The sequence below is a fragment of the Phoenix dactylifera genome, chromosome 1 (genome assembly GCF_051530095.1).
Source record: "Phoenix dactylifera cultivar Ajwa chromosome 1, Ajwa_hap1_PhDact_Kaust_v1.1, whole genome shotgun sequence".
Taxonomy (NCBI): domain Eukaryota; kingdom Viridiplantae; phylum Streptophyta; class Magnoliopsida; order Arecales; family Arecaceae; genus Phoenix; species Phoenix dactylifera.
This window is the reverse complement of record NC_143190.1, coordinates 48283583-48344530: the sequence shown is the minus strand read 5'-3', so window position 1 is coordinate 48344530 and position 60948 is coordinate 48283583. Positions and strand designations below refer to the sequence as shown.

At 39.8% G+C, this 60948-nt stretch overlaps 4 protein-coding genes and 1 long non-coding RNA gene across 5 annotated transcripts in view; all 5 read right to left on the bottom strand.

Annotated features, from left to right (window-relative positions):
- Positions 1-250: 250 nt before the first annotated feature.
- LOC103696795 (BURP domain-containing protein 12-like) lies at positions 251-2439 on the bottom strand. Its single transcript, XM_008778513.6, has one exon. The coding sequence runs from the start codon at positions 2331-2333 to the stop codon at positions 408-410; it is 1926 nt and encodes a 641-aa protein (XP_008776735.4). The 5' UTR covers positions 2334-2439; the 3' UTR covers positions 251-407.
- Positions 2440-20102: 17663 nt separating this feature from the next.
- On the bottom strand, positions 20103-26466 carry LOC103696796 (proline-rich receptor-like protein kinase PERK8). Its single transcript, XM_008778514.6, has 8 exons — positions 24639-26466; positions 24013-24414; positions 23782-23868; positions 23593-23663; positions 23418-23494; positions 23159-23306; positions 20520-20681; positions 20103-20433 (listed from the first exon to the last, which is right to left on the bottom strand). The coding sequence occupies exons 1-8, from the start codon at positions 25699-25701 to the stop codon at positions 20245-20247; spliced, it is 2199 nt and encodes a 732-aa protein (XP_008776736.4). The 5' UTR covers positions 25702-26466; the 3' UTR covers positions 20103-20244.
- Positions 26467-35736: 9270 nt separating this feature from the next.
- On the bottom strand, positions 35737-38184 carry LOC120110635 (uncharacterized). The gene is made up of 6 exons (XM_089925937.1): positions 37734-38184; positions 37523-37536; positions 36515-36637; positions 36346-36396; positions 36061-36132; positions 35737-35952 (listed from the first exon to the last, which is right to left on the bottom strand). Exons 1-6 carry the CDS (start codon positions 38182-38184, stop codon positions 35752-35754), a joined length of 912 nt encoding a protein of 303 aa, XP_089782063.1. The 3' UTR covers positions 35737-35751.
- A 15397-nt stretch (positions 38185-53581) lies between these two features.
- On the bottom strand, positions 53582-54856 carry LOC148715356 (uncharacterized). The gene is made up of 4 exons (XR_016396165.1): positions 54593-54856; positions 54113-54514; positions 53925-54026; positions 53582-53837 (listed from the first exon to the last, which is right to left on the bottom strand). It is a non-coding gene; the product is annotated as an uncharacterized LOC148715356 (long non-coding RNA).
- Positions 54857-55364: 508 nt separating this feature from the next.
- LOC148715355 (uncharacterized) overlaps positions 55365-60948 on the bottom strand; it is a 6052-nt gene continuing 468 nt past the window's right edge. Inside the window, exons 2-6 of the mRNA XM_089925928.1 lie at positions 59133-60812; positions 58645-58922; positions 58147-58446; positions 55836-55910; positions 55365-55437 (exon numbers count right to left, since the gene is read on the bottom strand). Of these exons, the coding sequence (XP_089782054.1) occupies positions 55365-55437; positions 55836-55910; positions 58147-58446; positions 58645-58922; positions 59133-60812 (2406 nt within the window). The remainder of the gene's footprint in view (positions 55438-55835; positions 55911-58146; positions 58447-58644; positions 58923-59132; positions 60813-60948) is intronic.

Sequence of the window (60948 nt, the reverse complement as noted above, 5' to 3'; positions counted from 1 at the left end):
ATATTTGGAGTATGATTAGTAGATTTGATGGCTTTCGGACGGCCCATATCTGCTGTGAGACGAACAACGCAGTTGATTAAATGGTTTTGTATGAAAAATATTGGATGGGAGACATGCGGAGCTTTCCTGATATGGTTTTGAAATATTTTATTTTTTAATTTTATTGGATGTATTTGTATTAGATTTTGTATGATCCAACCAAAAAAAAATATAAAACAAAAGCAATGCTGAGACATTTTCGTAACCAACATTCAAAAGCCCTATTTTGGGCGGAATTTGCATTCAAAATCAACGGCCACAAACAATGCTACCCGAAACTTGACTCGGAAATCGGAGGATCAAAAGTCCCCATTATTCCCATATCTTTTCTTCTTTCCTTTCCTCATTGGGACCCACCCAGTCCATCATCAATCAGCGACCGTCCAGGTCATATCACCCTGGAAGATCCAATGGCACACCTCGATCTTCCCTGGCCCAGATCCGAGTGCCACGAACGCCCCATGTCCAGCACTCCAATCCGACGTGTCCAGGTGACAGATGGCAACACCGTGATTGATCTTCTTCTTGGTTTGGACGGACAGGATCTCCGCGTCGTATACTCTCACCTTGGGCACCGAGTGGCAATAGTACACCAGATATGGGAACAGGCTCTGATGGCACGACACGGACTTGGTAATCTTACCACCATTCACCCCCCGCGTATCTCCCACGAGAATGTTACCTTTGGATCCATCGGTGCTCTCGGTGCTCCGCACGACGACGTTGTTTCCGAGTACGCTCACCGCGAAGTCGATCACGTCCTCCGCCGACGTCGCGCACCGCTTCGTTTCGCCGCGGCTCGGTGGCCGCTCGCACTCCGCCACCGTGTCCTCCACCGCCTTCCCCAGGGCCGTGTCCGCCGGGATGTTGAACACCTGCTGGACCTCGGCGGCGGAGAACGGGATCCTCCCGGCGATCGAACGCGGGAGGAACGACCTCGCCGGCATCTTGTCCCTGATGTCGGGCATCGGCATCACCGTCCCCTTTTTGAGCTCGCTTTCACGGAAGAACTTCCCCGGCTCCACCACCCATCGGCTCGTCGGCCTCCTACGCGCCGCCAACGTTGCGTCGGCGGCGGCTGTGGCAGCGGAGGAGGACGGGAGCGAGGAGGAGTTCCGGTACCTCTTAAAGCTGATGCCGGTCTTGGCGTAGCCCTTGAAGGTGGCGTTATCACCGGAGTAGGATGCGAACCTGATCTTGTGGTTGGTGGACCCCTCCCCGTAGCCCTTGAAGGAGTCGCTGCCTTGGTTGAAGGAGTTCCCGTAGTTCTTGAAATCGGCGGAGCCGGCGTTCCCCCCTTTGGTGTAGGAGGTGAAGCTGTCGTCGCCGACATTGGCTTGGTCGCGGTAGTTAGAGAATTTCTCCGATCCGGCGTTGCCGCTGGAACCGTACGACCGGAAAGTGGTCTCCGGCACGTTACCATTTTCGCCGTAATTGGTGAAGGTATCGTTGGCGCCATTGCCGTCCTCGCCATAGTTGTTGAAATCGGAGTTTATGACGTTGGAGTTGTTGCCGTAGCTGATGAAGGTGAGGGGGATGCCGTTGCCGTGCTTGCCGTAGCCGGCGAAGGACTGATCGCCGGCGTTGGTGTCGTCGGAGTAGCTGGAGAACCTCTGAACACGGCCGTTGGCGTCGGCGTCGTAATTGGTGAACTTGAGGTTAGGGACATTGACTTCGCTGGCGTAGGAGGAGAAATCGCCGGCCCCGCCAGTGGCGGCGGAGGCGTAGCTGGTGAAATTGGCGGTGACGACGTTGCCGTCGGGCTGGTAGACGGCGAAGGAGTCGTCGTGGCCGGCGGAGTCGCGGCTGTAGCGGCGGAAGGTGTCGATTGGGAGGTTCTCAGAGGCGGAATAGTTCTTGAAAGAGTCTGCGCCGCCAGCGCGGTCGGTGCCGTAGTTGGTGAAGTTGGAGTCGGAGTAGGCGGCGAAGCCGGAGTCGGACGGGTGGGAGGCGGTGGAGGAGGAGAGGGAGGGGGAGCAGAGGAGGCGGGCGGCGGCGCAGAGGGCGGGTAGTCGGGGGGAGAGGGCGCTGCTGCCGCCGCTGGAGGCGGCCAGGGAGGAGAAGGAGGCGGTGTCGAGGGCGGAGAGGGGGGAGAGCTTGGAGACGAGGAAGTCCGGGTGGGGGCGGCCGTTGGGGACCTTGCGGTTCCAGTACCGGATGAGGGCGGCCTTGGCGGTGAACGGATTCGGGGCGGCGGTTTTGAGGGACGTGGAGTTGTCCGCCTCCGCCGCGTGGGAGAATAGATGGAGCAAGAGGAGGAGGAAGAGAACGTGGAAGTGGGGAGGAGTGGCCATCGGAGAGTGGAGGAGGGAGGGAGGGTTTGTGTTTGGCGAGTGGTATCGGTGGTGTTGGGAAAGCAGTGGAGAGTGGGGAAAAATAAATAGATGGGGGGAATGGAGATCCCTTTTTTTTCTGGCCAGTTTTATTTTAGTTAATATTGGATTAAATAAATTATTAATATTTGTTACTTCCGATTGTGATGTTTGGTTATCATTAGGAGTTAATTTGTCTCGAATACGATTATGCTAATTTAGTATTAGCGAGTCAATGTCACAAAGGATGTGTAATTATTAACGGAAAAGTTTCCGATCTCAATTTGGATAATTATGATCACATTATCTTGAAATACAGTTCAGCAAGTGGATGCAAAAATTTATCGAGCATAATTTTTTTTTTATATATTGGACGGTCACTGTAAAAGAAAAGAATATCCGCGGATATAAACTTGTTGCTCTTCTTTCTTTATTTAGAGAGGCACATGGAGTCACAGATTGGGTGACTTCTTATGTGGCCAGTCACTCTGAAGACATCAATCTTTTATTTTCTGACCTTATTAAATGTATCCGTACTAGATATGTATTAATCATCCGTCTTAGTAAAAAAATAGATAATTACAAAAAGCTAAAAGAATGCAAATGATGAAAAAAAGAGGAAGAGCGGTAAAATAGAGGGAGAAAGAGTAGCCCAAAGAATAGAGATTCTGTATTAGCTCTAAACACCTCTAAAACAAGATATATTACCCTCTGGCTTCACCCTCTTCATATTATAGCGTAGCTCTACCAAAACCTCTTGTCAAGAATTTTGGAGTGAAATATGAGTAACTGATCATCTTGACTCATGGCTGAGAGGGTAGTAGTAGGAGGCTATTTATTGACGCTCCAAAGGTGGATAAGGATAGCTTATTCAAGTTCAAGAACTAAAAATCTTGTATATAAATGCGGCAAAAGGGCGTTCTGATGGTAGAAACTTGTTGTAAGAATGATTTGATGACAAAATCTTATCATGATGATTTAGGTAGTAGAAATTTATCATCGGAATATCAGCAAATAATTAGTCTGTTCTACAATATTTTAGACAGTTTTGAGGTTGCTAAAACTCAAAATTTGAATATGATAACAAAACTATTGTTGGAGCATCCGACGATCGAAGGGCTAGAGGTGTTGGAGCATCCTATGATAACAAGACTCTATTGTGGTGGCTTGAAGATGGAGACAACAAGAGATGCCGGTAGCTAGGGGTGTTTGAAGGAGAGGAGAGAGAAAGAAAGGTAAGGTCTCCGTACAAAGTCGTCTTATGGAAGAATTAATGGAAGCTCCATCAAGGTCTAGTCCATACTATAGAAGTCCTACTTTGAGATAAGGAAACCCATGAATATGGCAAATTCTAGCCATACGATTTATCATAGTAGACCCGCTATAACATTTTTATCAATATTTGAGATTAGAGAGCTTGGAACTTTAAAGTGGGGTTAGGTTTGGATTTCAGGGGAACGAATGATTGATCTTCTTTTGGATTGCATAAATTTCAAATCACTCTAATCTTTTTCTTCAATCCATTTGCATAGATTTTAAAGCAGCAATCGCATGATCTTATAGTTGACATTATGAAAAAAAAAAGAACATCATTCTTACACACCAAAGATACAATCCAAACCTTTGTGGTGGGAGCAGAGGTATTGCTTGCTCCATGCTGTTTTTTCCTGATAATGGAAGAAGCTAAGAAAACACCGGAACACGCTTTTTCAATGCCAATCTAGCTATTAGACGTGTAGTGCTCTCTCTCTCTCTCTCTCTCTGCGCCTAACTCGTTGATGCACTTATTTTATTGCTTGTAATATCTCGTTTCCTTTTCATGCCTTCCATGTAAATGATAATCCTAGCATTGAGACCCACGTAAGTGCCCGAATGAGTCCATTATTCACCGACTTGGCATGAACGGCAATTATCTTCATTAGTGCGATTTGTACCTCTCTAAAAAAATGACGATATACTTAAAATTCTAAAGTTCCTGTCATCAATCTCCAGGATGTTGACCGTTATAAATATAGGGGTTCGCCGCCCAAGGCAAGTAAAAGCCTTCAATCCTCATTATTGATTGCTTTAATTGACGTGGTTTCACCGTATGTATTCATCCAAGCGACGCATGAAGTCCATCAATCACCAAAAACTAGATCGATTGACAAGACTGATTTAACTTCCCGGTCTGTAGAAGCTCAATTAAATGAAGCCGGTCACTTTAATTCACATTCCTTCTGAAGAACAATAATAGCCTTTACATTGGTTCTATTTTTGTGGAATGATATGTATGGGCTATGGACTAATATATTCCGAGCACCAGAAACTTTTTTTCTACTATTTTTAAAGACAATGTACTAAATAATAATCGATCTCATTTTTCATTATACTCATAATGTTTTAATAACTGAATTATATCGTAAACTTTACTTCCACTTTTTATCTTAGTAGCAGCAAATATATTATTCTAGTATACAAATTTAGTATAAATATATTAAAAAAATTAAATAATAATAAATTTTGAAATATTTTAGATTTTTTTTTCAATCTATAATTTACTTTTGAAATAACTGGCTGCGTACAAGATCATCCAAACTATCCCATTTTGATATTTTGATAACTCAGGAGTTACTGTGGAGAGTTGACCTAATTACTTTACTACGAAAGCCAAAAAAAAAAATTCACTCTGAGACAAAACAAGCACATTTATTCGTCTCAGAAAAGCAATTAAGAGCCATGCTATCCACCTACCGAAGGGCCAGCATTTAGAAACAGATCGTAATCATATATCAGCCGCATTTATTTCCTCCGAGGAAGTGGAGGGACAGCAGCAGAAAACAGAGGAAAATGTTCACCATGTAGCTTCCCAAAGGATAAGCAATGGGTTAATGCGAAAATCAGACTTGAACACGGAGTTTGAAAAAACTTCTAATTCGTATAGCTTCATAGACGCCAGGTATTACCGGAGCTCAGAGAGATACTTGAGTCGGACTTATAAATGAAGAGGATATGAGTAAAACCAACCGAGATGCCCAACATACGATCATTTCTGTCCGCATCGAACTTTCTCCTAACGAAGTAAGGGCCCAATGAAAACTACCACGCGGAGATGGGCTCGTCCCTTCATCCTCTTTCCCTTTTCTTTAAACAGCAAAAAAAAAAAAAAATTGGGCTGCTAGAGGGGTACTCCCGGCATGGCGTTTGCCGAGTACTTTTTGTTTAATTTCGACCACCGCTTTCCTTGCTTTCCCTTGGGGGAGACTTGCTCGGAGTTCGTTCCGGAATCTCTTCCAGGAGCGACCTGCGGCTTTCCCTGGAGATCTGACAAAATTTAGAAGCCTCCTCGTATTAAAGTCCTGGTCTTGTAATCCAAATGTCAGCCACCGTCTCCAAGGCTTCGAAGTGGGAACTCTGGTTGAGGTGTTTGGACTTTGGACTTGCACAGGGAGAATCCTCGCTGAAATCACTAAGTTTGTCGCTCCGAGGCTCGAGCTACGTGGACCTGATGGATCAGATCAGCTAGCGTGCATTATATTCTTTATTTTTTTCTGATAAACAGATGACTCATACACGAATACATTAAAAAATAATAATAAATTTTAGAGCGCTCTAAAGAGCTCTTTCACATCGATTCAAAAAAAAATAATAATAATTTAGTACATATGAAACCATTCAATCCGCAGCTTTATTGGCTTTTCTATAGACATGGCCTGAAATGCAACATCTTCATCCACTATAGCCTAAATATTCTGGAGCAGTGGATGACAGCCCGTATGCTATCGGTGCACTCCTGGATCCAGTCAATCACTGTAGTCGAGTTATTTTTGAGCAAAATTATGTTGGCCTGTAGTATGCATCGAGCTTAATATAGATCAACTCAAGCTGCTCTTTGCTCAAAGTTTGTTTTGAATTTTCTTCCAGAGGTGATGTGTTGTTTTAGAGGGAGATCCGACAAAATCTAGAAGTCTCGTAGTATTAAAGGCCTGGTCTTGTAATCCAAATGTTAGTCATCGTCTCCAAGGCTTCGAAGTGGGGAATATAGTTGAGGTGTTTAGACTTTGGACTTGCACAAGGAGAATCCTCGCTGAAATCATGAAGTTTGTCGCTCCGAGACTCGAGCCACGCGGACCGAATGGATCGGATCATTTACCGTGCACTTTTGCTTTAGATTTTCTAATGCATTATATACTATGATTAAATAGTCAGCTATGGTGTTCTTTTTGGGTGCATTAAAAAAAAAACTTCATGATTAAATAGTCTCGCCATGGTGTTTAAGACTTCTATAGAACGTTTATGTAGCGATAATAGTGGACTGCTGCGGCAGTTGGATTCTAATTTTGTACATGTTTTATTTTCTGATTCCCACATTTATATTTATATTAAATTGGCATAATATATCTGGTCTTAAATACCAACTTACAAAAAGAAAAGAAAAGAAAAGTTGGATTGGTCCTGGTCCTAATCTTGCAAGTTCCAACGATGGAGGCAAGAGTTGGTTTAAAATTCGATCATAATACTTAATTTCCATCAAGTTGTTCTAATTTAGAGAAAAGTCCATGGTTGTTTCCCATCCGAGACCATATCCTAATAGTACCAGACACGGTGGCATGATGTAATTATGCAAGATAACTGGTCATGGATCTGGCTCTAGTCCATAGTATCGATAGTTAATTTGCAGTGCCTGAGAATCAAAAATCTGAATTCATTTTTTACTGCATTGATTGTTTCTAAATGAATAGTATCATAGTCTATAGTAATCTAATAATGAAACTGTCCAAGAATGTGGAGGCTGGAAAGGTTGAAGATTTGGACTAGCGAAGCCAAAACCTAAGAGATGGCTGAGCAGAAGGAATTTATATTTATCTGTTTCGCTGAATCATGCATTCAAGATGAAAAATTTTAGATTCACAGCAAAAGCATGCCATTGAAGTACAAAGCCAGATTTATAGTCTATCATAGATCATATCATGAATCATTGAAAACCTTTGGTTTTCTAGCAATCAAGTCACTATACATAGCATCTCAACAATTTAATGCCATACAAGCTATAATATTCGGCCCAATCCTAACTGGGCCAATACTTTTGGCCCCAATATATGAGTATTTGGGCCAGGTCACTAAATGGGCCAACTTGGGCCCATAGTTGACAGCCCATTTGAGGGCTACCACCTCATGCCACAGGATGAAGTGACGGGCCCAACTAGCCAGTAGAGAGAAGGCCAGCTATTAGGCTCCCGTTCAAGGAAGAAGGGGAGAGTGACACCTCAACCCTCTTCTCCTGCTTTAAGTCTGGGTATTTAAGTACCCAGTAAACCTACTGTTCTTAAACCCTTCTTACTGAACCCTCTTCTTTCTCAGAAACTCCTGGAGCCTTGAGCTAAAGAAGCTGAACCTTTGGAGCCCTGAGGAGTTGGGAGGAGGGATTGCTGATCACTGTTTCTTCCTCTCTCCTAGTAATTTCACTTAATGTATTGCACGGGGGATGGCTATAGTGATCAACAATCCCTTCTCCCAACTCCTTAGGGCTCCAAAGGTTCAGCTCCTTTAGCTCAAGGCTCCAGGGGTTTCTGAGGAAGAAGAGGGTTCAATAATAAGGGTTTAAGAACAGTAGGTTTACTGAGTACTTAAATACCCGGACTTAAGCATGAGAAGAGGGTTGAGGTGTCACCCTCCCCCTCTTCTTTGAACGGGAGCTCAATAGCTAGCCTTCTTCCTACTGACCAGCTGGGGCCCGTCACTTCATCTTGTAGCATGGGCTGCCAACTATGGACCCAAGTTGGTTCATTTAGTGACATGGCCCAAATACTCATATATTATGCCTAAAAGTATTATGCCTAGTTAGCATTGGGCCCGGATATTACACAAACTATTCAGATAAGCTAGTATGAAACATATAACACACAAAGTTTTACAATGGTCAAATTGAAAGACCCCATGGCCACAAAGATAGTGACCCTCCTCTCATCTGTTTTGTGGGTCCGCGTGTTTTGGCGACACCACTTCCTTTAGCGTTGTTGCCTGCTGTTATCCAGGGAAGGAAGAATCCCAAAAGGTCGAAAACGCGTTGAAAAGGAGCTATATATATATACACACACACACATTGCAGAGCCTCACCCACCGCACTCTTGTCACCACATTTTCCAGCTTGCAGCCAATAATATGAATCGGCCTACTAGAAGCCATAGGGCATCAAAGCCCCATGTGCCCTTGGTTTGTAGTTTCCTGTTGAGCAAGATGGGGGGGTGAATGAAGACCACATACATTACCGATTTATGTTCGAGATATATCGATGGCAGGTGCGACTGGATGTATTTATTCAAGCGCTCGGTAAAGCAGTTGGTTTAACAAAAAAAAAGAAGAAAAGGAATCATACATTTTGTATTGGTGATTCATGCAAAAAGGCACTTGTAGTTTGATTCGTTCATGCATCATGATTTAGGCAATCACAATGATAGTAGTTCCATGAATTTAATTAGTTACACTATTAAATAATGATGCTGCATATACATTATGATCATTACATGAAAATATATAATAGTAATAAAAGCTTATATGGCATTGTCATTGTCACAAAAGTTAATTAATATCATTTTTTTTTGTTGATTTTTCAGACATGTTTTTTTTATGCTAAGATAAAATTATTTTAATTAGATAAGTTAAATATATGATATCGATACTTTAATTATTTTGCTGCTATTGCTGTCATATGCTGTTTTTTTTTTTTTTTTGAAGAAAAATGGAGGAAGTGAAGTGCTTCATCCAATTAGATTAATATAAACAGAAGATATGGACTACCTCACATGCTGTTATAAAGCCAATATGGCTGTTACGGCGCAGTCTTGGATATTTTAGCCACATAATGATCTATTAATAATAGTAGCCCATAATGGTTGATCATGGCCATCATATAGTCATAGTAATGTTAGTATAACAATGATGTGCATGGGAATAAAGAAAGAAGAGAATAAGAGGATAAGAGTACTAAACGTATAGCTAGGAATTGGTATAATTGGGGCTAGGAATTTTGCATCAGAAAGAACAGATCTCTATTATATACAAGAAGGATTCGTACGATACATGCATTTATATGAACCCGAGCCAATGATTTCTCTACGGAAGAGGTATAAGTTGGTGAAGAGGCCATTAGCTTTCTTTATTAGCCATTTATGGATGCATCATTTAAGCCGCGTATCTGTGTCTATAATGGAGCATGGTAACAAAAACACGAGTGAACTCATGCTATCTTTGTGTCTCCTAGGCCCTAGCGCGTTAACTAGGTTCTAGATTTATTTTCCATAAAATCATGTGGGCAACCAAGAAAAATGCTATCCATTATCTTTTCTTTTTTGAACTGAGTATTGCTCGTTATACCTGGAATGAGAACCAAACTAGGTTTTAGTACGCAATATGCAGGATAGATGGCTCATGAAGGGTTTTGTTGCGCATTTTATCCCTAGCGGTTCGCAAAAAATCAGGTCGAAGTAGGCAAAAGGGTATGCAAAGCATTTTCCTTTTTGAATGGAAGTAAATTTCTCATCAAATATAAAACATTTGAAGAAGTATGATCCAACAATTTGTTTTTGTGCGGCATGAATATAATTTCTGAAATGCCTTGCTAAATCCATGGTATTTTGTGTAGTTTGCTGTAAGATTTGATGAAAATATTTCGTGGGTGTTGGATTTTACATGTCATGAACACAATAAAGAAAAAAGATAATGTAAAAAAAATTAATGATATAGAAGGTGAGGATAGATCAAGAAAAGGATTAAGTGATATATCTCATATATGCATCTTAAAATATTAAAGCCTTGGCCACGATCATAATTCAAAATTTAATAGCTAGACGAATATTTTAGTCCATCTCCTAGTTCATAAAACATCAAATTTTGAAGAAAAGATTCCAACACTATCACCTTGCAGGTCTCGGAAAGGTCTCTCGAGTATAAAGCTAAACTTTTATATCGGGCATCTATAAAAAGAGACATCTAATGAGCAACGTTTTTACTAATCAACTTTGTTTCCTATTTAATTAGTTGATGTTTTTACTTGCGTGCATTGTTTCATTAGATTGTCAAGCAGGTTTTTAGGCATATAAACACCATGTTGGTCATGATTTAATTAAAAGAAAATGATTTCGCCACCCAAATGAACAGTGGTGTCTTCTTTTCTTCGTTTGCGTTTTACCAATTAACTCATTAGGTACCTTAATCATTAAACAACTAGTTTTGTGCATTTTATGAAGCTCCCCAAGCATACTCTAGAAAGAAGTCCTTACAGTCCTTGGGCACTAGTCCAAACTCGAATGGAACTTTTCAGTCCTTACGCTAAGAGCACTTGACGACGAATGCCTTCAACTGTACTTCACCTGCAATAATTTACAAATGACTATATACTACGGTCCCTGCATGGCAAGAGGCGGGCCTGATGCAATATAGGTGCACCAAAGTACTTTCAAATCTCACTCTCAAACATTTATGTTTCTTTTCATAGCTACTATATATGTTAAGGGATCTATGAGAATTTTTTCATTTAGAGGATGCTCTTTTAGGCTTTTTGTTGTTGTTGTTGTTGTTGGGGGCTCTTTTAGGCTTCAATCAGTACATTTTCTTGATACCATTTGAGTGCATTTCTGGACTTCTGACCATGAAATTTTTTGGTGAACATTGCAAGGATTACGAGAACATTTCTGGACTTAATTGTGCATCATGTTCTACCTATCACTTAAATGCCTTGTCTTTGGGGTTATATGTGGCATGTAGAGACCAACAGTAGAGACCAGAGAGAGCAAAAGGAAACGCACAGGAGGTAGTTTGAGGGATGATGAATTTATAGTAATTTCTAGTACTTAATAAATATATCTTTTCGAAGTTTCGTAGTCCCTGCCGTATATGCCTTATTTTGATGATAAAAACAAGGTATAGGATTCTTTGAGATCACAGCCTAAATTTCTTCTAGCAGAATATATGTTATTGGACAAACTTCATACTTGTTAATCTTTATTAACGATCATCATCGTACAACTTAGTTTTTTCTGGCGTAGATTCAGTTGTTTGAGCTTACATTCTTGATTTGAGAATTTGTCAGCAAATTAGTTTGCAGATCTCACATGGATGTCAGTATTTTGACTATTAATTAGCAAGGATACATGTGACTTAACAGAGCTCATTTGACCAATGCTGCTGTGGAACTTGTCCTCCATTGATTTGTTTATTGATAGATAGGATATTCAAATCCAAATGACTAATAAGAGTAGGTGTGAGATCTAGACAAGAAGTTTAATTTTTTTGGTGGCCCTATTTATCATTGCTACAGAACTATGCTGATTCTTGAGTCAAACAATTTCTTGGTCGTTTCCATTGCTATATGTCTCTTGTGTATGCGTGAGAGAGAGAGAGAGAGAGAGAGACTTGGGTATATATGTGGTTCAATATTACACGTACATTCCACATGATGCATGCAAAGCCAAATAGAAGGGACCCCGGAATTGAGTGGAGAACAACTCAAGATAGGGATGTGGATTAGTTTAAGTGCAAATTGGAAGAAAAGGAGATTAGTATTAGTTTAGTATCCTCAAAATGACCAACTTAATAGTATTGAACATGTGTACTGCCAAAGTTTAACGTCCCTCTAAGCGGAAAAAAGACAGATTAATCTCCGTCTTATGTAATCTCACTAAATACAAATTTAACGGGCCTGGCTAGATAGACCTGGGCAAGCAGTGCATTACTCTGTCTTCATCATTCTAATACCATTTTCATGCTAACTTTAAGACTCTTTTGAAGACCTACTACTGAAAGCAACCGTAGGAATGTTTGGTTGTTGGATAAAGGAAATCAAAATTGATGAACATGATCCTTTAATCCATTGTCTGGAGTACAGTCTTGGCTATAACACTAGACATAACTGCCATGTCATATAAAGTTGATATCCTCTAAATATTTAGAGGGAACCTAGAGTTGCATTTAAGCAAGTACAGGCGATGATAAGGTCGATAGCCTGTTAACTAGACCGATCGAACTTAATTCTAAATCTTCGAAAATGAGTTTGATAATTTATTTGGTTGGATTGTGGGTTTGAATTTAAATCCAAAAGAGGCTTGAGCTTAGGCTTATCCAAGACCCAACAACTTGATTATATGTGTGTGTGTGAGAGAGAGAGGTGACCTTAAAAAAAAAAGAGAAGCAAAACAATCAGAAACATATATCCTTAATTAGCTATAGGGTTCTTATGTCTAATTTTAACAATGCTTATTCTTGAGCTAATAGTTTAGATGCAATCAGTAACTTTAAACAATAGTCCAAAGATATGAAACGGCATAGTACTGGATTATAAACCAACATTTGAATTTTTTGGGCCAGTGAACTGGCCACTATGGGGAATGGGTAATAGGGCTATAAATTTGGGTTAGGTTTAACATATGGACTTCATGAATTTAAGTAAAGATGGACATTATAATATCAAGGACATTAGGGGTTGCTTGTCAAACTTTAGCGTCAAGGAGACATTTATCTAAGTTTCAGTCGGAATTCCCAAACATTAGTGCAAAATTAATAAAAAAATAGAGTTTGCATTAGTAGAAAAATACCGCAAGTTATTATTATGAATAGTTGGAGCAACAGCAACAGCAGCAGTAGTGATAGGTATGCCCTTATATTATAGTAGAATTGAGTTTCCAACATGATGTTCTCCTAGAGAGAGTTCAAGGTGCCCCAATTACCTAGATCTAATAGCCTAATAGGTTCGTTGTGCCGATGTGGATATATTGAGTTATGGGGTCGCCCATTGACCTATTGGGCCCATTCATATCATTTGCATGATTTAAGGCTAAGGTGGCGATAGATGGGACTCATCTTCGCATCTTATGTTAACTTGAAGATGCAAAAAAAAAAAAAAAAAAAATGCTTCGGCGTAATGCAAATATCCTTAAACCAAGCAAAATTACTTCCCAATTCAATGGTCTTACTGTCCCTGTTTGGGTACAATAAAAATTTCCCCAACTACTAGTTGAGTTTGTTAATTAAAGTTGTGAGTATCTCTCTTCCTTGCTATCTCAAACAGTCTCAATCGCTATATCTAGTGGAGATACCAACTATTAGGGGAACACAAATGGCCAACTTGTTCAATGGCCGACGCACCTAAACAAGTCCGAGAGCAAGATGCCAAAAATGGGGGAAAAAAAAAGGGAAGAATAAAGAAACTACGCTGCAACCATTAACCAAGATCATCAGTATGCGAAAATATCAGTGGAATGTTCCGGGAACGGGCGCCGAAACAGCTCTGCTTCTCTTGGCATTGCATTCAGCTGAAGACAGAAGCAGGAAGGAGTCACAGGTCACACAGCTCACGAAGGACTGGAGGATGTTCTAAAGCCTCCATTTGGAGACACCTGGAAAGGAGCGGTGTTTGGTTCCACGAGAATGTCGGGGGGGAGCCTCTAAATTGCCTCAGATTGGTGCGTGTGAACGTACGTTGTTGTTTTTTTCTGCTGTGATCTGTGAAACTTATTGTCCTTGGATAAGAGATGATTTGACCTCTCATGTTTTGTGTCTTTTTTTTTTAACGTAATAAGGGACGATAGCGATCCATTTCTGTTTCATTCGAGAAATTTTTGCTTTTTTTTTTTTTTTTGTTGATTTTGTTGCTGGAAATTGGATCCAGAGGCGGATTTCGGCTGAGGAGGAGGAGCTCCGGTGCTGGAACGGTAGGTGGCGGTGGTCCGTCGGCGGGCGGCGTCCTCCGAAAGACCTGCAAGAAGCCGGTGGCCGGGGTTTCCGGCGCCGGCCCTCCGATGCTTAAGTCAGAGGGGGCTAATGTGTAGAGGGAGGGAGGAGATCTTTTTTCTTTCTTCTCTTGGGTTTTTCCAGTGTCCCACCTTTTATAGAGGAGTATTGTATTACCTGTGAAGTGACGGGACAAGTGGTTCTTTCTTGTCATAATTGAACACGATCGTGTGCATTGATTCAGTATTGTGGGAGATTAGACTGGAGTCAGTGAGTTGTCGTGGCTGATCAGACGTGGCGAAATAGTTCAACTGCTTGCCGTGGAGGGATGCGCATTAATTGTCGACGACGGTAGGAGGGCATGGCCGCAGCATGTGGTCAACGAGGTCGGCCTTTTGAGGTCAACTTGGCCTTCCGTGTTCGGCCTTCTGAGCTCGGCTCGGCCAGCATGTTGAGCTCGGCTCGGTCTTCTGAGCTCGGCTCGGCTTGCATGATAAGCTCGGCTCGGTCTTCTGAGCTTGGGTCGGCCCGCATGATGAGCTCGGCTCCGTCTTCTGAGCTTGGCTCGGCTTTCTGAGCTCGGCCTGCATGATGAGCTCTGCTCGGCCTTCTGAGCTCGGCTTGCATGATGAGCTCTGCTCGGCCTTCTGAGCTCGGCTCGCATGATGAGCTCGGCTCGGCCTGCATGATGAGCTCGGCTCGCATGATGAGCTCGGCTCGGCCTTCTGAGCTCGGCTTGGCCTGCATGATGAGCTCAGGCTTGCTGTCAGATTTGGATGCTTTAATTATACTTGTGGGGTGGTCTATGTTTCCCCCCAACAGATTTAATATTTTTTTTTTAAAACAAGTCCATAAGCAAAGGATTATACCACAAGGGTTTTCGAGGCATGCTGAGATCTTAGCCCAAATCATCATTTGTGTTATACAAAAGTATTAGCCTTTATCTTTAAATATTTTTTAATTTTTAAAAAAATATTTTTTAGAATATTTATAAATTTTGATTTATTATAGCAATCTGATATCTATGGTCATTCACTATAAAGAATAGGTCATGTATGCTCAAGCAAATAGCTCAAGGTATGGTGAATAAAAGACCTACCTAGATGATGGGGATAGAGCTTATTGGTTGCATTATGCTTATTTGAAGCATCTAATGAGTGTTATAGGTATCTTCCTTTTTTTTCTATGCTAATTTTTTAAGAATAATAATTAGGTCGAGGTCCAATTCGATTTATTGAAATTGTAAAGATGAACATTAAACCAAAGTTAATCATTAAAAAGAGCATTAGAAAGCCCACGGAAGAGAAGAAAATATGGACGAATTCAATATAGTTTGTTCTTAGAACAAAATCTAAACCAGTTTCTGAGCAAGAAAAATGTTGTCGGAAAAAAAAAAAACAAGAGCCACAATACGACCTATCTTCATTGTCATATCTAAGGGCAAAACTGTCATCTTATTGTTTTTAATTTTATGCAATTGATGTTGCATGCATTTATTTTTATTTTAATTGCTCAGGGTAACACAATGCTATGTTTGTTTACTTCTTTCCGTATTATTTTTTCATGTCTCATACTGGCTTATCTAATTTTTTCATTGCGAACCATCTATTGCCCAAAAAATTACACTCTTGTGATCTTTAGTTTGTAAATGATGCCTCCATAGCAGGACAGATGAACCGGTAAAAAAGCACGGACCGCTGTGGTTCAGGCATATTCAGTTACCTTCTCGTTCCAAAAATATTTTTGTCAAATATTAGAGAACTACGATGGCATTTCGATGGCCAATTTCGAGATGGGTGTTGGCCAAAAATTTTCACTGGAGAGCAAAGTTGAATTCACTTGATCACTTGATCACTTAATCATATTTGATGGTGCCTTAGTCAAGTTGCTTTGTTGGTTATTGAGTTTTGAATCTTTATGAGGATTTGTGGTATTATTATGTATGCTCGTAGTGCTTACGTTTAGTGTTTTTGAGGTTGAGGTTTCTCCATACATTTTGTCTATACCATTCAGTTGGTCCCAGTGCTTGTCCACATTAAAGCTGCAGAATAGCTAGCACAACCATAGGAAAAACCAAAAAGTTGGTAAACTGCTCTTTTTTTTTTTTGTATTTAAAAGTTATAGTAACATGGCAGAGTTTGTAAATATTATGTTGATAGAGATATTATTAAATTAAGTGTTCCTAATGTAGAAAAAATGCGTTTAACGAATATACTTCATAGCTTTTGAAACTTAACCTATTTCAATGTATTTTCAAAAATATTTGGAGATTATCAAATAAAAGAATAGATTTATTAGATGGCATGTTTCAAGACAGATCAGCAGCTCTTCATCAACTTGGTATCCATAATTTGCAGCCTAAGGTCTCATAGAAAAGAATATACCAGTCAGATATTGGCCCTTCAATGTTAGATCTCCTGCTTGGTCCTCCAGAATTTGCGGCCTAAAGACCGAGGGTGTTTGTTATTCAGCAAATGAGTTACCGACTCTTTATTTTTTTTTTTTTTTTGGTTGCTGAAAGCGGAAGTATCATACATAATGTGTACAAATACAATACAGAAAATCAAAAAACAGTACATCACGAAGTGCGCTGGGCAACTCCACCTCACCAACCCAGAGGTGGTTCCTCCGAGTGGTCGGCAACAAAAGAGGCCACCCAATCTGCAGCACCATTGGTCTCTCTAAACACGTGCTTCGCCTGGAGCACTATTCCACCACAAATCATAGCCCGAATATCTCTCAGCAGCGAGTAGTAATTCAAACAATAACAAAGCCTTCGCGGGACAAAGAAAGGCATGAGAGAGAGGTGTGCCTGAGCAAAGCCTCTTGTCTTGCCGAGTTGCAAGGCTGGAGTAAAAGAGGACGCTAATTCTGGATATAGATTTAAGCTTAGCTCTCATTCAAAACATATATTGGTATTAGTTCCATATATAAGGAAAGAAGTTATGACAGCCTAGTACCATGCATGTGATAATTCAAACAATAGCAACTCTTCATCCATTTGATACGTTAAGTTGGCTACTACAATAGAATGGATATCTTTGGTGCTGAGAAAAAGGTGCAATTTTTTCCACAAAATGATGAGGCTTCTGGAATGAATGATTATGGGTATGCACAGTTTGTAGAGACATAAGAACAGAGAAATGGAGGAGGAGGAGAAACAAGGCCATAAATGATAATTTGGGACCAACTTTTTCAGGCCCATGTTGAAATCTGAGCATGTACTAGGGCTAGAAATAAGCCGAGCCATATCTGCCACGCCCCAAAACTGATCACCTGGGTCAGCCATATGACACAGCTGCATGAGCCCAAGAGTAATACCCTAAAGATCATGCAAGGCCTAAGATGAATAAAAAAAAAATCTAATAACTTAATAATTAATTAATTAATTCAAATAAATAAATTTATTATATCCAAATAATCAAACTAGTTCAATTCAAAATTTTTAAATATTCATCGGTATTGAAAAATAAACTGACTGGCTAATAACTCTGAAGCTCGAACTCCATAACCAACCCATCTAGAATTATGCATCCTGCGACCTTGAAAAAAAGGAAAGAGATAGTGTGAGCTTTACAGCCCAGTAAGAATCCCCATACATCCTTGCCAATACAAAAATATAAGTTTAAAAACAGAAAGAAATTATTATATATATCATGAAATCACAAAACGACTATCAATAATACTCGAATAAATAGTATACATATGTACATCAAATATCAATAGAAATCTAGCCACTCGAGTGATATATCATAAGATATCTCATAATTTTTTAATAGTGTTTCCAATGCTTCTTCATTTCATTCCTTTTTAACTTGATCCGGATACAAAATCAATTATCTTTTCGACTTTGGGCCAAATTCCAGTTATATTTTTTGCTCGTGACGAAGCTATCAATAGGTGTCACGTTTCCAACCCATGACAAGGCAACTGATAGTATCATATTCCTAGCCTATGATGGGCCTTCAATGGTATCACATTTCCAGCCTATGACGGGGCCTTCGATAGTGTCACATTTTTCGGCTTGTGATGAAGCAACCAATGATAACGAGATCAGCCAAAGTTGTTGTTTATTCAATCAAGTTCACATTCACGCATGATTTTTTTTTATTTCCGGCTTTAGATTAACCACGGTCACATTTCTCACCCAAGACGGAGCAATCAATATAACATAGTTAGTTTAGAGCACTACGTCCATTAGCTCGGTTACTTATATATGCATTCATTATACTATCAATCATAAGCACATATGATCAAAGCATGATTTAATGCAGAAATCATCATAAAACTATTCTTACTTTTTACTTATCTTGATTATTAGCATATCATATACGTATATATACAAAACATTTATACTCATGCAGGTTGGTGTACAAGTATTCTTATCTCTTTGCTGACTATCCAGAAGACTAAGATGGAGAGAAAAAGGAAGGGGAAGGAAGAGAGAAAACAGAAAGCAAAGGCTAGAGAGAGGAGAGAGAAACTAGAAGAACCGTGAGGCTTTCTCTCCCTTCTCGAATGAAGGAGGATGCTCGGTGGCAGCAGCCGCTCGTGGCTGGCGATCCCAGCAGTCGATGGCCATACAGTTCCGGCGGCATGCCATGCCCGATGACGGCCGGCCGAAATGGGAGGAAGGAAATCGAAACGAGGGAGTCCCTGTTTATCACCAATACGGCGACTTGCCGGCCGGATTTAGGGGGAATCGGTAGCCCCGAAAACTGGAGAACGGCGGGAGGAAGCTTACCTTGCCTCCAGCGAGCTACTCTGGTCGGATTGACGGAGAGACTAAGTACCTCCCTCGGATTACTTAGTCTTATGCCTCAATGGAAGAACTCTTAAAGTTGATGTCAAAGGAGAGGGAGAGACGTCCTTTTATAGATAAAAATAGACTCAAAGAAGGTTGGATTTGGTCCCCTTCGACTCCTCGTTCAGGCAGAATCGGAGGGAGGAATCGAAACCGGAGAAGAGAAAGGCTCCCGGAAGTCTTCCTCCCTGCGACATGTGCCAAGCACGTGTTGTGGCCCATTAACCGGCCCAGGCCCAACAATATGAGTCCTTACAGGAGAAGTGGGAAAAAGAAGTCTTGAGGCCATTTCTCCCTCGGTCCTTAGATCTTCTGGAAATAAAGATCCACTTCTCGCCGCTATGAATTCGACCCTGATCGATCCTATAATTTGATCAGGTTGTATCAGGCTCGGTCCCTCTTTTAATTCAGGTTTTGTTTCTGCATATGTTAAAGAAGTTAAATTTTGAAATTAATTTTTGTCATGTCCGACTAAGTAAAGCCTGATTCTTTTTTATCAATGCCTGACATAGAGTATGGTTCAAATCTGAATCTTCCAGACCAACTTGCACCCCAGAGACTGAAAAGTTCTTGGATGTGAGCCCTACTCTTCCCAAAAAATCCATGAGGAATTGGATCTGTATCAACCCTGGAATCAGTGGTTGTATCTGATAACAAGACCTTTCATTTCCCTTCTTCGACTCTCCTCCTTTTGCCTTCTCTAATTGCCCATGCTTGAACAAAGGGAATCAGAGAGAGTGGCTCCTTTTCTTTTTCTTCAGTTTGCAGCACATTGTGGACAACAGTGATGTGGCACAGGAGGTTGGAAAAGGGTGGCGAGGTAGCATTGGAGTCTCTTCTTTCTCTCTCTCTCTCTCTTCTTTACATTAAAAAAACATTGGAGTCTCTTCTTATCCTTAGAGTGGAATGAAGGTGTTTCTCTTTCATGATTCTTCAACACCAAATTCACACCTTCACTGTTCAAGAGAGCCCTTTTTATACATAACTTACAAAACATAACTTGCCTTCTGAAGAATTTTGACTTTCAGATCTGATTTAAATTTCAACAGTTCTATCAATGGTGGCGCTTGGCCAATGGGCAATGCATCTGCTCAAAATAAGCAATTTCCAAGCTACCACAAAACAGCCAATTTTTTTCTGTTTTAATTTAGTATGTATATATATATTAGAAATATGGTCTTCTTTGCCACCTTCAAGACCTTAACCATAAAATCTTAATATATGCAGAGAAGGCTTTCATAGACTTGCAAAAGGAGAAAAATGATTTATTCAATTTAAGAAAGAATTATGGAAACTTATCAACATTCCAAATATGTTGGAAAGAATAATTACATAAACAATTAGTTAAGGAAAAAAACATGATGTTAAGGGCAAAAGGAACTTTGTTCACAATTCACTCATACTCTTCCAGCTAGCTCGACTGTGTTCACTGCTGTAATCCTGGCTTGCACGTCCCCTCCTCTGAAATATTCTAATTTCTTCAGACTGTTGTGCTGAATTGATAATTTCACTTTGACCCGGTCTGACACCATTGCTTATATCAAAGTCAGCTGAATTATCTAGAGCTCTTACCACCTGAGTTAGAAGCGTAGATTAAGCCATATTTTGAAGTATATTGCGTCCCCAAATAAGATGGTCCAGGAGAACTTTTTAAACATTACCTGTGTCATTCGAGGCCTCATAGCTGATGAATGACGAATACATGCAGCTGCTGCTTCAATCATACGCAACATCTCGCCTTCATTAAAATTGTTTTCAAGCCTGGGATCAGGTAAATCTCCAAAATCTCCATCTTCGAGTGCTTGAACTAGCAATGGCCAAGCCTGAAGGATCGAATAGACAGTCCAAGTCCACCATCAGTATCTTTGAGATATTTGCTACATTTTGAGCAGTGATATGATAATAATGTGTTGCACACAGAAATCAGATGCTCATGAAAGTGAGGAACAAGGAAGCAGCTCAATCAAGGCAGGACTTGTGATGCTGCAAAACAATAGTGTAATAACCATAAACCTCACCCAAAATGGGAAGCCAGAAAGTATTATTTGGGTTCCTTGATCCTGTATAAATATCCAAGATCTACCCAGCGAATAACTGATGTGAGACTAAACACACGCCTGCACCGGTCCCTAATCTACATAGGTTATGGGCTGAGTTTGCTCTAATACCATTTGTAATAACCTAGGACCTCACCCAAAATGGCTAGTCGGAAGGTATTTTGTAGGTTTCTTGGTCCTGTATAAGTACCCAAGATCTTTTCAACAAATAACTGATGTGAGACTAAATACATGCCCGCATGGATCCTCACATACTCCCTTCGTTCAAACTCTAACATCCTCGTCGGGCTAAGGGTTCAAATCCATTCAAATCTAATCACAAGCACCACGATCGGCCCATGATCAGCCTCCATGAACTCATGCTGTAGTGTCTCCTAATCCATAGGCTATGGGCCGAGTTTGCTTTGATACTATTTGTAACAACCCAAAACCTCTACCAAAATGGCTAGCGGGAAGGTATTTTTTGGTTCCTTGATCCTGTATAAGTACAAGTAAATAAGGGTATCTTAAATTGTTAACAGGTAAATAAGGGCTTGTTTGTTGTTGTTGTTGCTTTTATGTTTTTGATTCCCTACAAATTAGTGAAATATTGCATGGAGGCTGTTGTTGGAGACAACATGTGCACGGGAACTTCTGCCATTCCTTGCTTTAAATTTTTTGACAGCAATGACATTTTTTTTGGTACATCTTTTTTTTGGTACATAACAGCAATAACTCTTTGCTGCTAGAAGTTCTGAAGTATATTTCACAATCAACTTAAAAAAAACAAGGTGGTGGTTTCATGATATATATTTGTTCCCTCTAGTTCAATTTTCTTCTTGGATTTTTAAAACAGAAACAGAAAACAAAAACAATACCAAAAGGACCTCAAATACTTTAGTTGTTTGTGAATTAGGATTTTGACACGACTTCATTTTTTGAGGAAACTTGAAAGAACTATCAGAATGAACCAATAAGGAACCCATACTATAATGAGGCAAATGAAATTCACAACAAGGTCAGAAGCAAATTATCAAGAAATTAGCAATTTATATGCTTACAGGGGGTACTATTATACAAAGATATTGTCACATCAAAACATGAAAGAAAACTGGAGCAGAATAGATTGAAGCGATCCTTCGAGACAAGGTTATACACTCCACAATTTGGATTTAAAGCCAAGGAAATTGAGAAGAAACCATTCTATAATAGAGTGTGGGGCTAAGAAATCTCCAATGAAGAGGGGATCGTCGAAAATTCTTGGAGGAACAAAAAAGATGAAGGTGAAACTAAGGAAACATTTATGGAAATAAACTACATATGATCACTAAATAATTTTTAGTATCAGAAGTTTAGGCCTTGTACGGGAAGCAAAAGCAACATGGGGCAATAGAATTAAGTTGATAGGATAAGGCCGTGTTGGTTTCATCCTACTAGAACTAAGAGATACACACCCATTTTCACTTAGCTGACATGCTAACAAGTTTTAAGTTCTGGTAACTTACACTGCCAAGTTCTCCCAAATTACATTCATGTATTGCTACATGCTAGTAATCTGAAGTTTTAGCAGTCTGATCATGTCCGTTAAACTCTCTTGGTGTTCAGCATCATTGTTTCTGTCAAGGAATTAACGCAGCATAATGCTTTCTTAATTTAGTTCGATGCTCTAAAGTTGTCATGACAATCTTTAATTATGTCTTAAATTGGACAGAATAATTGCCAAGTGAGGTAACTTATTTTCTTTGAATCTGTGCATTCCTTGATGTCTGCTATGATAGCGCTGCTGCCTGATAAAAGGGAGCACTGGATGGATGGGAATGCAGATGGGGTGTACTGAACAAAGGGGAAGTGCATATGAAGGGACAAACCAGGACAGAAAAGTACAAAGAGAGAGCAAGAGTAGGAACTGCTGAAAGGAACCCTCAAGTAAGCAAAGAACAAATTTATATCATCAGCTTATAAATCATAAAATGGTTGACAACTATTGCGACCTTACAAATATGAGCTGGCTAAACCCTTGATTTGAAATTGTTTCCTGATTTCATGATGCTAGTCTTGGTGTTTAACAAATTTCTTAAATAATGCAAAGCTTCACTTGCGTGAATGATGTGACCAATCATTTCATATTCACAATATCTGACTAGATAATGTTTTATTACTATCAACATGAATTATCTCTACCAAACATGCCACCTGCCCGAGCTAACGATAATGTGAATATGGAAATATAACATGACATTTTTTTTTTTACTTTTAGAGCTTACCCATTCAACAAGACTCTCATCTCCCAAAGGTTGAGATGTATCAACAGGCTTTCTTGCAGTGATGAGCTCTAAAAGAACAACCCCAAAAGAATAAACATCAGATTTAGCGGTCAACTTGCCAGTTGATGCATACTCTGGAGCCAGATACCTGAAGGGAGGATATTGTATTAGTTTATATTGTCGCATTCAAATGGATCCTCAATGAAATACTCTGATCAACATTTTGTCCAGATATCCCGATTTCCTATGTTTAACATACCCAAAGGTCCCCATTACTCGTGTAGTCACATGAGTCTGAGCATCCATAGCCAACCTCGCAAGTCCAAAATCAGATACCTAGAGTACATGGATTGAAAAAAAAAAAAAGCTCAACAAAAGGTGATCATGCTGCAGCAGCCATACTATATGTTCAGAGAAAGGAAATTATAGATAACCTGAGCTTCAAAGTTGCTATCAAGTAGAATATTTGAGGACTTTATATCTCTATGAATAATCCGAGGATGACCTGATAAAAGTAATAATAACAAAGAAGTGTAAATTCTGAAATGAAACTTCCTGATTTCACAGTATAGATAAAATTGCCATCGTTGGCAAATATAATAAATTAGGACGGAGAAATTTACAATCCTCATGCAGGTATGCTATTCCATGAGCTGCCCCAGCAGCAACCTTAATCCTTGTTGCCCAATCCATAACGGGCCTTCCTTTCCCTGCAAATACAAATTAATGCAAAATGGCACTTAAATCATATGGCCTGAAACCCTGAATGTCTATTAGGAAAAGGTGAAGTTTTGGAGAGAGATCAATAATTTTGTTTATGTAAAGCAATCGACTGCAAAAGAAAAATGTCTTACCATGAAGATGATAATGAAGTGTATTATTAGGTACAAAGTCGTAGACTAGCAACCTGTGATCCTCTGATATACAGTACCCGATGAGCGAAACTAGATTGCGATGATGTACACGGCTAATAATCTCAACTTCAGCTTTAAATTCACGCTCCCCCTGTGAACCTCCAACTTTGAGCTGCTTCACAGCCACTTCTCTTCCATCAGGTAAGCATCCTTTGAATACACAACCAAATCCACCTTCACCCAAAAGATTTTGAGTTGAGAAGCCATTCGTAAATGCCGATAGCTCTTCGAACGAAAACCACAATTTGCCTAACCCTGCGTCCGATGGTGAGTACATGAATGGATAGCTTCCAGAACCGTGTTTCCCAAGAGGATATATCGGCGATCTCACATATGATGAATCTGACAAGAAAAACGGACTTGATGATTCGAACAAATGAAATCTGAGTATGCAAATTGACATTATTTTTGGTAGTTTAACCAGAGAAAGCTTTGTACAGATTCACCTATCGAATGGCTAATGTCGCAGCGACATGTCTAAATATGACTTGCAGATTATGAAGAAACTATATATTGATGATGGTATAGAATCTGAAGCCAAAAAAAACAGTAGTTCGAGGAATTACCTGACAATGGTGAAGGTCGAGCCGGTGAAACCATGTGAAAGCCTCCAGGATACACAGTAAGTACAACCTGATCAGGTTTTCTACGCTTCTTCACAAACCACGCAGCTGCTCCAACAAAAGTAAGCATCACAAGACCTGCCACAGCGATTGCCGCAACAGTTCCGACGCCAGTTGCGTTGGTTTTGGGTGAATGGATATTTCGGAGTCCTAAGTTGTTGCTTTGAGCATGAGGGCGTGAATTTGGGGTACCAGGGCTAATTGGAGTAGCAGGTACAGCCCGTGGATGAGAGGGTGAAGGTGAGGGTGGAGGACTGGTAGGGGTGGTAGGAGAGGGTATATCCGGAGCAGAGGGAGTTGTAGTTCCGGACGAATTGCTCGGAGGAGGTGAAGCAGGAGGAGGAGGAGGAGGAGGAGGAGGAGCTGTTGATTGGCTTTTAGGTGGTGGAGCTGCGGGACTGATAGGTGGAATTTGAGGCTCCGAAGGGGGAGGGGGTGATAAAACTGGTGGTGGAGGTGAACTTTTAGGTGGTCTAGCCAATGGCGGTGGCAGGGAAGAATATATTGGCGGTTCGGCTGACGGTGGCGGCGGGGATGGATTCGCAGGTGGTTTATCCAATGGTGGTGGTGGTGGTTTAGAATGGGCAGGTGATGGAGAAGGAGGAGTCGGCGAAGGCGATAATGGCGATGGGATATGTATGGAGGGAGGCGGAGGTGATGAGTATGTAGGAGCTGGGGAAGAGGCGTTTGGAGGAGGACTGATGGGAGGTGGTGGAGGTGGCATTGCATGAGGTGGTGGAGAATAGGACACTGGAGGAGGGGCAGTGGCAGATGGTGGGGGCGGCGAGGCTGAAGGTGGTTGCGAAGCTGGCGGCGGTGCGGTTGGAGGAGGCGGCGGTGGCGGCTGAGGGGACGAAGGGGGAAGTGCATTGGAGTCGGCGCCGGGCCGAGCTTGGGGTGGAGAAGTTGGAGGAGGAGAAAGGGAGGATGATGCTGGTGGTGGTGAATCAGCAATAGACAGGAGTGGTGAAGGTGCTAAATTAGAAGGAACAGTGTAAACTGACATGATCACCTATGCTACCTAATTTCAAAGCTCTTCTAACTCCTTACTAGAACCAAAGAAGAGCTTCATAGAACTCAAGAGGGAATGGCTGAGACCTGCATTCTTCTCCAAAAATAAGATTTCTCCAATCTCCCAACTTTAGCAGGTTGCAAAAGACTCCAAGAAGGTCTGACTTCTGACCAGAAAAAGCAGCAGTGCAGTCATCACCCACATTAGTACATATATCTCTAATCTTGACGAGAAGCTTTAAAATTCCTCTCTTGGGAGAAGAAGAAAAGGGGAACTTTATGCAGGCTCAAATCTCCAAAAGTTTGAAACGATGCAGTCTTTCACTGAACAGAATCCCAAAATCTCTATCTACTAAAAAGAAAATAACAAAGCCAAGCTCTCCAAGCCAATTATGAACAGACAAACCACTTCAGGACCACAGAAATCTTTATGCTTGCACGGCCACAACAACAAACAACATGCCTAAACTTCAAACCAAGCAGAAATCGGATCATAAAATTGTTGAAATTTGTATTAAATACTACGATGCTTATATCAACAGATGCAGCATTCATGTGACACTACAAACCAACAATAGCCAATAATAATATTAATAATAAAAAAACCAGATTCCCCGAAACTGGACAGGAGACCCACTTTACCCTCTCGTCGTCCTCCATGGTGCTTTCTTTTTTATTTTTCTTTGGTGAATATTTGGTTGGCTGGACCTGCACCGGGTTACATACTCAAAACTATTTTTTATTTTACGCAGAGCATCGTGGTCTCACGATGCTTTGGAAGGGTAACATGGCCAAGGCTTTGAGTGATGGTCCGTTCCACTGAACGGAAAATTGAACCAACCGTTGACGTTGTGAGGTCAAAAATTACACACACGGTGTCACAGATGGATATATACATACATACATACATACATGCATACATACATATATATATATATATATATATATATATATATATATATATATATATATATATATATAGAGAGAGAGAGAGAGAGAGAGAGAGAGAGAGAGAGAGAGAGAGAGAGAGAGAGAGAGAGATGAGGGATCCATTTTTCTTATACTTCGTATATCGCTTTATAGACACATAAGGTTCTGAGATAAGTATAGACTCATTTGTCTCTCGTAGTATTAACCTATTTCTTGCCCAGTGGTGATTAGTTACTACACCATAAAGCTATTTCTTGCCCGTTTCATCTTTGTAAATGAAATGCGGAGTTATAAAAAACAACACACACACAGTTGAGCCAGTCCCCACCATGGCCTGAACACATTAAATACCGAGAACTTGCGTTTAATAATTGTTTTTTTTTTATTTTTCAGAAGTCTTGATGCATGACTGAGTTTAGGCATGCCAACTCATCTTATTTTTCGAGTTGGTTGGGAAGGGTCTTACCTAATTATGCCAACTATCAGCTCCAAATTCCATCTAAAATTATAATTTAGAAATTAGCAAGATTGATAGATGTACATGGTATGACATTTTGAAATTTTTAATAGGAATTAATATCACAAATCATTTCTGGGAGATGGTGTATGTGTCCATAAAATAAAAAGAGATAGGTGTAGATGCTGATTGTATGCCAAAATAATTTATAAGATGTTTGATGCAACAAGCTACATTGGCATAACAAACAAGCATAGGTTTGTTGTCTGCCAAAATTATTTATGAGATGTTTGTTATAATGATTTCTTGCTTAATTACTTGGCATGTATAAGTTTATCATAACAACCCAAGATATCTTCCAAGGTTGATTTAAGGATATTATTTGGATTACTTAACACTTCATTACATTCCTTCGTTTAAGTTCTAATATCCTCATTTAATTAAAAGTTCAAATTCATTCAAAATTAATCATAAGTATTAGAAATCTAATTACAAACACAATGATGAGCTCGTGGTTATTACAAATAAATTTGTGCTACAGTATTCTTTAGTCCATACAAATTTTGAACTCCTTAGGAAAATCGTCAAAAAATATTATATAAATTTCTGAAGTTTTATAGATATTGAAGACCCATAAAATATATAGCCGATGTCCCTAGAACCAGAGTGCATGGTGAATCGCTTCGGTGCCACTGCCACGTCAGCGTCCGCACAAACGGACACGGTTCCGCAGATTGCGACGTAGGTGGCGGATTTGCTTTTGCTGGGTAGACTTGGTCGGTGGACAGATTGCAACGTCGAGAAGCTTCTTGTCCGTGAGCTTCCATAATATTTCTGCACATGGGCAGCGTCTCTTTGGATGCCGGAAGACATGCTCCATGTCCCGAATTCTTCTCTCTTTCTCTCTCTCTCTCTCTCTCACTCACTCTAAATTAATTAAGTTGGTGAAAAGCCAAGGCCAATCAATCATTCTCACAAAATTCTAACCTGAGTTTTAATTAAATAAATAATTTAAATTTTTTTATCTCCTAAATTTTAGTTATTTTAATTATTTTAAAATATTGACGTCTCTTTTAAAAAATTTGTAACTCTTTGAAAATAAACACTAGTTTTCAAAGCGATACGATATTTTCAAAATATTACATATTTTCCGAACTATTGTGTCTCTTCCGCTCTTCAATTTTTTATTTTTTTATATTTTTTATTTATTAAATATCTGAACAATTGTGCTCGTTAGAAAAAAATCAAGCTAAACCGAATTATTGTATATTGGAAACAAAATCACTATAAACCTGCATGTAGGGTTCGAATCATGTTTTTATAGCAGTATATATCTCATGTCTTGATGTAAACAAATTCTTTTCAATTTTTTTAATTTTATTCTAATAAATTATTTTTTATAATATTTTTATAAAATAAAGTATAATAATTTTAGGTAATATAATACATATATTCCCAGCTTCAATAACTATCTTCGGGTTTTATGTGCGCCAGAGAGTACGTGATCAAGGCAGTGCGTAGCTCACTGCTGGTGCTCTTTTGTGTGGTTACGAGAATATTACCGAGTGAGATACTGGTCTCCCACTACCCAAAAGTCAATTCACCATTTCATCAATTAATATGGATTAGATTATTACCGAGCTACCTTTGATTAGCTCTGTTTTATAAACTGGATCTGACTTCCGAGCTGTTTGTCTTATTTGTATTATTTAACCAAATGCCAGGTCAGGGCACGATCAAGTTGGTGTTCCTTTTTTTTTTTAACAACATTTTTAGAATAAATTTATTTATGCATTTAACTCACGACATTGGCCTTCTGAAAATCCTCTATTTACCTTTCGCTGGTTAGGACCGAATAAGAGACTATTTAAGGGTGAATATGTCAACAGAATTTGAGTTGATTGGTTTTCTCTTTCTTTTTTTTTGGTGGTCAGTAGATTATAAGATACAAATCAACGTAAACTGCCCATAACATTCTACAAAAAAATTCTTTTCTTTTGATTTGGCTTAGTTATTTTTTATTAAGAAAATGAAGGAAGACAAAAGGATTTCTTGAGAACTTAAAGATGGCAAGATCACCCAGAGGTATTAAAGAAAAAATAATTATAAGATACAAATAGTGCGAACTACTAATTTCCTTTCCATAAGCAATTTCTAGATTTGAACCTCATCAGTATTCTAACTGGGCTTAGGGATCATGAACCAAAGGCTTTCATGATAATGTTGATGCATGATAGGTACAAACAGAAGTATCAAAAATCTATTGAAAGACATAGAAAATGTTATCGTTTAATATTAATTGTATATTAACCGAGCTTTTTGATGATAGATTATCCGAAGATATTTAAAATAAAATATTGATGAGATATAAATAATAAAACTGCTTATTTCTTTTTATAAGTAGTTTCGATATTTCAGCCTCATAAATACTCTAATTTGGCTTCAGATCATGAATCAAAGGCTTCCAAGATAATATTGAGGTGCAATCAATATAAGCCACTCACTGATTTTATAAGTAGTTAATTTATATGATTGTACCTAAACATTATCTTGCATGCATCAATAATCTTGAATAACACACTAGATGGGCTAGAGGATGATACTACCAAGAAGTAACAAAAATATATTAATGTAAATTGCTTGTTAAATTATAAAAAAAAATTTATATTGAACCTTAATAATAGCGTAACATAGTTTTTAAAGTTCTGGACTACAGGAGTCAATAGACCATTTACCCAATCCGAGATTTAGGGTTTGGATACGAAATATGAGCCCAAAAAGCCATTAGGTTGAGTTAGCCATAAAATTGAATCCAAAAGTTTACCACACATGATTCTAGTCCAGTTTGATCCAACCTGATTACCTAACATGCATTATTTTGCATATAATAGGTGTTATATTTCTCTTCCCACTCGCCATCCTCACTGAAATGTAACTTCTAATCTCCCATGTACACTATCTTATATTTTACAGAATGTATCTTCAAGTGTTTTCGTATTAACATAATCTCAAAACAATGTGTACTTAGACATCCAAACCTATTTGTATTTATTCGATGGATCACATAGATAACTTCAAACTCAATAAATCCCCATGTAAAGAAACCATGACTCAACCTTCAAATAAAAGGTCAAATAATACCACCAATAAACAAAATAATACCAAGTCAGATGCATAGCCTGTAACACATGTATATCCAAGAACTTATACTGATACTTTTATTTCCTACGCTCACAAGCAACACAATCATGATTTGTATCAAATACTATTGTTACAGAACTTAAAAGCCAAAACCGATGATCCGCTGAGAAATGAAAGCATCAGCCAAGCTTCATTGTCCTCGGTGCAGGTTTTGACTATCCCAAAGATAGCATGCAGCATCCTTTCAGCAGCACGGTCTGAGTGGCGCCTGGGCTGGCCGCATACAGACTTGCAGTTTGCCACACGACCAATCGACTGTATTATTCTTCCATGGTAGATATGCTACCTGAACGAAAACCTTGGAACCTTAGCCTCTTATTTCTCCTCGGTGTCCCTTCAGCTGCCCAACTCTTCCCAACATCTGTTTGAAATTATTTTGCCCGCGAAGTGGAGGGTTTAAAGACCATAGATTCAAAGCAAAATGTTAATCGATTCTCAGAAAGAATTATTCTAAGAATTCTCAGAACGAATTATTCCAAGTCATCAGTAATTACCACACTTAATTACAAAGAAAAGAAAAAGATAAAGAAAAGAAAACCACAACTTAACTTTCAAGTGTATTGTCTTCCATAAGTACCACACTTAACAGCTTACTTGTTTGATATCAGAGAAATTTAACTTTCAAATGTATTGTCTTCCATGATTAGAACACTTGAACAGCTTCCTTGTTTGATATCAGAGTCGTCAATTGTGCAAGCTGCAAAGTTATTCTACATAATGCTTCCAGAGGCTTGAAGTTTGCGGCAACTATGGATTTTTCACAGGTCATTTTGGAGACCAACATCACAATATGATTAAGAATGTGGGAGGATAGCAACCACACCTGTAAACTGGACATGTAAACATAATTAAGAGAGACATTTATGTACAACTTAATTTTTTTTTTTAAGATTTATATATCTAGGGTTTGCGGTAAAGTTGCATCAACTCTAGTAACAGGAAATAAACATAAGCAGTAGAACCAGTCTGGGCGTGACATCAACAGTACTTGGGAAATATAGCAGCTGTTCACAAGAATATTTGGAACAATCACTGCAACAAACACATATCTGCCAAAACAAAATAAAAACAGCTTTCGAGAAGCAGAACTCTTTGTTCCAATCACTGCAGGGGATATGGGGACTTGTTTTTCAGAGTGTCCAAATTTTTGTAAGTCATTTTCAGTTATTTATACCCAGTTCACTTTTACTGGTCTCAATTACATATTTGATTTACCATATACACCACTGATTGCACGGTTATATATATAGATAGATAGATTAAGTGCGCATTGGATGTAACTACATATACTATTAGTTGCATGTAAATACGCACAGATATGCACTCTACATGGAGCAAACTATAGTGCATAGTTCACTTCAAGTAAAAAATTTTAGTCCACTGTGGTCATTGCAGTGCTTCTAATGTCACAATAGACAGAAAAACACATATCGATCCACGAACACATACAAGCATACATGGAAGCATGCGATCTTGCATTCATGCTTCTGTGCATGTGGTCATATTCCAAAGCCTGGAGAATCATTTCCACCTGAATTTAAATGATCACTTGTAGGAGTTTTCACAAATTAAGGATAAAAAGAAGAAACATTGTAGGAATCAGTAAAACCATTGCATGACATTTCATCTTCAATAAAACTACTACAGTACTACTGCATATGCCAGAGCATTTAAAAGGATGAAACTAACGTGAATAGCTACAAAATCAAATTTAGATAACTAAAAACCACAATAATCTAGCAGCCTATGTGCTTGCAACTTTTGTCAGTAAAGTTTGATACTCCTATATTTGAGAGCTAATTTTGTAAGGATGGAAGGTATTCAATAATGGCAACAACCAAACTATATAAAAGTACATTAGAGTGGCATGTTTCATATATAGGTATCTTAACACAGTATAAAGCAAAAGGAAAACACACTTAGAAGTAGAGAGAAGATTGAATGAAAAGATTGAAAAAGATTGAATGTACACACTTAGAAGTATAATGCAAGGACTATATATATGCACGAAAAGATTGAATGTGCACATAACATTCCCTCAAGCTTAAGGTAGAATTGTGAGTTCATTCTGTGAATACATTAGTGGAATCAATGAGATAAGAAGGCTTAAAGTTAGCAATAAAAATGGTGTTAATTAGAATGGTGATTGGAAGATTGGTACTACTCAGGTAGTCAGGAGAAGAAATAAGAAGAAAAAATTGAAGGGGTAAAGAATTGAAATCTGCACTGAAATTGTTTATTTCTTAAATCTCTCCAATTTGAAAGAATCCAACTCAGGATGTGATGTTGCACCAATTCATTGGGATGCAGATCATAAACTATCAAGTAACTCAGCTTACCTGGACATATTGTTGTACAACTTTGCAATGTGTGGACATATCTTTTATGTACCTTGCTATGTATAATCTATCAATGGAAACATAAAATATAAGTCTCCTGAAGCCAAGGGTTCAAACTCTGTTGGTGGCTCAAAATAAAAGATCTCTTCAAAACAAACGCAGGATTCTACGAGTTTATTGATGACTAAATCAAATGACCAAGTGCTATCTTGATGAGCCAATCTTGTAGGACCTTCATGTAAAATCCCTTTTTAAGAAAAGATCAAATCATAGAATTTTAGCAGAGAGATAAACAGATTGATCTACCTAACACTTATATTTATTCTGATAAAAGAGCACTTATATCCTCCAAATTTTTATGTACCATTTAAAGCCACGACTTGGAGAACATAATAAGGTTCAAGAACAAGAATAACAATCAGAGATTTTCGATGTTCTCTCCTTACGGTTCCCTTGTGCTCACGTCTCTCTTCATCTCCCTTAACAGTCATAACCGTAAGATTTAACCAATCAACGTTTGCAATGTGGATCTAGTAAATATCAAGAAAACATATTTATGTTAAAAGATTATGTCATGCAAGAATTAGGAAGCAGACAATAAGTCATGCTAAAATAAAATGAATAATTTGCAGATAAGCATTCAGATCTATCAGTTTCAAAGACAAGATAAATTCCTTCCACAAAAAAATTCCTATTGTGTTAAAACAAAATGTAGAGGTTTAGAACAATGCAAGAACCAATATTTTTAAAATCCTTCGCAAGACTAGCTTCAACCGGGGAATGTTCTCATACTCTGTCCAAAGTTCTTTTCTCTCATCAGCTGCAAACAGCAAGCATCGATCCTAAGGAGTGATTCCATGAGAAACTTCACTGAGGTAATTATGGTTACTCATGGTCATAATACTAATATGCATCCTTAGTCCTCCTCCATGGATTTTCCGCATTTCATATTCTCATTTGAAGCTTTTCTGTTCGCGCCTACTCTTTTCTGCTTTACGCCATCAGGTGGTGTAGTGTCGCCTGTGAAAACCCCTAGTTCTCTCCAAGTTTGAATGAACGAATGTGAGAACATCAATCAATTCTGACTCAAAGAAGAGCTAATAACGTGAAAATGAGAGTTGACTCATAATTTAGGGTAAAGCGTATGTCATCCCAATGCTCAATCTTGAAGAAGAAAACTCCAATCGTTGATAAATTAAAATCAACTTAGAAGAAAAATGTTAAGGCCAATTACCTTCGGAAAAAGTGTGCACAGTTGCAATTCTAAGAAATTTTTTGAAAAGAAAGGGGTATAATCAGCCAATCATGTTTATAGAAAATCCTGCAAGAATGGAATCTGTTAGCCCATCCAGCCTAGGGTCATTCAATAGCTCGCCCAAAGTCGCAGCCTAAATCTTGACATGTGGGCCTGTTGGTCGGCAGGAACAAAAAAAATATTCATAGAGATTTTTCGGTGCATTCTAGGTGGCTGATCGGCGACGGACGGCCACTTGCATCACATTTTCTATAACTGTGCCTTTTTTCGACGGTATTGGAGTATTATCCGGGGAGCTGTGGTGGAGCCAGTACAGTTATACTTCAGTCGGACAGTGATGGTAAATGACTGGAAAGCCACTTACATCATATTGATACCAAAGCGTCAGGATGCTTCGGAGCCGAGCCACTACAGGCCTATTAGCTTGTGTATCACTTTGTATAAAGTAGTGGCAAGGCTCATGGTGGGAAGAATGAAGGATTTGTTGCCCAGCATCATCAGCCATGAGCAGGGAGCTTTCATGAGAGGGAGGAGTATATCAGACAACATCTTGCTAGCTTAGGAGATGATGAGAGACTTACAGCGAGCCCCGAGGAGGCGATGTTTGATGGCAGTGAAATTGGACATGGAGCGGGCTTATAATCGGATCCGTTGGGACTTCCTCAAGCGGGCACTGGAGAGTTTTGGTTTTCATCAGGTTTGGATTGATTAGGTTCACTACAAGAAAATTGAGCATTAGCGACGCTTTTTTTGGCCATTAGCGACGCTTTTAAGCGTCGGTAAAAACCATCCCGACGCTATCCCAAGCGTCGGTAAAGCGTCGCCTATGCTACAGTGGATAAATAATTTTCCGACGCTTTTCAAAGCGTCAGTCATTAGCGACGCTTTTTAGCGTCGGTAACGTACAATTTAGCGACGCTTAAAAGCGTCGCTAATTGCAATTTAGCGACGCTTTTTAGCGTCGGTAACTAGCGACGCTTTAAAGCGTCGTTAAAGTCAAACCTACCGACGCTTTAAAGCGTCGGTAATAGTTAAAACACCGGGATTTTAACGACACTTTAAAGCGTCGTTAGAGTATAATTTTTTTTTTAAAACTCTGTTTACAAAATCAAAGGCATTCACACTAAACGAGATTATACTCATAGCACAATCAAACATATTTATCAAAACATTCATTTTGTCAAATTACATTCATATTGTCAAATTACATTCATACTGTCAATTTACATTTGCAATGTACTTCAAAAAGCATAAAAAAATGCATATAAAACTTTAAAATAAAAGCTTCAGGGATCAATGGAGTCACCATTTCTACGAGCAGATGGAGTATCAGGAACCTGTAATAAAAAAACCTTAAGAAGTTAAGAATACAAAATTTATTAAGCTCTTCAAAAAAATATGATACTTATTTATATGCATGTTGAAGGAAGGACTTAAGAAGGCTGGCCTTTGATGGATTTCATGCTGGGGCACTACATGGATGTTGATACAAATTGCATATTGTCTGTATATGCAGCCTACACATTGTATATGCACTATGGAGTCCTTGACTGCTTGCATGCCATAGCCATAGCCATAGCAAAAATAAGATTCCTGGTCTTCTAAGAAGAACTAGGAGGGAAATGTGAACGGCGATCTACTTGGAAAGAATATGCATATGATATACATAAATATGAATAATCCTAATATTGAAAGCAACAACAGCAGAATTATCATAAATTATCAGATACTCAACGTGACAAAATCAGTTAAATATCCAGCAATTGTTTATAAAACAAGATTACATGGTACTAAAGCCAACCTTTCCTCAGTAAAAGGTCGCTTGCTTCCCTTCTTCTCATGACCATTATCATTGGCAATCTCCTACAAGATATTATGAGAAACAAACATTAAAACTAATACCTGACTCAGAAAAATATCAATGATTACCGCATAAGATAATAACCTTACGATACCCTCCTTCCACTTGATAGTCGTAGCGGTTATATTAGCCACTCCTTCCTCAGTGAAGGAATAAGTCTTCACAAGCTTTGTGTCTTCAAAATATGGGTTAGGAGAGAAGTTCTATCCATTACAAACACCCAGTCAATTGATTAAAGGTAATAAATCACAAGAATATACTTATTCATAGCAACAGAATGGCTATTTCGTCAAAAACAAACAACATCTCACAAATATAATGGAGTAGCCTGACTTCAAATCTTGACAATCTTCAACGTCCAATGAAACCAAATACTTGAAAATCTGCATCAAAGGAACTTTATTAACACAAGCACCTGGAAATCTATAATGGGTTCCAAGTAATACCAGACATCAGATAAATCCAGAAGAAGCTGACAAAGGTCCTAGAATGATATCTCTAATTGATATAGTTAATATATTTATTCTGGATGGAGTAACAATTTCCACCACACTTAGTTTGAATTCAGCATGTTTCAAAAATAACAGCATGCATACCTTTTGGTCTTCCTCTGTCAGAAGATCGCTAAGAGCAGGATGACTCAGGAACTAAAGAGTTAAGCATTACACACAGAAATACAAAAAAGAAAAACTATTAGATGAGAATGTTCCAAAAAAGAGGTTGTAGCTTAAATATATAATTACTAAAAAAAGAGAGATTACGAACCGCAGTTAACCAAAAGTCTGGAATGGATTGGATGATCTCATTCCGTTTAATGTAGACAGGTCTTCGAATCTCATTATATTTCTGTTCCACCTCCAAAACTTTATCACTTGCTTCCTCATTAACCTACAGTCATGAATGAGATGAGCATATGGCAGACACAGGCAACAGGCCGACAACTCTACAAGTAAAAATACTATGAGAGTAAAAAAGAAATACTATGAGAGTAAAAAAGAAATTTCTACTTAAATCGTGGTAGAGATTATGTTGGACAGAAACTCTACTACAGACAATTTTGGTGAGCCTTAAAATTCTACAAGTAAAAATTCAGAACACTTTGTGCGGTAGCTGGTTTGGCCATTCTCTTCTCCAACATTGAGAAAGACAAAAAACCACATGACATGCCTAAAACTTGACTGCAAGGCTCACATGTCAGTCAAAGGCCTAGCCATTGTTCACTTATGAAACTGATCTAGTTCTTAGATCACATGAAGAACATGTAAGCCACATTATTGGTGCAAACATAAGGATAAAAAGACACCATATGTGTAAAGCCCTGTCAACATACGAGTATGTGTTGGGCCAAAAATCTCCTACAAATCTCCATTCAATGTTCCATATCACCAGTGAGTTATCAAATCAGAGTTCAAAACATTCAGTAATGCTTTAAACAAGATAATAACGGGAGGCACAATTTTAGTAAAAAATAAGCAAAAAGAGCTCAGTCAGCTAAATAAAGAAGCAGAACAATAGATCGAGTAACACAAATGGTGGGAAGGAGGGAAATACAAGAGAACAATCTTGTTATCTATTAATCATGAGCTTGTAACACAATTTTTTCCACCCAAAACAATTAAACCTCAAAAGCACACCAAAAGAGCAGAGGAAAGACCTTCAAGCAATAACAATGCAATGGACCAATTTCGGTCAATCAAAAGCAACAAAAGAAAAGGTTAACTCCAAGAAAAAGAGAATTACATAGAATTAGATGAGAGACATCCAAGGCCATACTTTATCCTCAGATTCTAGTGACAACAGCAAGAAGTAAATGAAGAAAATCCCAGAAATTAAGGAAGAATATAGCTATCCACCAAAAAGCATTAACACAAAATAGACAAGGTACAGCTATAAATCCAAATTTTATAGATTATGAAAAAAAAAATGTAATGATTTAGACGAAATATTCTGAAAGACTCTGGAGATGCAATGATAGAACAAAAACCTTGGTCCTCAGCTCCGCCTCGTCTCCGTCGGAGGAGGAGGGCAACGAAACTGAGGACGGCGCCGACGACGGCGACGAGGTTTCCCTCTCGGAGGAGGATCTTGAGCGCGAAACCGGCGATGTCGGCGGTGATCCGACGGCCGTCGGCGACGAGCGCCCGTCGGGGCTTCCCGGCGAAGGCGAGCAGCACGAGGATCGTGATCCAGGTGACCAACGTGGCCGGCACCGCCACGGCCAGCGCCGCCCCCATGGAGAGCAGGCCGAAGACCCCTCCGTAGAGCACGGAGGCGTAGAGGGCCTTCCAGCCGGCGGCGGCGCGGGAGGAGGCGGAGGCGGCCGCCGAGTTGTACCAGGAGCGGATGGAGAGGAGGAGGTTCCAGGAGGAGGAGAGGAGGGAGTAGACGACGAGGAAGAGGAAGACCCACGTCCGCCGCTTGCTCAACGCCCGCATCAGCAGCGACTCCCCCCATCGCGACGACGGAGAGCGCTCGGCGGAGGAGAATGGATGAGATCGGTGAAAAGGGTTGAGAAGAGAGGGAGTCGGTCGGGGGATTTAGGGCTTTAGAGGGAGGGGGTATGCGGGAGGAATGAAGTCCGACGACGCTTATAAGCGTCGTCGTGTTCTTCCGTTATGCCGACGCATAACAGCGTCGGTGTTTAAATATTCCGACGCTTATAAGCGTCGGTAATGCGCCCAGACGCCGACGCTTAAAAAAAGCGTCGCTGGAAGCTTTTTTACCGACGCTTCCCAGAAGCGTCGGTGGTTACTGTCCCAACAAAAAATATCGCCGACGCTTTTAACTAGCATCGGCAATACAAAGTCGGCAAAAATCTTTTTTGTTGTAGTGGGTTCTAGGCTGTGTGCAGGGGCCTAGCTTTTCCATTCTGATCAACGGCACGCCATCGTCCTTTTTCTGAGCGACTATAGGACTTCGCTAGGGATATCCTCTGTCCCCATACTTATTCATCATTTGCTCTTATGTACTTTCTCATGCTTTGCATGTAGCCTGTGAGAACCGGAAGTTCGCGGCCTACAGTCCAGCCCCTGGTGCCCGTCCTATCTCTCATTTACTTTTTGCAGATGACTGACTGTTGCTAGCTAGGGCGAGAGCGAGGGATGCAAGGGCCCTCCAGAGTGTGCTGACAGAGTACTATGAGGCGTCCGGATAGAGAATCAATCTCCAAAAGTCATCCATACACTTCAGTCCGAGTACGGAGCGGAGCGTGCGACAGGAGATCAGGGCGATCCTGAGGGTACAGGAGCACTGGACTACCTTGGGGTCCCGCTCACAGGGAGGAGATTGCGGGTGGCAGAGTGTTCTACTTTGGTGGAGAGGGTGGGAAGCATACTTGAGGGTTGGAGGGTATCATCACTCTCTATGATGAGTAGATTGACGTTGGTCAGGTCAGTCCTTTGCTCTATACCTATTTATCTTATGGCCCATACTGTTGTGCCGAAGATAGAGCTGGCGGGGATTGAGCAGCTCTTGCGGAGCTTCCTATGGGGCTCCCTTGTGGGGGCCACGGGGTACATCTGGTGGCCTGGGAGAGAGTCTGTTTACCACTGAGCGAGGGTGGTTTGGGAGTGTAGTCATTACTGGCGAGGCGCGAGGCACTCCTGGCACAGCAACCGGTGCAGATTGTTCTAGAGCTGCACAGCCTCTCGAGTCAGGTCATGATAGCTATACATGGTCGGGCATGCTTAGTTGGCCAGTGGCGGGCAGCCGGAGGGGCCCCTTCATGTGGCGGGTGATTGGGAGGTACTTGCCTATGGCTTGGCGCATTCTAGGTGGCTGATTGGCGATGGACGGGGCATTGATGTGATGGAGGACCCATGGTGGATGCACTCCCATTGAGACTGTGGCCGACGATGATCAGTGGCAAGGGAGTTGTGGGGCTCCAGGTGTGCGATCTCCTGAGACCAGAGGAGGCAGAGTGGGATGATGACAGATTAGGCCAGTTATTCGGGGAGCATCTTGCAGAGCGGATACGAGCCTTTTCCATCTCGAGATTAGCAGGTCCAGATGTTAGGGTATGGAGCACCACTTGCAGAGCTAGGGTTGGGGTCAACGATGTTTCCCGGGTTCTTCAGCAAGAGTCAGAATTGGGTATGAACTGTGGTTGGGTATGGAGGTTTGGATTACACCAGAGGGTTGCACTATTCCTCTGGAAGGTGGCTTGGGAGCGTTTGTCGATGAGCTACATGCTAAGCAGACGAAGAGTTGGCATCCCTCCCTTATGTTTGGACTATGAGGTGGACGAGTCGATGGACCATGCACTGTTCCAGTATATGTGGGCGAGGGGGACTTGGAGGCTGTCCGGGATTCTAGTAGATGCTTGGAGTCGGAGGGACTGTTTTTTGGAGGAGGTACAGCGTTGGTCGGATACCCCCCAAATGCGTCACGTGGCCATTAGGGCAATTTGTATAGCTTATCAGGTATGGATGGCCAAGAACGCTCGGGTATCTGGCGAGGTTAGTCCGTCTCCACATTTTGTGATGGAGCTGGCTCGGGCACAGGTAGTAGAGATTCTTCAGGCAGGGTTAGACCATAAACCTTTGACAGTTCGGGACATCTGGAGCCCTCATATTGCTTCAGCAGCTCCTTATACGGTTTTCTTTACCTGGAGTCCCCATCCCTGAGTTTCCTCAAGGTCAATTTTGATGGCTCTATCCTAGATGGAGGCAGGAGGGGAGGGGTCGGCTTTGTCATCAGGGGCCCGAGTTCAAGTGTGGTAGCAGCGGGGGGGGGGTCAGATCTTCGACACCTCAGTTCCAGGAGCTGAGTTATGGGTGGCTTGGATGGGATTGCGTTATGTGCAGCACGTGCTTCAGGCGATCTCCATCCTCTCGGAAGGTGATTCGGCCACGGTGATCGGCTGGGTCCAACGGGGCAGGAGCATGGCTGGAGGTGTTCATCCCCTACTTTGTGATATTTGGTTGATGGCGAGGGAAGGCATTACACTTCAGGCTATGCATGTATATCTTGAGGCTAACAGGGCGGCGGACTGGGTGGCGGCATATGTAGCGAGCCACTCAGGAGGCACCCTATGGGTTGGGGAGGGTGAGATGCCTGTTGCATTACAGGACCTTTTGTTTGCCGATTCTATTGGGTGTATTCATACATGTGATGTATAAAATGTCCGTTTCAGCAAAAAAAAAGGGGGGAATTGAACCATAACGCGACACGTAGGAACCAGGTGGCTGGTCGGTTAACCGACTGGCCCGATTTCCTGCATGGGATTTGTTTACGCCGATTCTTCATTTAGTGGGTACCTACCTGGTCGATCTATTAATTGCTTGCTCCACGAAAATTTACGATCTCGCCGCTAGTTTCCGTCCATATTAAAGATACTGCCACCGTCAGGCCAATGATGGATCAAACGAACACTACAGGAAACTAGGCCTTTCCCGACGCTTTTTTGGAGCTTTGGCGTCGGCTAAAATACCCCCGACGCAAAGCCAAGCGTTGGCAAAGCGTCGGATATACCAGAGTGGGAAAAGTTTTTGCCGACGCTTGAGTAAAGCGTCGGCAAAAACATGGCTTTACCGACGCTTATATAGCGTCGGCGATAAACCGACGGGGCGGTTTCCCCGACGCTTTTTTGCATCGGCAATTCCTGATTTACCGACGCTTGTATAGCGTCGTCGGCGTTAACCTTTTCCCGACGCTTTTAAGCGTCGGAAATTGCTCAATTGTCGCTGTGCCACGACCTTTTTTATCGACGCATAAAAGCGTCGGTAATTGTCTCCGTTTCTCCGACGCTTTTTTGCGTCGGCAATTACTGATTTACCGATGCTTTTAAGCGTCGGAAATTGCTCAATGGCTGCTGGTGCCACGACGTTTTTTACCGACGCTTAAAAGCGTCGGGAATTGTCTTTTTTAAAAAAAAAATAAAACGATAATCAGTATTATAAAATACAAATTACAAAACATATATTATAACAATATGAACCTGTATTACATTGATACATTGACACAAATACTCAGATCATTCAAAATATGAATATTGATATACCTGATTAAAACTCCATGTTTTTGACTCATATATCAGAAAAGCTGCCATACAAATTACAATGTACTCTGAAAAAGCAAATTACAATGTACTCTGAAAAAGCAAATTACAATGTACTCTGAAAAAGCAGAAACATATACATATCAAACTCATAAAAGATAATCTAGAATGCATCAGGGACGGGATTCAGCTCCATCATCATCTCTACTAGCGTTTGAAGTATCAGGAATTGTTCGTCCGATTCCTGTCTAACTAAAAATATGCTAAACAGATCGTTGTTAGAACCGACGAACAAAAGTTAAATTTAAATTGACTCTTACCTGTTCTACTCGAAGAATAGTGGTTGTAAGAGGTCGATCCACAGGGAGGTGATTGGAGTTGCATAAAAATTAGAACGTTCACTCGGATTCAAAATCGATTTTTGAATAATAGAAGAAAAACATTATATCGGAGATGATGATGAATTCTCTAGTCTACTGGAGAATTATTTTTTTATTTAAAAATAATAAAAAGACATGTACTTAGATTTAAAGAGCATTTATATTTTTAACTAATCCAAGAAAAGCTTTGGCATAAATAAAAATGGATGAAAACAAGAAGAAACTGCATAAAGAAAAATTTAATGTATTGTAAAAAAAGAAAAATTAAACCATTGCATGAAGAAAACAGAAATTAAACTAAACCTAGAACAAGGATTGCATGAAAAAGAAATGATAGATTTGATAAAAATAACATCGATTACAAATAACAATGGAGATTAGACCTAATACTCCTTCTCTTTTGTAAATAAAATAAAGAAAAAGAAAGTAGAACAAGTCACTTTTCTTCTCCCTCTCTCTCCCACGGTGGAGCTCCCAAAATAAAATACTTTCTTTATTCCTTTCTTCTTCCCAAGAACAGAGCCTTGCTCTGTTTCTTCTTCTCAACACCCAGCCGACTCCTTCTTTGGTTCCCACCCCAACCGAGCACCTCCTCCCCCCCTCCCTTCTTCCTGCCTTCTTCCCCCTTTTATAGCCCTTGGAGACGCGTTGGGGACGAGCTGGTAGCGACGGTGATTGCGGAGCGCTGGGAACGTTGATCACGGAGCTCGGACGCGGTGCGGGATCGCCGGATCACGGAAGAGGGGCTGGGGCTTCCTTCTTCGGGTGCCGGTTTGGAAGCTAGATCGACGGGGAGGAGGATCTGTGGATCACGGAGGATTTGGAGACGAGCGAGCTGGGATTTGGGCGCTGCTGGCACGGTGCTTGAATGCGATCTGAGGCGGGATTACGGGGAGGAGGCTGGGATTTGGGGAAGAATCACGGGCGGAAGGCATAGATGGAAGGTTCACCGCGTGATACACTGGGGATCTAATCGCGAGATCCTTGGGGAAGAGTTTTTGGTTGATCCGGTTGGGACGCGGCATGGACTGGCACGCTGAAGCGGAAGGTAGGCGCTGGGATTCGGATCGCGGAAGAATCACGGGCGGAAGGAGCTGGGACTCGGGAAGATTGATCCGGCTGGAAGCTGAGATCTTGGGGAGAATCCGATCATGGCCACGGTGCTGCCTTGCTGGAAGGGGGAATTTGATGCGGCTTGCTTATCTGGGAGTCTTGGAAGAGGTGCCATGGGACCGCTCCTGGGATTTTCCTTGCTGGGAGGGATCTGATCAGGATCATTGGATGCGGACATGGAGATGCTCGCGATGTTGTGTTGTATCGCGGGATGAAGTCAGGCAGGCCCTGGAAGATGACTTGAACTCGGGCTGCCGGGCATTGGGCTCAATCCTAATGTTAATTGGTTTCTTGGATTACTGCACTCAAACACAAATACCACGTTAATTAGTTAATTTTATTATTAATGATTAGCTAAAATACTAATTAAAATAGTCTGACGATTGCACTTTTGTGCTCTCATCACACCCCCCAACCAGCTTATTGCTAGTCTCTAGCGATTTAGTGCGACAATGATAAAATGAGAGCGCAAAAGTTTTATTTATTATATATATATATAAATATACATGAACTAAGATAAATACTCACTTTCGTAGAGCATTACGATTGCACTTAGCACGTGCAACAAGCCGTTAAACCCCTAGGTTACCCCAGTGGACGAGTGTTGTCTCGTGAGGGTTTGCAGTGAAGTTACCCACAAACTTCAATCCCAAAATAAAATTTGGTTTATGAAATGAAAGTCTAATTTCAAGTAAATGACTGATAAGAATTTCAAAAGCACACAAGGTTTTAATTACTAAGTAGCCCAATTTCTAGGTTAGTATGCAATTTAAGTTGAAGTTATTAAGTTTTCCGTTAGGAAGTTGTAAGACTTATTTATACTTGAGTGCTCAGTGAAGTTTGGACCATGCACAAGCTAAGGTTTTGGATCTCCAAAATATCGCTAATATTAGTAGTTTCCAAGAATTGGTCGGACAAGACCTATTTGCTCATTCAAAATCATCTTTTCTGCAGGATTTCGAGAGCTGTGGATGTTTACTTTAATACCTCATGGGCTTTATATATAATATTCCAGTTTACTCGAATTTTTACAACGACGGCTTTCACAGTATTGTCTTTTTTTAAGGTCAATATACATTTTTTTTGTTTTTCATTTTTTTTTTTCTTCTCTCTTTTTTTTTCTTTTTTTTTTGAAAGAGAAATGATAATGTATATATTGTGCACTTTTACTCCTGTGATGATTCCTCCATGTAGCGAGCAATTAGTCGACAATTCTCACACCAGTTGGCATGAGGTGTCGGGCATCAAGACTCCCCTACGGACCTATGCTCGGGTTCCTCATCACAAGCCCGCTGACCTTTGACAATAGGTAGCCCTTTTCGATGTACCTGACTAAATCCTTTTTTTTTCTTTTTTTCTTTTTTTTTTGGATCAGAAAAAGATGGTTCATCAGGATTCGAGATTGCTACCATATTCTCAACACAATGTCGAACCTATACCTTAGAAAGTGCAGGCCAGATGTGTTGTGAAATTCAAAGTACTAATTAGCTTACAACTCACTAAAAGGAACTTAATAAAAAGAACTCACTTTGCACTACTTCCAACTAGTCATTGGGCTCTTAGATTTTATATACCTTGTGTGTTGTAAATTTTTTTTTTTCAAAAATTTTACCTAAAAACTCTTTTTTTTTAATTTTTATAAAAACTCTTTTTTTTTAATTTTTATAAAATTTCAAATGCTTAAAAATACCCCCAAACCTAAATCTAACATTGTCCTCAATGTTAAAGAAAATTTAAAGCAGTAAGAGGACAGAGGAGAAGTTACCTGATATGGGTAGGTAAATTGAAAATTGGGGTAAAATTCCCCAAACCTGCATGTTAGTAAATTTTTTTTTTTTTATAGAAGATATTCATATGTTGGGTTGCCTCCCAAGAACGCTAAGTTTTATGTCTTCAGCCAGACAATTATAATTCATTCATGATACACAGGGTCGGTCAGAAGTGTCTCCTCGACTTCTGGCCTCAAATACTCAAGGTATGGTTTTAAACGATGTCCATTAACTTGAAATGACCTACCATCTTTAGTATTGCATATTACTACCGCACCATGCGGATGTACTTTCTCTACCGTGTATGGGCCAGTCCAGCGGGATTTAAGTTTTCCAGGGAATAGATGTAATCGAGAATCATATAAGAGAACTTTTTGTCCTTGGTAAAACTCTTTACGAGTAATCATTTTATCATGCATGACTTTCATACGATCCTTGTACTTCTTAACACACTCGTAAGCATCGTTCCTAATTTCTTCAAGCTCGTCAAGCTGAAGCTTTCTATGTTCTACCGCCTTGTCGAGATCGAAATTTAAGCGTTTGATTGCCCAATAGGCCTTGTGTTCTAACTCGACAGGTAAATGGCAAGCCTTGCCATAGACAATCCTGTATGGGGACATTCCAATTGGTGTTTTGTAGGCCGTACGATATGCCCACAATGCATCTGTTAACCTAAGGGACCAATCCTTTCGAGATGGATTGACAGTTTTCTCAAGGATGGTCTTGATTTCTCTGTTGGAAATCTCAACTTGTCCACTCGTTTGTGGATGATATGGTGTACCGACCTTATGGGTGATGTTGTACTTCCTAGCAAGGGCTTTAAAAATTCTATTGCAAAAATGTTTCCCCCCATCACTAATGATAGCACGAGGGGTGCCAAAGCGAGCGAAGACAGACTCCTTAAGAAACTTGATCACTACTTTGTGATCATTGGTCTTACACGCGATAGCCTCAATCCACTTAGAATACATAGTCAACAGCTAGGAGTATGTACTGGTGCCCAAATGACATAGGAAAAGGACCCATAAAATCAATACCCCAAACATCAAAGATTTCTACAATTAAGATTGGGTTCAGGGGCATCTCATTTTTTCTTGAAATTTTTCCTAGTCTTTGACATCGGTCACATGATTTGCAATACTCGTGTGAGTCGTGAAATAGTGTGGGCCAATAGAATCCGCACTGCAAGACCTTTGCAGCCGTCTTTTTACCACTGAAATGACCACCACAAGCGTGGTCATGACAAAAGGAAAGGACATTCCTTTGATCGTGTTCAGGGATGCATCGTCTGATGATTTGATCAGGACAGTATTTGAACAGGTATGGTTCATCCCAAAAATACCACTTCACACGAGCTAGGAAGCGAAATTGTTCCTGTTTGGTCCAAGAGCTGGGCATTTGTTCAGTAACAAGGTAGTTGACTATGTCAGCATACCATGGAACATTGGTGTGGGAAATCATCATTAGTTGTTCATCCGGAAAAGTTTCGGATACAGGTAAGGATTCCGCAGATGACTCAACAATCAGTCTGGACAAGTGGTCAGCTACTACATTTTCAGATCCCTTTTTATCTCGAATTTCGAGATCAAATTCTTGGAGCAATAGGATCCAACGAATGAGCCTCGCCTTAGCATCCTTCTTTGTGAGAAGGTACTTAAGGGCGGCATGATCAGAATAAATAAGGACCTTGGATCCTATTAGATAGGGACGAAATTTGTCTAGAGCAAAGACAACAGCCAACAACTCTTTTTCAGTGGTAGAATAGTTAAGTTGAGCATCATTCAGAGTTTTGCTCGCATAGTGAATCACATGGGGAAGCTTCCCCACTCGCTGACCTAGGACGGCACCTATTGCATAATCGGATGCGTCACACATGATTTCAAATGGCAGACTCCAATCAGGGGACCTTATGATGGGTGCTGAGGTTAGTTCAGACTTTAGTTTTTCGAAAGCAGTTATACAAATTGGCGAAAAATTAAAAGTAGCATCCTTCGCCAACAAATCGCATAAGGGTTTCGACAATTTACTGAAATCCTTGATAAAGCGGCGGTAAAAACCCGCATGCCCTAAAAAGGATCTGACTTCCCTAACAGTCTTAGGAGGTGGCAATTTAGCAATTAATTCTACTTTGGCCTTATCCACCTCAATTCCTCTTTGTGACACAATGTGTCCCAAAACAATACCTGATTCTACCATGAAATGACACTTCTCCCAGTTAAGAACTAAGTTTTTCTGTTTACAGCGTTCTACAACAAGTGTCAAGTGGTGTAGGCATTCCTCAAAATTAGATCCAAATACAGAAAAATCATCCATGAAAACTTCTAAAAATTTCTCCACCATGTCGGAGAAAATACTCATCATACACCGTTGGAATGTAGCTGGTGCATTGCATAGCCCAAAAGGCATGCGACGATAGGCAAAAGTACCATAAGGACAGGTGAATGTGGTTTTCTCTTGATCCTCACGTGCGATAGGGACTTGGTTATATCCAGAATAACCATCGAGGAAACAGTAATGGGAGTGGCCAGCTAGCCGTTCTAGCATTTGATCGATGAAGGGTAGAGGAAAGTGGTCTTTCCTAGTCATGGCATTAAGCTTCCTATAGTCGATGCATACTCGCCATCCCGTCTGGACTCGAGTAGGGACTAACTCATTGTGATCATTTTTCACCACAGTGATGCCAGACTTTTTAGGTACGACTTGAACTGGGCTTACCCACTGACTATCAGAAATAGGATATATAATCCCTGCATCTAAAAGCTTGATGACCTCGGCTCGAACTACGTCCTTCATGATTGGATTAAGTCGCCTTTGTGGTTCTCTAGAAATTTTTGCATCTTCTTCTAGATGGATTTTATGTTGGACCACAGAAGGACTAATCCCCTTAATATCAGCTATAGACCAACCGATAGCTTCCTGATTCTTCCGAAGGATACTTAACAGCTTCTCTTCCTGTTCTTTAGTTAGATTCGATGCAATTATAACAGGTAAGGTCTTGTTTTCTCCAAGAAATGCATACTTCAAGTTTTCGGGAAGGTCTTTAAGTTCTAGTTGTGGAGGTTTGACATTGGATGACACTAGCTGAGATTCTGAAATAGGCAATGATTCAAACTTGGTGGCCCATTTGCTAGTATCCATCACTGGAATGGAATCTAACAATGCATTAACCTCTTGACTTGACACACAATCTTGACCAAAATTAGCCAAACATCTTTCTAATGGGTCAGAATAACTCGATTCTTCAAAAGAACTGCTAATTATATTCTCAATCATGTGAATTTCTTCCAAATCGTCCATCTCAGTTGACTGACTACTACTATGAAAAACATTGAGCTGGACAGTCATGTTCCCAAAGGCTAGAGTCATTATTCCATTTCGGCAACTAATCACAGCATTTGAAGTGGCCAAAAATGGTCTACCTAGGATCACCGGGATGTGACTTTCTGGATTTTTTACTGGTTCAGTTTCAAGGACTACAAAATCCACAGGGTAGTAGAATTCATTAACTTTTACAATCACATCCTCCACAATTCCTTTGGGATACTTCACAGTCCTATCTGCTAATGACAAGGTAATGTTTGTGGGTTTTAATTCCCCCAAACCTAGTTCGGTGTAGACAGAATAGGGTAATAGGTTTACACTTGCTCCTAAGTCTAATAGGGCTTTCCGAATGATGGTTTCTCCTATTTTAATTTCAACAGTGGGGCAACCAGGGTCCTTGTATTTTGGGGCAATCTGCTGTTGAATAAGAGATGAGGCTTGTGCAGCCATCACAGCTTGCCTAGGAATACTGGTTTTCCTTTTTACCGTGGTTAGGTCTTTTAAAAATTTTGTATAGGAGGGGATCTGTCTGATGGCATCTAGGAAGGGTAAATTTATCTGGACATTTTTAAAGACTTCCATGATTTCATCGTACTGAGATTTTTTCTTTGAGTCTTGTAGTCTACTAGGAAAGGGAGCCTTAGGTGTGTAAGTTTCTATTGGTTTCTCCTTTATTCCTTGTGTTCCCTGTTCTTGTGTCTTTTTCTGGGTGGGGTTTGGCTCATGCTTTTCTTCTTTTTCTTGCACAGGAAGTTGGACCTTGTTGTCCACTTGCTTGCCAGACCGTAAGGTGGTAATTGCCTGGACTTCATGGTTCTGGTTTCCATTAGAATCAATCTGATACTGACCTATCTGACCTTGATTTTGTTGTCTACTAGGGTTAGGCACTGGTTGACTAGGTAGTTCACCTTTCTTCCTATCCCCTAGAGAGTTAGCTATTTGGCTCAGACTAACCTCAAGTTTTGCAATTGCTTGCGCATGGAATTGGTTAGTCTGGGCTTGGGCTGTATTGGTCTGTTGTTGTTGCTTGATAAAATCTTGTTGTTGTTTCATCATATTAGCCATCATGGTTTCTAATTGTGAAGGTTGCTGTGGGATAGGGGCATTATAAGGCGGTACAGATGGAACCAAAGGTTGGTTCATTTGTGGTGGACCTATCCTGGAGAAGTTGTTCTGAAAACCTGGTGGACCACCTTGATGCTGAATAGGTTCATTTTGCTTGTATGAGAAATTTGGGTGGAACCTATTATCAGGGTGGTAAACTGGGCTGAACGAGTTGGGAGTGGGCTTCTTAAAGGCACTATATGAGTTTAGAGCATTTGCTTGCTCGGCCTTTATGGTGGGTAAACTAGGACAACACTCCACTAGATGCTCAGAACTGTTACACAAGATACATAAACTTTGTAACTCATGATCCACTTTCATGATGGGATTTAACTCTTTATATGAACTTGAGCTAGTGGAAACAGTGAAAGCATCAAACTTTTTGCTTAAGTTGTTCATTCCAGTCACCAGATTGGACATGACATTTTTGAGTTCTGGGTCTGCTTTCATTTCATAATTACCCGATTTTCTAGACCCGGACTCATCTCTATTTACTTCCTCACCATAGCTACTCCAATTTTGGGCGTTCTCGGCTAAGTCAACAAGAAATTCATAGGCTTGATCCGGGGTTTGGTTCATGAACCTACCCTTGTGCATGGACTCAATCATGTTTCTATGTGCTGGAGGTAGTCCTTTATAAAAGAAATGGACCAGATCAGCCTTATCAAGCCCATGGTGTGGGCATTTGACCAACAAGTCATGGAATCTTTTCCAAAGTTGGGAAAATTCCTCCTCAGATTTTCCTCTAAAAGTTCTGATTGCATCCTTAATTTTTTCAGTTTTTACCATGGGATAGAACTTAGCCATGAACTTCCTAGATAGTTGTTCCCATGATGTGATGGAATTCGAAGCTAGGGAATACAACCATGCAGCAGCACGATCCTCTAAAGTCATGGGAAACAACCTTAATTTAATACCCTCTTCATCTAAGTTTTGATTTCTAAACGTTTGACAGATTGTCAAAAATTTGTTTAGATGAATGTAGGGTTGTTCACTCTCGAACCCATGAAACTTGGGTAACATGTTTATTGTTGCAGCCCGAATCTCGAATTGGGCTGCATTATTAATTGGTAATACTATGCAAGTAGGGGGACTAGCGGATGCGGGTGCAAACAATTCATTTAGGGTTCTAATGTGTTCACCCATTGTAGAGATCGACGGTTGGTTTACAGTTCGCAGGTTGTGATGAAAAGTTCTTTCAATCTCAGGATCAAATGGGATTAACTTATCCCTTAATGACCTTCTACCATGCATACATTTTCCACAACTTAATTAGATTCGACTTCTACAATGAACGAAGTCCTAAAAGAAGAGAAGGGCTAGACACAGATGACCACAACCAACACCACACAACAATTTGACCCTATTAGTCTTAAAACTAAGTGAGGTTTAGTAGCTTCTTAAATCTAGTTGCACAGAGATGTATCAGGTTAAAAAGTTCCTGAAATTCTCTCCTAGATTAGACAGCTCCTAATCTCCCTTTCAGATTAAGCTTGAGCTTACCAGTTAAGCAATCCAGTAATCAGTGACCAGGAAAGTCCCGGGGTGTGTGGTGGTGCCAGAAGGGATACACCGATACCACAATACCCGTAACAGTTCTCACTGTTGTAAAACTTTCCTAGACATCACCAATTACTAAATTCTCACTGGAGTGGCTTTCAGCCGCTTCTTTCCAAGAGCCTAATTGAGCTCGAAAACCCTAAGGCCAACGTCTAATTTGATTTTAATTTGATTTGGCTTAGGATAAGTATGCAATGTGGTGATTTTTGGGCTAAGGACAGGTAATGACTTCCTGACCTTATCTTTTTAGTGGGTTTTGCCCTTAAATTATTTTATGCAATGCTTGATGCAACAAATAATCAATAAATTTTTTTTTAAAGTTTATGCAATGTCATTAGGTTGTGTTGATTAAATGAGCAATCAATAAAATTTTTTCTTTTTATTTATTTTTTTATATTATTTTTTTTTGTTTTAATTAAATTGTTTTCTTTTTAAACTTCAAATTTCGAATCTCAGAATTCAAATTTTGAATTTAGAAAATTTTTGAATTTTTTGAAAATTTTTTTTTATTAAAAAAATTTTTTTTTAATTTTTTTTTAATTTTTTTTTTATTTTTTTTTTAAATTTTCGAATTTAATAACTACGAAATTATTAACTAGAAATTATCAAAATAAAAAAAAATTAATAAAAAAAATAAAAACTTACTACTGGAGTGCGTTCACTCCGGGCATCCAAAATCCAATTTGATCTTCGTGACCGTTTTTGCTTCTCGATTTGCCTCCCCGGCAACGGCGCCAAAATTCTGTTCGTCCGATTCCTGTCTAACTAAAAATATGCTAAACAGATCGTTGTTAGAACCGACGAACAAAAGTTAAATTTAAATTGACTCTTACCTGTTCTACTCGAAGAATAGTGGTTGTAAGAGGTCGATCCACAGGGAGGTGATTGGAGTTGCATAAAAATTAGAACGTTCACTCGGATTCAAAATCGATTTTTGAATAATAGAAGAAAAACATTATATCGGAGATGATGATGAATTCTCTAGTCTACTGGAGAATTATTTTTTTATTTAAAAATAATAAAAAGACATGTACTTAGATTTAAAGAGCATTTATTTTTTTAACTAATCCAAGAAAAGCTTTGGCATAAATAAAAATGGATGAAAACAAGAAGAAACTGCATAAAGAAAAATTTAATGTATTGTAAAAAAAGAAAAATTAAACCATTGCATGAAGAAAACAGAAATTAAACTAAACCTAGAACAAGGATTGCATGAAAAAGAAATGATAGATTTGATAAAAATAACATCGATTACAAATAACAATGGAGATTAGACCTAATACTCCTTCTCTTTTGTAAATAAAATAAAGAAAAAGAAAGTAGAACAAGTCACTTTTCTTCTCCCTCTCTCTCCCACGGTGGAGCTCCCAAAATAAAATACTTTCTTTATTCCTTTCTTCTTCCCAAGAACAGAGCCTTGCTCTGTTTCTTCTTCTCAACACCCAGCCGACTCCTTCTTTGGTTCCCACCCCAACCGAGCACCTCCTCCCCCCCTCCCTTCTTCCTGCCTTCTTCCCCCTTTTATAGCCCTTGGAGACGCGTTGGGGACGAGCTGGTAGCGACGGTGATTGCGGAGCGCTGGGAACGTTGATCACGGAGCTCGGACGCGGTGCGGGATCGCCGGATCACGGAAGAGGGGCTGGGGCTTCCTTCTTCGGGTGCCGGTTTGGAAGCTAGATCGACGGGGAGGAGGATCCGTGGATCACGGAGGATTTGGAGACGAGCGAGCTGGGATTTGGGCGCTGCTGGCACGGTGCTTGAATGCGATCTGAGGCGGGATTACGGGGAGGAGGCTGGGATTTGGGGAAGAATCACGGGCGGAAGGCATAGATGGAAGGTTCACCGCGTGATACACTGGGGATCTAATCGCGAGATCCTTGGGGAAGAGTTTTTGGTTGATCCGGTTGGGACGCGGCATGGACTGGCACGCTGAAGCGGAAGGTAGGCGCTGGGATTCGGATCGCGAAAGAATCACGGGCGGAAGGAGCTGGGACTCGGGAAGATTGATCCGGCTGGAAGCTGAGATCTTGGGGAGAATCCGATCATGGCCACGGTGCTGCCTTGCTGGAAGGGGGAATTTGATGCGGCTTGCTTATCTGGGAGTCTTGGAAGAGGTGCCATGGGACCGCTCCTGGGATTTTCCTTGCTGGGAGGGATCTGATCAGGATCATTGGATGCGGACATGGAGATGCTCGCGATGTTGTGTTGTATCGCGGGATGAAGTCAGGCAGGCCCTGGAAGATGACTTGAACTCGGGCTGCCGGGCATTGGGCTCAATCCTAATGTTAATTGGTTTCTTGGATTACTGCACTCAAACACAAATACCACGTTAATTAGTTAATTTTATTATTAATGATTATCTAAAATACTAATTAAAATAGTCTGACGATTGCACTTTTGTGCTCTCATCAGGAATCTATAAAAAAAATAAAAAAAAACTTTAGAAGTTAAGAATAATGTGATACATTAACTCATATATCATAATTGATAATATGTAAAATATTAAAATATATATAATTATTTACCGGAGAAGGGAGAAACCGTTGTAACATGGAAGAAATATTCGTAAGCTGAGACTGCAAATTTGCTTGGTTTTGCTTCAACTCATTAATAGTTGCTTGAAGCCGACGAACTTCTGCAGTGTTACTAGATTCTCTGGCATTTCTTGTATATGTGCCCACTGAAGACAACTGAGTGGGGGTAACTCCAACGCCGTAACCCCTCACTCGACCATAACGCTCTGGGCCCATCAATTCAGCGAGCACTTCAGCTTCAATATTATGGGTCGCGTCGGATGATGATGACCCCCCGACGCGCTCCAAAATAAGATTTGTTGCCCTATCCTATATCTCTCCAAAAAAAAATCAAATTAATGTATGCGAATAATAGAATAAAAAAAAATACAGCACAAGTCAAAGATGAATACATACAACTATATCTCTTGACTCCTCTCGGACAAAGCTGCCATCTCGGTGGGTGTGAGTCATCCTATAAAACTCCACCCTACCAGGCTCCCTCCCATTATCATCCACCTACAACAAAAAGTATATTTCAAGAGTATACATGCTATATGATAGAATAATTTAAAATAAATTTAAATTATTTCAAGAAAGCTTACGAATTCAGCTCTACGCCTCGCATAACTCATGGAGCCTGAAGTGTGAGGAACAGTCTGTGATGCTCGAGCAGCTCTACCAATATTGGAATATGTCTTCCCCGAAAAACAATAAACAATGTAATGCATAAAATGTATAAATTTCTAATCTAAAATATATATAGTAAATACAATCTAAGGTATTGAAAAAATATACACAACCTGAGCTCTCTCAGAAAACCAGTAGTGGACAAGCTCCCTCCACTGATGAGAGATTACATCTGGAGGACAAACACGGGCCACCTCCTCTTCAGTCATGCCCTCGTGCTTCCAATCCGCCTTTAGCTTCGCCTTATATTCTTTCCATTTGCGGTTGACGGACTTCAGCACCCAATCATGGCTATTTGCAGGAAGGACAAACTTTGTCTACATCAAAGTCAAAAATATTATATCAATGTTACATCAAAAAATAATTGAAGATAGTAAGCAAATTCAATTCTTTACCTCAACAACTCTAAGAAGCTCAACCTTATACGAAGGAAGCATTTCGTTCTATTTCGTATAGTTGAGCGGACACAATTGTCCCTTCCGCGCAACCGATCCTAAAAAAGTGGATAAAATGCTTGCTGCGTTCTTGATGGGCTGCCCCAGTTCGTTGCAATGGACGACAATCTTCTCATCCTCAGGTAGGGTCCATACGTCTCGTGCTCGAGTGGGCCCTCGTGTTCTCCTCACTCTCCCTAGTCCATCTATAAAATAAGAAGTCCATTAAAGGCAAATGATTTACCGACGTTAGGTTTGCTGGAAAGAACATTGGCGTATCACTGCTATTGTAATAAACAGCATAGGTACTATTACTGACAGCATATGATATATTTGTCTGTCCTATTCTAATTTAGTTTTGAACCTTGGTACAGAAGTTCATCCTAAGTTGGCCTTTGAATAGATTTCTGGGCCACCTCCCTGTTCTCTCAGCAATGCCAGGTGGGTTCGCCATCTCTTTCCCTCACAGATACACACACAACATAGATTTCCTTACATAGGGAAGAATATGTGGTCTAAAGCTGCAACTAGGATGATTTACCTTTACTAGGATTCCCATGCAAATAGGTGATTCCCATGCACCTACAACATGATTTACCTTTACTAGGATTCTTATTTGAAAACTGCAACTAGATGTAGTTCACTAAGTTTGCTGTGAATTCTTACAAAAAGAATTCATTGTCACACTACCTAAGTTTGCTGTGAATTCTTACAAAAAGAACTGTAGAAGACACTACATTGACTCCTGCCTTGTAAGAGGATGCAGAACAGCTTTAGGAAAACTTTCAACAAGAATCTCATGGAAGCTGCACAAGGAAGACATGATAAACAAATGACAAAAGTGAATATAGGTCAAACTGAAAATTTCCTGCTATTTACAACTTCATCAATGGATACGACAGGGAAAACCTGATATCATACTAGCAAAAAAAAGAAGATGCAATTTTACGGGAAGTAGATAAGTAACTCATAAGAGATTGTGATTGATAAGGATTGAGTTATGAAAGCTAGTAAAAAGTTTCTAAGAGCCATTACTACATGTGGTTGTTAAAAAGAAACAGCTTCCACTAAACACATCAAACATGATAGGAGATCAGCCAATACGGCAGATTGAGCACCTTCATAAAGAACAAATTTGAATAGTCAAGAGTAAAGCCTGCGAAACAACAATGACCAAGACCAATATATAAAAGCTGCTAGCAACCTCCTAGTCTTGCCTATTGCATCTTTCTCAAACCATGCTTCACCAGCATTTAACAGATCTTCACCAAATAATATACTGCAAATGAGTTAACACTATCATCTAAAAAGTTCATCTTTCATAAGCATGCTAGCATTGCAAATCTCATAAACAATTTAGCCAATACAGTGCTATAAGGTTAAGAAATAGGTAATTGTTATGTTGATTAAAAATATGATAACACATAACAATGTTTATATAAAGCGCAGGAGAAATGTCACAATGTTATCATTGCTTCCTTGTATTCTTTAAGATTTTGAGTGCTTCCAATAGCTTTCGAGAGCAAGTCTGTGAGTGCTTCCGATAACTTCTTCCAGGATCTGCAATGCGAGGCCTTAGAGCTGCCTAAACAAGGTGAGTCAAATTCAAGCTTGTGTGTGCCAATTCTGCAGACAATCATGCAAATTGCTAACTACAAGTAATTATAAATCACTTTTACAGAGCCCAACTTTTCCTTGCATCCTCCATCCAAAATACCTAAGATGGACCATTGTTTGAAAAATAAAAGGCAACCCATAAGGTCAGGGTCTGTCACTCAAAATACTTCCAATATCCAAAATCATCAAATATGCCATATGTAATGTACTTTTTTAAAGGCAAATGATTTAAAGGCAAAGGATTGTAAATCAAATTACCCAGGACGTCCACATCATCCGTGTCTGGACGATCTGCAGGTGGAGCGTGCTCCGACTGGGACCCGGACTGAGTATGGGGCTCATCGGGCTGCTGGGAACGATCAGAAGTAGATCCCACGGATGTGTGCTGAAACTCAATATTTCTGAAACGTCTTCCTCGCGGCATATTGTAATCTAGTATGCACAAAAAAGAATCAATATTAGTTAAATATTAAAAGTACATTACTTTTAATATTCTTATAAAAGAAGCATTTGATGTAGGAAAGAGCTCTCCTTGTCATTTGTTAGGTTGCTTGTACTTGCAGTCACACATAATAAAGAACTCAATCAACAATATAAGCAAAAAAGTTACGATATCTGAAAATCCGGAATAAAAATACAACAGCAAAGATACATGACAAAAGCTGAAGCCTCCTTTGTCAAACAGACATCTCGCCAAAATAGATATCTCGTAACAAGTGGGTTTAAGGAATACTACCATCCTCACACATATGAAAAAAATATAATAAAAGTTGTTCTTTTTGAAGATCAACGTTGGACTTTTGATCGAAAAGAATGCCAATTGTTTGTTAATTTTTGTATATGAGTCTTTGGTCCCACGGATGTGTGCTGAAACTCAATATCTCTGAAACGTTTTCCTCGCGGCATATTGTAATCTAGTATGCACAAAAAAGAATCAATATTAGTTAAATATTAAAAGTATAGAAATAATTTATAAATTGCAAAATAATTTAATGCATAAAACTAATGTTTTACTTACCATTAAGAAACTAGCCAGCTCTCATTCAACATCCATCCTAACCAAACTAGTAGAATTCAGTTCATCAATTGGCGGAACATTAAAAGGCATACACTGAGTATAAGTCTCATCATCCTCCTCTGTTAACCCTTTTCCCATATCATACAAGTCTCTAGGTTTAGTCTTAATAACAACAGACCAATCTTTATCTTTAGAGTCTTGCACGAAGAACACTTGTTGAGCTTGAGATGAAAAAACAAATGGGTCATCTTTCAATAGCACACCAGTATGTATCAACCTTGAAAAATTTACTAGTGTGAAGCCATTTATATCTTGCCTCAAACCTCTAGATGAGTTTATATCCATCCAATCACATCGAAATAATACTACCTTAAAGTTCCCGTAATAATCCAACTCATAAACATCTGTTATGGCACCATAATAAATTTTTCCGTCCGCCTCAACCATAACTCCACTATTTTGTGTTTTTCTAAATTTTTCACGTTTTTTTGTATGAAATTTAAAACCATTTATAATGAACCCATCATATCTGTTGACAATATTGTTCGGACCTCGAGCAAGGACTATTAATTCATTAGAACAATGTCTCTCCATCATGGTCGGTACCTAAAAAATTTAAGTCAGATAATAATTAATTTTACAAAGTTCCGATCGTAGAATATAATAAAAGACCTAATAGGATTCAACGTCTAACCTGTTTTAATAACTATTCAGGAAATAACTCAACCAACCATCTTTGCTCAATCCTTGGGGTAGGATGAATGTTATTGTTGGCGCTTTGTTGAGCCACTAAAAAATCTCTGCACGAGAAAAAAATTATTTGTTTTGAATATTATAACTGATATGACAGTAAATTGTGATTTGTTATAACCATACTGACCTGCGATACTCGGATATTAAGTCACTGTGGAGTAAGACATAACGATGTGCCTGTGCCAATAATTTATGATGAATTACAGTACTTTCAGCTTTCCCCACAAATCTTCCACCAGATGAGAACTTGTACTCCTCTGCATTATGTATAATATCGTAATTCCTTTGTGGTCGATTAAAAGCAGTTTCAACTCCTTCAAGGTATCTCGAGCAGAATGTCAAACACACATCAGCAATATATCCCTCCGCAATCGATCCCTCGGGATAGGCTCGATTGCGTACATATTCCTTTAAGCGCACAAGATACCTTCAACAGTAAATTTTAATGCTCAACATCAACATCGAGGAAGATAATAGGATATATATTCATATTAATAATAAATATGGACATTAGAGTTTAGAATATTACCTCTCAATAGGATACATCCATCAATAGTGAACCGGTCCACCAAGTTTAGCTTCCGCCGCTAAGTGAATGAGTAGATGAACCATAATAGTAAAAAACCCAGGAGGAAAGATCTTCTCCATATGGCACAGTGTTAGTGCAACATTAGACTCCAATTGATCAAGCTCCTTGGGATCTAGAACTTTGGAACATAATGCCTTAAAGAAGGATGATAACTGAGTCACAATTGCAAGAACTTGTTTCTGTGTTGATGATCTTAAAGCCAATGGAAAGATATCTTGCATCAAAATATGGCCATCGTGACTTTTAAGATTCGTAAGTTTTCGCTCTTTAAGATTAACGCATCTTGAAATATTCGATGCATACCCATCTGGAACCTTCATATTTTTCAAAACCATTAGAAAAAGATCTTTCTCTGGAGTAGACATTGTGTAACATGCAGGAGGTATAAAATATTTATCATTGGGTTGTTCTTTCGGATGAAGCTCTTGTCTTATGCCCATGTCTTTCAAATCAAGACGCGCTTTCAAGTTGTCTTTAGTCTTTCCTTCAAGATTTAACATTGTTCCAATCAAATTATCACAAACATTCTTTTCTATATGCATGACATCAAGATTATGTCGAAGAAGATTATACTCCCAATAAGGTAATTCAAAGAAAATGCTCCTTTTTTTCCATAACTGCTTCTGTGTAGATACCGAGTTTGTGCCATCGTCATTTTCCTGTTCATAAATACTGTCATCATTCTCGAAGTTGTCAGCGTCCTCAAAAACCTGTGTCACTGAGCTGCCAACATCCCCTCTTCCCCGCTTCTTTGAACTGTTGAATGCCTTACCAGGTATATAGTTAGTGCCATGAGTTTGTTTAAGAACTTCAGTTCCAGTTGGTGGAATAGGTGCAGAACGCAACTCTATGGTACCATCAAACTGATTATTCTGATGTCGAAATGGATGATTTGCTTCTAACCATCTTCGATGACCCATATAACAGAATTTTCCTCCATGTTTTAACCAATATGAATGAGTTAAATCTCCACAACAAGGGCATGCAATACGCCCCTTAGTGCTCCAACCGGATACATTAGCATATGCAGGAAAATCATTAATTGTCCAGCTAAGAGCTGCACGCAATTTGAATGTTCGACCAGTGAAAGCATCAAATGCATCAACACCCTGCCATAGCTTTTTCAATTCATCTATTAAAGGCTGCAGAAAAATATCTATATCATTACCTGGGCTCTTATCACCGGAAATAACCATTGACAGAATGAGTGAAGACTGTTTCATACACATCCATGGTGGCAAATTATATGGAACCAAAATAACTGGCCAAGTGCTGTATGTAGAACTCATCGTTCGAAATGGATTAAATCCATCCGTTGCCAAACCCAGCCTTACACTGCGAACATCAGAAGCAAATTCGTGATGCCTATCATCAAATGCTTTCCATGCTAAACTATCCGCTGGATGTCTTAACATTCCATCCCTTGTACGTCCTTCATCATGCCATCTCATTAAGGAAGCCGTCTTTGATGATGCATACATCCTTTTCAATCTAGGTATGAGAGGAAAATACCTCAAAACTTTAGCCGAAATTTTTTTAGACTGTGTAGCATCCACTTCATTCGACAAATCATGCCCGTCTTCATTTTGTTTTTTCCATCGTGAAGACCCACATGTTCGGCACAAATCTTCATTAATATTATCACCACGATATAAAATACAATCATTTGGACAACTATGAATCTTCTCATATCCAAGATTTAAGTCTTTTACTAGTTTTTTGGCTTCATAAGAAGTTGACGGCAAAATAACACCTTCTGGAAATGCATCTTTTAATAATTGAAGAAGCATAGTAAAAGACTTCCCAGACCATCCATTCAAATATTTCAAATGAAATAAATGCACCATAAAAGAAATCTTCGTAAATTTCTTACAACCCGGATATAGTTCATTATCACAATCTTTCAGCAAGTTATGATACCGAGTTGTGTTATCTTCAGAGTATATAGGTTCCTCAACATGTATAGATTCAGTAACGGTATGCTCATCACCTATTGGAGCTCCTTCTTGCCCTCCACTAAAATCTGTTAAATTTGTAATATTATGTTCAAGAGCATCTCTGAGTAAGCCCCTCATATCATCTTCTACAACAGGATTTCTGTCTGTGTTACTAGATCCAATACTAGCAGTGTGTTCTATAACTAAGGGTTGGTTAGATGAAGACGACAATTTAGACTCTCCATGAAATATCCATTCTGTATAACCCTTCAGAAAACCATTCCATACCAAATGTTCTTCAACAATTTGTGGAGCGATAGCATAACAATTTACACATTTTTGACATGGACAAAAAATATTCCCATTCATTTCAGATTTCTCAGAAGCAAATTTAACGAAATTC

Coding starts and splice junctions, on each gene's coding strand:
- LOC120110635 (XM_089925937.1), bottom strand. CDS start 38,184: ATGCGGGCGTTGAGCAAGCGGCGGACGTGGGTCTTCCTCTTCCTCGTC. Junction 36,133..36,345: donor TGACAGAGGAAGACCAAAAG/GTATGCATGCTG, acceptor CCTTTGATGCAG/ATTTTCAAGTATTTGGTTTC. Junction 35,953..36,060: donor CAGGCTACTCCATTATATTT/GTGAGATGTTGT, acceptor TGTAATGGATAG/AACTTCTCTCCTAACCCATA.
- LOC103696795 (XM_008778513.6), bottom strand. CDS start 2,333: ATGGCCACTCCTCCCCACTTCCACGTTCTCTTCCTCCTCCTCTTGCTC.
- LOC103696796 (XM_008778514.6), bottom strand. CDS start 25,701: ATGTCAGTTTACACTGTTCCTTCTAATTTAGCACCTTCACCACTCCTG. Junction 23,664..23,781: donor AGCATACCTGCATGAGGATT/GTAAATTTCTCC, acceptor TACTTTTATCAG/GTCATCCTCGGATTATTCAT. Junction 20,434..20,519: donor TGAGGCCTCGAATGACACAG/GTAATGTTTAAA, acceptor CTTCTAACTCAG/GTGGTAAGAGCTCTAGATAA.